Raw genomic sequence first — 72,089 nt, 5'->3', positions numbered from 1 at the left:
AAGTTTAACTTGCTTAGATCCAGAATGGATCTCAGATGCAGGTTTTCTTTGGCACTAAAAGGAAGCAAGAGTAAATTCCAAATCCTCCTTGTGTGGTTGGGACCTCTTGGTTGACTCTTTTTTTTTGCATTAGAATTAGGATTTCTGCTACTGCAAGCTCCCTCTGACGGGTTGGAATGTCAGGGAAGCCTTTTAGGCCTCTCCAGAGGATAAAGGAGAAAAAGAATAGTGTAGCCTCTAAATATAACCTTTAGCATCCATTTGTTTTGTTGTATTGTTCCAGGAGGTACGGTGCAGAGAGAACCAACCCCCAACTGCCTCCAGATATGAGCAGTCAGGCAGAGCTTCAGGAGTGCTAAAAGGGCCTATCAGAGAAGGGCTCCCCGAAGGCCTAATTCTGCAGACTCCCTCTACTTCTGTGGTGGCGTCTCCCATTGAAACTTCCTCCTCTGCTCCTAGAGGAAGAATCCCCGTATTGATCTTGGGAAGACCCCTGGGATTTACAGAACCAGGTTTTCGTTCCACTACACTGATTTCTAAAAAAGGTGCTCTGTGGAGTGGAGAACTTGATCCAGAAGTCAGACAAGGTCTTCCATTCTCTGACTGATGGACCGAAGAGTGAGGATCCACCGAAGGAGGTGTTAACAAAGGACGCATTAAAAGGCTCCATGAGATCACAAAACCTCATCCAGGCATGTTTTTAAATACCAGTACCTGAGCTGGCTGCCTCAGGGGTGCCTTCCATGGAATGGGAAATCAGCCTCATGGAGGAGTTGGACAAGGGCGAAAGAGTAGTCAATCGGGGGGGGGAGACTTTCTTGATGTCCTCCGGCGACATGGTCTCAGCCAGAGAGTCTGATAGTTCTTTCACCAGGTCCCTCTGCAAGAGAGTAAAATTTGCCAGGTGGTTCAACACCCTCAGCAAGAAGATGACCGAGGCATAAACACACTTACCAAACCTATCCATCACTCTGGAGTTCCTGTTTGGTGGCTAGACAGTGGAACTGTGTTCTGCTAGCTCCTTTTTGGTAGCTGCTGCCACAACCATGCCATCCATTGGTTACTGTTACTCCAGTAAGGTCTGTGTTTGGGGGGGGGGGGAGACAAAAAATTTTCAGGGCACTTGGGGATTGGTTCGACTGAATCCTGCTCTTTCCAGGCCCGGCTGGACACCAAATCCATTAACTCGTCTGTTGGGGGAACCACCCAGAATGTAGATGGGCCCGTCCCGAAGACCTCTAAAAATATAGACTCCTTTGAGAGGGAGGTTGGGCTGACCGTGCACCTCTGCCACTGAATCTCTAAAATATGTTTGAAGGAGACGTCCTCCGGTGATCTGGGGGAATCCCTCCCCTTCATCAATGTCTATATTCTCTGTGATTGACTCCGAGGGAAGTCGATGTGCCTCCTTTCACACATCTTCTTAAGAGGAATCTCTTCTGTGGGGTGCTAAGGGGGAGGTCTCTGAAGAGGAGGGAGCTCCCTCTGGGGAAAGTGTTTGGAGACCAGTCTGAATGGGCTGACTTGGGACAGGAATGACAAGCTCAAGTCTCTGATCCAAGGGAAGTTGATGAGAAGGATCATGGCTCAAAGGGACTGGATCCCTATGGATAGAGAAAGCCCTTTCTACCACTTGGAATGCCAAAGGACACAGAGAATCCCTCTCAAACTCCACCAGAGCTGAAGCAACAGAAGAAGATAGGGTCAAGAGCCCTGGGTCCCCGGCAGAATCAGACCCGAGCTGTCTGGCACCAAAGCACCTCAAGGAAGATATGGCTCTGACAAGGTAGGAGCCAAACCCACTACCCCCAGATCTAATGGGGTCATCCAAAATCTGAGACTTGCTACAATCTTAAGACAACAGAACCAAAGTGGTCAAGATAACAGTCAGAGTGGAGGAAAGCAGGCTTTGTACACTCGACTCCCGAATTCCTTGTTTGGTTATGATCCTGTAACTCTGAAGTCAAAGGACAGATTGGAAGAAGAGATTGGACTTGGAGGGAGAGACTCACAGATCCCATAGGGGATGGAGCCGAGAACACCCCCAGCTGGATTTGAGTCTTGAGAATCTTCCTGATTGTCCTGTCCACATCGGCCTCTGAAAGACTCCTGAAAGACATGGAGGAAGCTACAGAGGAGGGTCTAGAGTGCCTGGAAGGGAGTCTGCTGTAGACCAGGTAAAGGAGCTGACTCAAACCCCAGCACTCGTGAAGGGCCCTTCGCTGTCAGATCCATAGGCTTAGGATCTGAGGTGGAAGGGGTAGCAGTTTCCAATAAGCTTGTGATTACCCTGACGGATCCAAGGAAAGCTTCAGATCCATTGGAGCGGAGGTGGGTTTGTGATCTGAAGTGTTTGGATCCGTGGGCCTCTGGACCTTAGCAGGCAGCTCCAAAGATGCCCTCGACGATTTATGAGGACACTTCTTGGAGTTGGAGAATCCCAAGTGGCTCTTAGAGGGGGTTTGAGCCCCTGGAGAGGAAGCAGGCAGAAGACCCTTCAACATTAGTTTGTTTCTGCAGTTAGCAATAGCTCTTGGGTTAAAACTTTTCTGTAAAGAAAATACTGAAAGGCAAAACACTGAAGTGCTCAAGACTAAGGCGTCCATGTCTGATTCTGCTGGTGGCACAAAAAGATCTGAGGAGGTTGGTTGTAGTGCAGGACATTGTGGGTAGTGGGAGGAGCTTATGACTTGGATCCTAGTCAGAAATAAATGTGGCCAAGTCAGATCTGAGGAAGGATCCGTAGCCCATATGTGTGGAGGAATGAAAGAGACATCAGATGTTAACTTTACTTTCATTGGTACCTGCAGCTAGTACTTTCCTAAAGTCCCTTACTGGGAAGACAGCTTTACTGATTTTCATTGTGATGTCCCCCTTCTGGCCCAGGCAACAATGGTTCTCTCTACTTTTGGAAATGGCCAGGGCAATTTCCACAAGTTTCCTTACAGACTGGCATATCGTCAACACTGTCCTGTACTGAATAAAAACTGTTCATAAAAAATAGTCACAGCATGTGATCTACCCTAATTCTTTAGCTACATGGGCAATTGTCTTAGACATGATGTCATGTTCCATAATAAAATGTTCAAGAATTCTGTCCTGGCTACTTTCATTTATGTCAACCTTTGTTGTATAGCAGTTAATGTCTAGGCATGGTGGTGGTAGCTTTCCAGTAAGAATTCATAATATCTTACCATTGGTAAACATACATATCTTTTTCTGCTTAAGTAAGTTTCATATTTACCACAGGCTTGTCTTGCTCTTAAAGCATCCCATAATACAATTACTGCAGTGAATGTGAAGGATGACTGCTGTCTCCACACAAATAATCCATAGTTCCTGTTGTTTTTTTGTAAAGTTTTGCCTGGTGAGTTAAACGTCTGTCATGAGCATTATAGTGTCTAAATAATTAGCTACCTTACATTCAACCTTTAAGCTGAATTTCAAGACCTATTATGAGTCAAGTTGCCCTGGAAATTCTTGGATGCCCCTTTACAGAAAAAATATTTAGTCATCAATATATTGAAAGCTAAGTTAATGCACAGTGATTAAAAATTATGACTGAAAATGTGAAACATGAGTAGATTCACATGGAGCAAGGGAGTGCCTACTGATATCCCATTGATTTATTGATACTATACTTCATCAAAAATTGTTTTGCAAACAAAATATAATAAGCTGGAGCAAGTATTCCTTACTTAGACCTTCAACCAAAAAAGAAAGTAGCCTCCATGCCTTGCATTAATTGACTATTGTAAGATAGCCATATTAATTAGGATCTAGTGCATTTTCTTGTACCACTTTATCTTTTGCAGTAGATGTCTTGAGTCTAGTCTAAAACTGTAGATGCAGAACTGTTTCTGTTGAATGCTTGCTAGTAACTCTAACTGTAGCAAGTTTGACAAAATTGTTCTTACACCATAATTGAATTGGTCTCCCAGCTCTATGGACATTCAGTGGACAGTAAAGGAAGAAACCCTAGGATGTTATCAATAAAAGGTTAATTTGACATTTTATTCATGAAAAAGTTCTATTCCTTTATTTAGAAAAGTAAATGTACGATTCCTTATATTTTCTCATCAACCATAAAAAAATGTTATTGTCTGGAAGATGTTCTAAACACATTCATAAATAATGTTGAATATTTAAAAGTGCTTTCCTTAATCTGATGACTTAATCAAACTTCACTCATTCTTCATTTTTTAAGTTTACCATTGCATTTTATCCAAATTATATTCCACATTGTGTTACAAGTAATATGTTTCCTAAACAGTTGCTCTGTTTGATGATTTACTGCATGTGAAAAATCTTTTATTTTTTATTTTAAAGCGATTAATACCAAACAATTCATCCTCGAAACAAGAAAAATATTCATTTTCAGAGTATAAATTAGAAAAATCTTCTCAGTGCTGATCTTCCCTGAAATGTTGTCTAATCAAGTTATTCAAGTCTCACAGTTGTAGTAAGTTATTTAGTGAGAATTTCAATCTGAGTTGCAGACCACAAGACTACAAGAAATTTTTAAAAGTTCAAGATTATGTCTGGGATATATAATGCCATGAAGTGAAAAGAGCTTTGTTGCCATGTATTGTTTAGAAAAACATGCAAGGGACTGCAATGTTAAGCAATTCCTAATGTAAGAGATCGTATTACTTGGAAAGAAAAGTTATTGAGAGAAAGCATATATTAAATTTTGGCACTTTAAGATCTGGAGGATTAAACAATGAAATAGATCAGAACAGCCTGGTTAATTTATTTCCCTGATTTTGATTATTTAGTGAACTGGAATTAATTTCATATTTAAGTTCTGGGTGCTCTTTTTTTCTGTTTTTATCTCTGGAAGGAACTTTGCAAAACCATTTGTCGAATCTTGTTATGTTTTCATTAAATGTGTCTAGTACTATGTGTTTTATTCATTATAACATGGTGCTGAATTATACAGGAAGACTGCCTCCCATGTTACAAGGCCAAGTACAAGCAACAGAGAAGATATTGGTGATCACAGTTATGATGCATCCCTACCTTGGAATGCAGTTTTCAATTTTTCAGGGCAGGATATAACTTCATGCATACGGCTTCTGCACTTCATCCCCGGAGGCTGTTGTATAGATCTTTCATTCCCCAGACACCACCTCATTAGATACAGATCACATTATAATTAAATAGTCAATGTTGTTTGCTACAACATTTGCAAACTGGCAAAGGTTTGTTTTCCAAAGGGATTGTTCCTCATCTTGCAAATCAGGCATCTATGTTTCCTCCTATTTTATAATATGTTTTGGGGTGATAGAAGCTCAGATGGGAAAAGTTTATTATTCAAATATCTTTGTTTTAGAGAAAAAGGGAACTTGGACGCCAGTTGTAGACCTCTCCTTTCTCAATCTTTTTGTCAAGATTCTAAAAGTCAAAATGTTATACCTTTAAATCCTATTGCTGCTCATACTCCCTTGCAGCTTCATGCTAACATTGACCTAAAATGTATTTATCAACACATTTTAGTTTGCAAGGAATTTGTGCTTTTTTAAGATTAATTGTGTATGACTTATTATCCATCCTTTGTCTTACCCTTTCACTTATAGGTTCATAGGTAGGTGCTAGGCAATCTGCCCGAGGGCATTTATAAGCCTAGCCAGAGCGTGTCGGCTTTCGCTGCCCCATTGATTAATTAACTGATCCTCTGTCAGGCAGAGCCAATGAAGTGATCCCAGGGGTGCATTTTCTGTTACTCATCGATTCGTCAAGGTTTCTCTTGAAGAGTGTTAGTGAGGGGCTCTGCCTAATGTAGTTTGGAATTTTGTTCCAAAGCATGGGGAGTCTCTGTGACAGGAATCTATCCCACCAGCATGTTTTATTTATTGTTGTGGTGAGGTTTAGCTCACTAGAGCTCATGGCTCGCAGTGACTTGGATTTCTTTAGGTGGAGCATGTCCATCAATTCTGAGTTGGACATGGCTTTGTAAGTCAGGCAGAGATCACCTCTGAGTAAGCGATATGCCACTGAGCAAACCCGGAGTTTTTTCATTCGGGCTGCATAGGACATATGTTTGAGGCCAGTAATTTTCTTGGTGAGATACTTTTGTGGTCTCTCCAGCTGTTGGAAGTGTCTTGTGAGGTACATCCCAAATTGGGGCATTGTACTCTGATGGGTCTGATGAGTGGCAAGTAGAGGGGCACTATAACCTCTTTATTTCTAGATGCAAACCCTTTAGTAATTAGATGGGCCACATAGAAGGATTTCCTAACTACTTTGGCAATATGATTGTCAAAGGAGAGATCGCTATCTACCTGGGTCCCCAGATCTCTTATTACCTCTTCTGTATTAAGGGGGCTGCCACCTATCTGGTAATTCATGGGTGTTTTGTTTTTCACAAACAGGATGGCTATGCGTTTTTTGGCATTTAGCTTGAGGCCATGCCTTTGACACCAGGTGTCCATCTCAGTAAGGCCCTTTTGGAGGATGTCTGTGTCAGCCGGAGAGTCAACTATGGCTCCCAGTTTGCAGTCATCAGCAAACTTGGTTAGCCATAGTCCTCCTGTGTTTGCCTGTACTTCTGAGAAGTATATGCCAAACAGTAGGGGTCCCAGGACTGAGCCTTGCAGGACACCACTTGTGCCTGTTTAGAGTCGTACCTGGAGCCCGCTATTCTTACCGTGTGAGTTCTGTCTATAAGCCAGTTGGCAACCCATCTCATGATGTAGGGGTTTATGTTCAGGCTGGTGAGGTTTTCTGTAATACCCGAGTGGGGAATGGTGTCGAAAGCCTTGACGAGGTCAAGGTAGGCTGTGTGAACAACCTTTCCCTCATCTATGGCCTTGGTGACTATCTTGAAGAAGTCAACCAGGTTTAGTTGGCATGATCTGCCCTTAACAAAGCCGAACTGGTCTGGTCAAGTGTTTGGAGGTTCCCAATGTCTTTAATAATGAGTTCCATGATGATGCGCTCCATAGCCTTGCAGACCAGGCTAGTCAGGCTTATGGGGCGATAGTTACCAGGGTCAGTTGTGACCCCTCCTTTGTGGAGTGGAATAACCATTGCTGTGTGCCATTCTATGAGCATGTAGCCTGTGGAGAGGCTGAGGTTGAACAGCATGTTTAAGTGGGGGGTTAGTTTGTTCTGTAGTTCATGCAAGACGCAGCCTGGGACTCCATTTGACCCCATTGACGCTATGTTTTTGGCTTTTGAAAGGGATGTTTTCACCTGTGCGTCTGATTTCCGGGACACTACACTTTTTTGGCATTGTTGTGGGCCCCTTTGGGGGTGAGAGGGGGTGAAGTTTGCACTGAATCTATCTGCCAGGATGCTGGCAATATCAGTAAGTTCAGTATATTTTGTGCTATTTTGCACTAGTTCAGTGCATATCTGCAAGTTGCCACTTAGATTCTTAACATAGCTAAAGAAGGCTTTGTGGTTATCTTTTGAATCCTTGGCTATTTTTCTTTCAAAGTTAGCCTTGGATGATTCTATGAGGGACCTTAAAGTTTCTTACTGATCCTGATCAGGGATGTATTTCCTTCTTGGGATTTGCTTTTTTTCTGAACTAGTTTCCTCCTTCTATTGTATAGCCTGTTTATGGCTGGGTTCCACCAGACTGGTTTCCTTCTCTTAGAGGAGTGAGTCTTGGTTTTGCTAGGGATGGCACGATCCATGCATCCTTGTAGGTGCTCATAGAGTGCATTTGTAAAGGTTTCTGCATCTTGAGCAGCATTATCCCTTAGTGTGGGGGCTGTGAAACTTACCGCCTCTGTTTTAAGTAAGGTGAAGTTTGCTTTAGAATTTTTTTTTACTGTGGTTTCCTTAGTTGGGGGTGGTGGTGGGGTGTGGATATCCAGAGTGATTAGTTTATGGTCTGATCTAACCAGTGATGGGTTGACCTCTGGTGTGGAACACCTGTCACCCATGTTTGTGATGACCAGGTCTAATATGTTTTCATCTTTGGTAGGGGAGTTTACCAGCTGATCCAGGGCATTTGAGTTGATGAATTCCAGGAAGCTCTGGGCCTGGGAATTTGTACTTGAGTAGTTTTCTCAGTTAATATTAGGGTAATTGAAATCACCCAATATCAGGGTGTTTGGTAGGACCTTCATGTTTTCCAGTGTCTCTAGAAAGATGGAGTGGTGGTCCTGGGTCTTGGAGGGTGATCTGTAGCAGGCCACAGTTTGCATTGCAGATTTGGCCGATGTTAGTTGCACATGGATGATCTCAGAGGTATCATGCTGCACCACTAACCTGGAGGTGTAGGTATCCTTGATGAATATGGATACACCCCCTCCTTTTGTGTTTCGGTCCATGTTCTATGGCCGAAACGTTTGGTACGAGTTGTAGCCCGGTAGTGCTGGGGTGCTCTCTGGAGCCTTGAACCAGGTTTCAGTTACTGCACAGATGTTGACGTTCTCCATACTGAGGAGTGCTTCCAGCACGTGCATTTTGAGATTTAAACTCTTGGCGCTGAGTAGCATAACCCTCAGTTTCTTTTAATTGTGCTGTTTATGGAGGTGGGTTTGACTTTTGAGCTTTGCCTAAAAAAAGGCACTATGGGGGCAGCAAGAGCCTTGGCCAGTATTCGAAAGCCTAGGGGTGACAGGTGCAAGCCGTCTCTTGCGAAGCAACACGGCTTGTCGAGCATGTAGGGCCAGGCTGACAGACACTAGATCCCCTTTGAATGACACCAGAAGTTTAGCAAGTTGTTGAAATTGATAATTTTTTTCTTTATACTGAGGTATCATTCTTGGTAAGGGCAGGATGCTACTCAGGGTCAAGGTCATACCAGCCCAGGCGACATGATCAGAGAGCTCTTCCATGTCTCTTTTCATGTAGTCCAGGGAGGTACGTCTCAGGTCATTCACACCAAAATGAACAATGACAGTCATATTTTACTTGTTCTGTAGTGACCTGAGTGCTTGTGTCATGTGGCGGATTCTGGCTGCCAACAGGCAGCTAACAGTAACCTTCTGCTTGTCCAGCCTAGTGAGTGGGATGTCAGTGTGCCTGACTATAGAGTCACTTATTACTAGTGTGTTAGTTATGTTATTTCGCCCTAAAGGCTGTGATTGTGCGGCACACTGATTTTGTGTTTTATGTGTTGTCTGTTTTGTGATGGGAGGTGCAGGTTGTTTGGGTATCTGCTTTGGAAGTCACTGATGCTTTTGCAGGTTTTTATTTAGACCCTCCGAGTATGATTTTGTATATTTATGTGTATTTTTTGCCAGTGCTAGTTTAGTAGGTCTGTGTGTGGCTGGAGGTGTGGTGCAAGTGTTAACCTTCTCCTCTTGACTATCTGTTCCAGTCTTGGGTGGAGACAGCTTAGCCTCCAGTTTAGCTGTATAAATGCATCTCTCGCATATGTTAGTGTTTTGTGGTAGGAGGAGAGGGTTGTCTGTGTACATGAGGCAGTTGTAACATTGCCTCAGGATACCCAGATTCACCAGCTGGACTGGAGAGTACACCTGAAATTGCCCTTTGGTCATGTCTGAATAGTAGGGTGAGCTGCTTAGTTGCTTGGTTGGTGAGGGGTGCATAAAGAGCCTTGCCCTGCTGGACAATCAAGTGTCAGGGTATATTAGTGCTTGCTATTAGGTCTGAACAAGTGCTGGGCTTTCCAGTACAACAGGGGTATTTACAAATTACGTGGTTGTAGTGATTGGAATTGGGGGCTGACAATGATTAAGGTATTTATTTTTCAAATACAAGGTAGAGGATTTAGCTCTCACCTTTGAAGTAAATTGGATAGACTTAAAATAGCCCAGAAGGGCAGATAGCCTACTGTGAACCTATGATCACTCACTGCAGGCTTCAAGACAGTCGCATCTTATATTTGGATGACTGTATTGTATTTGCAGACACTTTTTTCTGAATGTCAGGATTACCTGACATGGGTGATGAGACTCCTGCAAAGAATGGAGGTTTCAACTGATCTTTTAGAAATCATCTCTCATTCCTTCTCATTCACTATTTTTCTGGTATGTCTTCTAGATTTGTCCCAAGGAAGAGCCTTTCTTTCATTTTACAAGATACAACAGTACAAATAAATTGTCATGTACTTTTCCAGTCAATCTCAGGCTTCTGCTAGAAAATTTCTCATAATTCTGGGTTTCATTGCTTTGGTGATTCTCATGATTCCCCATAGCCAGACTTCACAAATTCAGTGGTTCCTCAAATCAGTTTGGACTCTGCATCATCAATACCCCTTATATTTTCTGATTCCAGTTATGGGATTTGTTAACTGTCCCACCTACCAGAGTAACTCCCTTCTATCTCTCAAGCCAGGTCCTCCCTTCGGTCTCCCTTCCAGCCTGTCATAACAGATGTTTCAGACTTTGTTTAGAGGACAGTTTCATAATGTGTAAAAGTGCAAGGTCTGTGAAATTCCAGGGGCAGACAAAAAGCACATAAATATCAAAGGGATGTGAACAGTGTTATATGCTGTAAAAGACCTTAAATCATCTCTGGTCCTCAGACCTCTGCAAGCTATTACAGACACCCCCCACAGTGATGTGGTACATAAACAAGGGAGTACCACATCTTATCCCATTTTGCAGACTTGCTATGAATGCCTCGGAGGTAGCAAGTTAGCTTAATCTGACTTCAGGCTTCCTACTTTCCATCAGAGCACAAAATTATAGTTAATAAGATGAGCAGGACAGAACCTTAGAAATGGAAATTCCACCAGAACTCCTTCCAAGAATCGATCCAGCTCTGGGGAGCACCTCAGTTAGATCTGTTTGCTTCCTTTCAACACATTAAAGAAATCCTGCTTCAGGATTTCTTGCAAACAGGGCTCGAAGACCAATGTCTTCTCATTTCCTTGGACAGGAATGCTCCTGTATGTCTTTACAACTTTTCCATTAATACCTAGAGTTCTTCAAAAGGTCCAGCAGGACTTTCCAAATATTGTTGTGCTAACTGCCTTTGGCCCAAGCTACAGTGACTCTCTCTTCTTTTCAAATTGACAAAAGGCAGTTGCCAGAAGCTTCCAGAAAAACTGAATCTACTCACACACAAGACAGGTTATTTGACACACCCCAACCTGAAAACTGAGTTTTGCCTCCTTTTAGGTACCTTTTTTTTGAGGACATGCCGTAGGTATTAAAGGAGGTGAAAATGCTACTAGAAAGTCATATATGTGTAAATGGAAAAAGATGTTCTGGTTGGTACCACTCTTTTACATCAAGCAATTCTAGGATCATCAATCTTTTGGCATAAGGTGTTTATCTAGTATCTCTGAGTTGGGAAGCATTCCAGGGAGCTCAAAGTGTGGTTGATTATTAGCTAGAGGGCATAGGACTCAGTTTTCAAGTTTTCTTTCTCCGCTATATATCAGGCCAGTTTGCACAGAGCTGCCCACCATACATTGGCAATTATCAGTCCTCTGTTACAGCCCTAAACAGTAAAATTTCCCTGTAAAGTTAGAATTAGGTCCAAAAGATGTTAAACTGCGCAGAATTGCAGGGAATTAAACTTAGAGCAGCCAGCTTGTGCACTGAATATCACTAGCATATTCTAGCACTATGTAACATATTGCCCTTAATTCCAGAAACTAAACAGAGACCTGTGTTAAAACCCAGTCCTTAATCATAAACAGCCCATCCTATTGCAGGAGTTGACTACATGGTTATCTAGTTTCCTAATGTCTCTGTGGAGAGCTTAGTAGATGTTGACATCCTAACGCAAAGTAAAAATTGTCTCATGTTCTAAGATAAGTTAATAGAAAAAAACAGCTTCACAGCACTGAATTAAAAAAACAAAATTTAATATGAATACCAAAGCTTTCGGACAAAGTTCTTCATCAGTGTTAAAATAAGTTCAAAAATACATACAATATATACTATTCAAAAAATCACATGACACAACCCATCCTATCAAAAACATTAATTAACTAAGTACATAAAAAAAATTATATATATAAAAAATATATATATCAATAAAAATATGTAAAAAACATTCCATACATACAGTAGAGCATCCATATAAATACATATATATATAAACAGTCCTATAAAAAACCTGTTTAGGACCTTATACTTTGTTGCTTATGTTTTGAAATAGGTTTAAGTGAAACGTGTTTGTTTATTCCTGGTGGAGAATCTGCTCGAAGGCAGATAATCCAATCATATTCTCTGGTTTTGGAATGGTTGAGGGAACATCAAAGAACATTTTTAAAAACCCAGCTGCAACAATGATGAATAAATCTTTTTTAGACAATCCCCAACATCTGGTTATACATCTTCCCGAGAAAGTGAATTTGCGAAAACAAGGGGACCCCAGAGGACGCTCTCACGGGAGGCAACGCAATGGTCCGCTAACCCAAAGCAAATCATCCAAGCATCAGTAAGTCTCTCTGCTGTTAGTGACACTAACTGATTCTGTTTCTGATAATATTATTGTTTTTGGCAGTATTGTTGATCCTGAAAAGGTGACACATTTAGGGAATGGCTCAATTGTGAATTTATCTGATATGGTACTTTCACAAGCTACTATTTCATTACTTGAGTATGGCATTACATTTATTTCCTCTAATGTTACTAGTATTATGGATGTTCTTACTGATTTGAAAATGTTTGTCCGTAACTTGAGTCTAAAACTGATTTTTAAGGACAACTCTGCAATGGCTTCAACAGAATGTAAGAAATCAAGCACATTCATACCAATTAATGATCCTATACTTGCAGCATTCCATGATGTCTGTGAAAAACAGATATGTGAATTATATGATGATAATGATTTTTTAAAGATGTATAACTTATCTACACAGAAAAATCAAGCGTTACATGACTTGCAGTCCAATAAGGACATTATAATTAAGAAAGCAGATAAAGGTGGCTGTATAGTAATTATGAATTGTGCTGATTATGTTGCTGCAATGCATGAGGTATTCTCAGCTATTCAAACTTTTAAACCAATTCAGGATTCTGACATTAGCAAGATTATTAGTAAGGTGAATATTAGTATCTATGAGTTGCAAATTAATAATGATATAACAATAGATATTTTTAATTTCTTAACAGTGCCCTGTCCCACCCTTCCAGTCTTGTATGGCCTACCCAAAATACATAAATCTTTATATAGGCCACCTATGAGACATTGTTTCTGGCAGAGGATGGATTACAGAATCCATCTCTGCCTATTTACAAAGAATACTAAAGGAATATCTATGTTATGTACATAGTTACATTAGGGACACTCATCATTTTCTCATGAATGGTATGAGAATAATACTGACATGGATTTCTTTTTTTGTAACTTTGGACATTAAGTCCCTATTCACCTCTATTCCAAATGAATATGGTGTGAACAGCATAAAACAGATTTTATGTAGACATGGTAAATATAATGCTAGACAGATTGAAACATTCTGTGAATAGCTGAAAATTACCTTAGAAAATGATATTTTCTTGTTTAATAAACAGGTTTATCATCAGCAATTGGGGGGAGCCATGGGTAATCCAGTGGTTAACATATGCCAATCTCACCCTTGGGAGCTGGGAAAACACATTTGTTTTTGATGAACATGAAAATGTATATAGAGTTAATATTTTATTTTACAAACGTTTTGTTGATGTGTTTATTGTATGGTGTGGTACTGAAAATGAACTTGAGGATTTTGTATGTTACTTAACTCAAACAACCAGTTTTCTGAATTTTGAAATTAATTTCTCAAAATTAGATATAAATTACTTGGATGTTAAAACTAAACTGGAGGGCCAACATCTGAATACCAGTATTTATAAAAGGAAGTACATACTAATAAATACCTACATAGGTAAAGTATGCATGCTGGACACATCTTCAAAGGGTTTGTGAAAAGTCAATACATAAGAGTAAATAGACTGAATACAGATGGCAATATATGTGCCAAATAAATGATGGATATGACCCATGAGTTTACTGAGAGAGGGTATGACCCAGGTCAACTGGAAAATCTTAGGGGTGAGATAATGACACAGAGATGGAATGAAATTAGTCTGCATTTTTCAGCTAATGGACATTTACCAACTAGGAGATTGGATAATAATGGTGCTGAACCTTTAAGATACACTATGACTTATAGGTTCATACTAGGCTATCTGCCCTGAGGCAATTATAAGCCTAGCCCGATTCTGTATGGCTTACGCCACCCCTTGATTTGAGTATACTGTGCCCTTTAAGGTTTAGTTTACTGTGCCTCTGTCTAATAGTGACACGGGAGTAATCCCTGGGACAAACCTACGATCCCCCATCCACCTATCGAGATTCTTCTTGAAGAGATTCAGTGAGGTGCTCTGCCTCACATGAACTGGAATTCTATTCCAGAGTGAAGGGAGCCTCTGGGTTATGAACCTGTCCCTCCAGCAAGTTCTATTTATTTCTGTGCTGCGGTTCAAGTCCCTCGAGCGTGTGGCTCTAAGGGATTTAGATTTACTGAGGTGGAACATGTCCATTAATTCTGGATTTGACATAGCTTTGTATGTCAGGCATAGATCGCCTCGAAGTAGGCGGTATGCAACTGAGTAGAGCTGGAGTTTTTTTAACCGAGCAGCATATGGCATCTGTTTGAGACCCTTGATCCTCTTGGTGAGATACTTTTGGGGTATTTCTAATTGCTGCAGGTGTCGGGTAAGGTACATCCCAAAAGGGGCATTGTATTCTATGATGGGCCTGATGAGGGATGAATAAAGGGGCATGATTACCTCTCTTGATCTAGATGTGAAACCCTTCGTGATGAGGTGGGCTATGTAGAAGGTCTTTCTAACCACTTTGGCAATGTGGTTTTCAAAGGAGAGATTGCTATCAACTTGGGTCCCCAGGTTCCTAATAACTTTCTCTGTAGTTAATGGGTTTCCACCTATGTGGTAATTTGTGGGCACATTGTTTTTGCCAAAGAGTATGACTATACATTTTTTGGCATTTAGCTTTAGACCATGGTGCTGGCATCAATTATCTGTCTCTGTGAGACCTTTATGAAGGATGTTTGTGTCAGCTGGAGAGTTGATTATGGCACCCAGTTTGCAGTCGTCTGCGAACTTGGTGAGCCATAGTCCTCCCACGTTTGCCTGTACCTCAGAAAAGTATATACCAAACAAGAGTGGTCCCAGGACAGAACCCTGTGGGATGCCACTTGTGACCAGTTTCGAGTCTGACATGGCTCCAGCAACTCTCACTCTGTGGGTTCTGTCTTTGAGCCAGTTTGCGACCCATCTTGTGACATAGGGGTTTATATTTAAGCTGGATAGCTTATCTATGATTCCCGAGTGGGGTATTGTGTCAAATGCCTTTGCAAAGTCCAGATAGGCTGTGTGGACTACCTTCTCTTCATCTATGGCTTTGGTGACTGTTTCGAAGAAGTCAACCAGGTTCAAAAGGCAGGATCTGCCCTTGACAAAGCTGAACTGGGTAGGATCTAGTGTCTGTAGGTCCCCAATGTCTTTGTTTATGAGCTCCATGATGATCCTCTCCATAGCCTTGCAGACTAAGCTAGTCAGGCTTTTTTTTTTCAATACATTTTTATTCAGTATATAAAACACAGACATTTAGGAGTTTTGTACATGTAAATAGAATTGAATAGGAATATTGCAACTCTAAACAAAAAAAAAAACAATCATTCAGGAGAGTTTACATATAACAATAATAATAAAACATTACTAAATATATACACTATATACAAGTTAGGCATCCTGAAAAGATAGAGAGAGAGAAAAAAAAATACAGAAAAAAATACCATCTTGAAACAATAATCGATGTGATGGCATTAACTATTGATAATATTTAACACTTTTTCTAATACTAAGTTCTTTAATGCCTTTTTTTTTTTGGACTCCTAACTATGTTCCCTTGTGCATCAATATATGAATAAGCCATTTTTTGAAAAGTTGTCCAATTTAGTTTGGTGCGATCAAGCCAATTTTGTGTTATGTAAAGTTTTAATAAGGAGCAAATAAAGATGATAACATGAGTATCTGATTTTGAAAGATGAATTAATGGAATATGAAGAATGGCAAATTCACAGGACAAAGTAGACTTATGGTATCCCATTCTCTGTAGTCTGACTTTCAGAGAGGTCCATAATCTATGAGAAAAATGACAATACCACAGAATATGAAGATCATCAGCTTGGGGGTGATAGCAACATGAGCATGATGAAGATTTGTTTGGATTGAATTTATTTAATTTATAAGGGGTATAATAGGCATCATTATTAATCATTAATTGCGTGTATAATAATTTTTTGAAAGGGATAAATTCCTTTGTATGTCTGATAGCCAAAAGTTTTTGAGACTCAGATATCTGAGAATTATAATTCAGCCATGTATTAGATAAAAGACAATTGATTTCTATCATTAAGCTCTTTATCAACTTGTAGGAATTTGAAAGCATTTTATCTGATGAAGATAGCATTTTGATAATTGTGTTGAGATTATTCATTTGATGTTCTATGGGGTTATACATAAAAACTTATTTTTGATTATTAGTCTTAATTGACGAATTTGTGAATAGTTCCAATTAACTTTCAACAACTTACAATCGGGTATAGATAGGTCAAGATGTTTCAAAATATCTCCAACTTTTAAATTTTTTATTAGAGGATATTTTGTTAAGTTAAAAGGTTTGTTATCGATCATTATATTTGGGTTTAGATGAATTGGTTGTATAAAATGAGAAATCTTATCTAAATTGCACATTTTTAGTAAAGATTGAAAGGCTTTAATCTTTTGCTTAATAAAGATGGATAAAGTTTTGGTAGAAATGTTGTCCAAAGAGATAAAAGGAAGAGCTTCTGGGTTTATATTTTTTGAAATGATGTAATTATACCATATTTTTATCCATAAAGAGTGATTTATATGTGCAATATTCTTGGAATTAGATATGGTGAAAAGTTTGTTAGGTGAAACTATCAGATAATAGAGATGTATGTTAGGAAGACCCAGACCCCCCTTGTCCTTAGAAACTGATAGTCTGGAATATGAGATTCTAACGGATTTGGGGAACCATAAGAATTTAGCTAAAACTTTGTTTACAGACTCAAAGAAAGATTTCGGAATTATCTGATCAGATGACGTAAATTGGTAAAGGAATTTAGGCAAAATGTTCATTTTAATTATGGCAGCTTTTGACAAAAGCGAAAGATTTAGATGTTGCCATCTGTTTATATCAGATAATATTGAATTCCAAATTTTATATATATTATTTTGAGAAGATGATTTATTATTGTGCTCTAAGTTGATACCTAAATATTTTATATTATAAGTAAACTGAAACTGATGGTCCGAAAACAGACAAGTTTTATGTACTAAATGATTTAAAGGAAATATATAGGTTTTAGAAGAGTTTAAAAGATAATTCGAAACAGAAGAGAAGTAATCAATAGAGTTAGTTATTTTTCTATAATCAGATATAGGAGTTTGAAAATAAATTATTAGGTCATCAGCAAAGGCTGAGAAATAAATTTTGGTGTTAAGTATTCTAGGGACATTGTGAAAAGTATTTTGAATAATATATAACAATAAAGGTTCTAAATAAATATTAAAGAGAAAAGGAGACAATGGACATCCTTGTCTTGTTTCTCTAGTAATCTTTATAGGAGAAGAAAAGTGACCATTAATGTAGAGTCTAGTATACATATCTTTGTATAATATTTTTACGAAGTTTAAGAAGAATGAAGGAATATTAAAGCAAGACATAGTCTGAAAAAGAAAATTCCAACAGACTCTGTCAAAAGCATTTGATGCATCCATGATCAGAGCATATATTGGGTTTGTGTCTTTTTTAATAAGATGAATGATAGACTCTAAGGACAATGTGTTGTCCCAAGCATGTCTGCGAGACATGAAACCAGATTGATCTTGAGAGATAATTGAGGGTAACATTTTTTTCAATCTATTAGCCAAGATAGATGATAAAATCTTAATGTCTACATTTATTAAAGAAATGGGTCTATAGTTAGCTGGGTCAGATTTTTCTTTATTACTTTTCAAAATTAAGATAGTTTTAGAAGTATTCCAATGAATATCTGAGATGTCATTGAGTCTTATATGGTTATACACCTTGAAAAGAAAGGGAAGAATTACCATTTTAAAGGTTTTGAAGAATTCCGGAGTGAACCCGTCAGGGCCAGGAGATTTAGCTGATTTAAGATTGTCAATTGAATCTGAGATTTCTTGTAAGGATATAGGAGCTGAAAGTAAACTTTGTTGGTTATCATTTAGTTTAGGAAAATGCAGAGAATTTAAGAAGGTTTCTATGTTATTCTCTTTACCAAAATTAGAAGATTTTGAATATAAATCAGTAAAAAGAGTAGTAAAGAGTTGAATAATTTCTTCATCTGTGTTATATAATCTATTCTTATAAGACAAAGATGATATTTTTGGTCTGTTAAAATTAATTTTAATAATTCTAGCTAGTAGTTTAGAGGGAACCTGAGCCCATTCTGAGTATGAAGCAAGTAACTTTTGTTCAGCTAAAGATAGATTATGTTGATGAAGCAAAATTAAATCTTTTTGATCTTCAAGAATTTGCTTTTCTATAGTATAATCATGTTTCATTCTAAGTTGATTTTCCAGGGATATAATTCTAGATTTTAAAAACTCCTCTTTCTTAGAGTAAAGTTTTTTAAAATAGGCCGCTTTACTGATAAATAGTCCTCTTAACCTCGCTTTACATGCAGCCCATTGTATGTCATAAGGGATATCTGATGTTTCCAAATTAGCCTCCATTTCCTGTAAAATTTCGGAACATTGTTTACAAATTTCTTCATTTTGCAGTAAATTATTATTTAAAGACCATTTATTCATATTACATTTATTTTTAGTATTAGTATTTATGTTTAGTTTTAGCAAAATTCTTGAATGATCAGAAAAGAATCTAGGTTCAATATTAAAATCTAAAATATATTTTGAGATAGAATCAGAAATTAGAAAAAAATCCAGTCTGGACCATGAACGATAACACTTAGAGTAGTATGTATAAATATCACTTCTATTTGGGATTTTAACAGTATGTATTGGGTCCATTAAACTATAGTCTACCATCAAATCATTAAGAGCCATAGTAGATTGATAGTTATCAGAAACAGTGGAGCGAGAACGATCAATTTCTGGGTTTATTACTGCATTCCAATCTCCACCTATTATAATATAGTGGTCTTTATATGATGTGAGAATTTTATGGATTTTTAAAATAAACAAATGTTGTGAATTACATGGGCCATATATGTTTAAAACTAAAAGAGGTTTGTCAAGACCATGAATGGAAGTGGTAAATAAACACCATCTACCATCATTATCAAATTTCTCATCGATAATGTTCCCCAAAAATTTTTGCTTAATGATTATGGCTACACCTCTGGAGTTCGATGAGTCCCCTGAGGCTACAATCTTCCTAATCCATTTTTTATTCCTCTCTTTATTCCAATCAAGTCGAGGAATATGGGACTCTTGAATAAAACAAATATTGGCCCGTGACTTAAAAATCAAATGGAACAATAATGACTTTTTTGCTTTGTTTTGAATACCTCTAACATTCCAAGAATCCAATATTATGTCAATTGGCATATTCTAAGCAAACCATTATTATTGATGCTGTACAGAAACCACAAAGTAAAATCCAAACCACGCTTAAACCAGTACATTTGGAAAAAAATAAAAAAAACAGATTTTAATTGGACAGTATTTAAATATGTCATCACATTAACAAATATCTCCTGTAGAAGAAAAATAATATCAAAAGTATTATAAGATTTATTTATATCCTTTATCCTAACCCTAGTGCCTACCCACCAAACACCTAATGATAAAGGAAGATCAGATGTAAATAAATTAAAAGGTGAAATTTTAGATAATAAAAGTATGAAATTTACATAAAGAATACTCAATATCAACCTAACAAAAATTAAAATCAGTATTACACTACTAAACCTATTTACAAAACAAACTAAATTCAAGATGTCCAACATACTCAATCCCTACTTAATATATTTAACTACAAGCTCCTATTATTAAGTAAAAATATATAGTGATAAAATGAATTTCCTCAAGTATTTAACATACCAGCATAACAAATAATATGATAAAAATAAAACATATTTAAAATAACATATATTAATATTAAAAGACGAATATAATCACATTACTGTATATACTAATAATCCTTTGAGAAACTAGCAGTAAATATATCATATATAAGCTGGTATCTTAATTATATATAAAAAGATAACTATAAATAAAGTAAAACAAAATAAGATTACACATTTACAAGTAATCACACAATTAACTACAATGAATTTGTCAGTATTCATATAGAAAATAACTAATACAAAAAAATGTCTGAAATTAGAGTATAAGCATTTAAAATTATTTCTAATATAGCAAAGATTAACCCCTGGGAGACTTAAATTTTATAAATCAATCCCATATAAATGAAAGTTAACTGCCAAAACTGCTGCTATTTAGCAACATCCCTCAATATTCTACTGTATAATGAATATACTTTGTCGCCATCTAGTGGTAAAATATGGATACAAATAAAGACTACTGGATAATACCTTGACCCTTGGTATATTCACTATATTAAAAAAAAAAAACACTATTGTAAATTTATACATTTTGAAGGATTCATTTTAAAATGTTTGTGTCATTAGATCTGCTATATATAAGGTTATACTGCCCTTTTAGAATATAAGGACGCAGTATGGCAACAGAATATGAAATATTCCAAACTCGAAATGCATTCTCTTTTGAGTATCCAATGTTAAGCCAAAACAAAATAAGCTAAGGTCTGTAACATTCAAACAAGTTACACATAAACATGTGTAATATATCCAACGAGATTAGATTTAAGTCTGTCTAAACTTTGTAACTATGTGTAGTACTTTGTTAAACATAACTTAGAGGTACAATCCCCTCATAATACATTTATTAAACTACATCGAATTACTGAACAAACAAACAGTGAAGTTAAAATGTATATTTTAACATTACTTTATATTTTAAAATATGTTATACTTGTTAATCCATTCTTGCGTGGTTGTAATGAATAGGACTAACCTGTCTTATTGGTTTATAAATGAGTCCACTTTAGTATTGAATACCTTTACTCGCATTGAAGCTTCTATAAGTGTAAATATAGATGTAAAAGTCTTTTCTGAAGACTAATGCTTGCTGACGATAAGCGCCACTGTATATGTGAAGCCAGCAGCTGTCCGCAGGAAATGATGACGTCACCCACGTCTTCCGAGAGTTCATAGAAGGTGCGTGCTGCAATACAGATGCAGCTGGTGCTGTCAGCAGAAGATTTTCTCTTCAGGTGGTCTCGAGAGGTGAAATTCTCCCTCCACCAACCGCACAACTGGCAAAGGGAACTTTTAAACTCAAAGCTAAAAAGTACTAATGTACTATCTCCGTAAATATCAAAAAAATAACTATATGGCAGTTCGAAAGTCATGACAACAACACTACATATCTGCAAAGCATATACCATCGTAGGTATATTAACCCTTGTTAGAATCAAGTAAAAAAAAAGATATCTACATTCCATTTAACTTATTAGGGAAAAAGAAAAATAAGATTAGGTAATAACAGACATATATTCTAAAGCATGAACCATGACTGCAATATATCACATTTGAGATACATTCAGAGTAACATATTATGATACACTGTCTGGAATCTTTTTAAATGTTTTAAAAAAAATATCTTTAGCCTCTTTGGGATCAGAACACACAAATCTTTTGTCATTGACTGTAAAAGACAAGGTATTTGGATAAGACATACGAAATCTTATCCCTCTTTTTATCAAGTCAGCACAATAAGGAGCAAGTTTTTGTCTATTTAATTTTATTTGAGAAGGAAGATCTTGGGAAAATGACAGTTTATGAGATTTCCATATAAATTGTTTTTTACTTTTAGCTGTCTCCAGGATTTGGAAAGTATCTTGAAAGTTTAGTAACTTGGTATAAATAATCCTTGGTGAGGAAGAATCTTGTCTAGAACGTAATGCTCTATGTGCTCTCTCTACAATTATAGATTTTGAGGATGTTTCACAGTTTAACAAAGTTTCGAAGATGTCTTTAGTCACAGATAATAAGTTTTTGTTGTCATAAGATTCAGGCAAGCCACGGATAATGATATTATTTCTTCGACTTCTGGCTTCCAAATCCAGCAGCTTAGTTTGTATATCAGAAATAATCTTATCTTTAGACTTAAGAACACTTTCCAATGAATCAGTTTTTATCTCTAAAGCTTTATTTCTATTTTCTATCATATCCATTCTGTCATTTATTTGTTTTAAAGTTTTACTAAAATCAGCAAACTGTTCTGAAAAGTTTTGGATAGCACTTTGGATAGGCTTTAATGCTACTTTTAATTCCTCTAAGTGAAAGTTTGAATCAATTAAGTCTTTATTACTTACTTTGGAAGTTTCAGTAGATTGTTTAGATGTCCTTAATCTTTTTGAACTGGAGTCTTTTTCAGGAGAGAGCATTGAAGACAATTTGGCCTTTGTAGGTTGAGTCTCCATGGAGTCAGATTTTGTAGCCATGTCCATAAATGAAGTGCAATTGACAGGATGTCAGGATCCAGGAATAGACTGAAGCAGCAGGTGACCAAACAGATGTAATATCAGAGTTGTTCTGAGGTAAAATAAATCCCAGGATAAGAAATTCCGAGCCAAAAATAATCCAAATACGTAGAAAAAGATTTAAAAAATGTTTTTTTGAAAAAACTGAGGAAAAAGTTTGGTATAAAGTTATAAAAATCACCAAAAGTTAAATAGCTGTGAGGAGCTCAAAGAGTAGGGACTAAGCTAGTCGGCAGCCATCTTGGAATCCTAAGCTAGTCAGGCTTATGGGGCAATAGTTTCCAGGGTCCGTAGAGGCTCCACCTTTGTGGAGTGGGACCACTGTTGCTGTACGCCATTCTGTGGGCACATATCCTGTAGTGAGGCTGAGATTGTATAGCTGTTTTATTTGAGGGATTAGTTCCTCTTGGAGTTCATGTAGGATGCAACCTGGGATGCCATCTGGTCCCATGGAAGCAGTGCTTTTTGCTTTGGAGAGGGCAGCCTTTACCTGAGCATCAGAGATGTTTGGGAGGCAGCCATCTGCTGGGATAGATACTTGCTCTTTTGGGGGGGAGGGGGTGTAGAAGTTTGCACTGAACCTGTCTGCCAGGATATTGGCGATGTCTGTGGGTTCAGTGTATTTTCTGTCGTTTAGAATCAACTCAGAACAAGTCTGGGAGTTGCATCCCAGGTTTCTAACATAACTGAAAAAAGCCTTATGATTGTCTTTGGTGTCCTGTGCAATTTTTCTCTCAAAGCTGGCCTTGGAGGATTTTATGAATGATCGTACTTTTTTGCTAGTACTGATCAGAGATGCCTTCCCTATTAGGGATTTTGCTCTATCATGTAGTAGCTTCCTCCTTCTGTTGTACAGTTCATTTATGGCAGGGGTCCACCAGACTGGACGCGTGCCTTTGGATGATTGGGTCTTGGTTTTGTTTGGGATAGCATGATCCATGCATTCCTGGAGATGTCCGTAGAATGCGTTTATATAGGATTCTGCAGTTTGGGCCATAGTTTCCACTGGCCCTGGGGCCTTGAAGGATTCCACTTCAGTTTTGAGAAGTGAGAAGTTCGCTTTTGAGAAGTTTTTCATTGTGGTTTTCTGGGCTGGGGGTGGGGACGGGATGTGGACATCCAGTGAGATTAATTTATGGTCTGATCTTACCAATGAGGGATATACTTCTGGTGTGGAGCATAGAGTCCCCATGTTGGTAATGATCAGGTCTAGTATGTTGTCCCCTCTTGTGGGAGTGGTGACTAGTTGTTCCATAGCATTTGAGTTTATAATTTCCAGGAACCTTTGGGCTAAGGTGCTGGGGCTTGAGTAGTGCTCCCAGTCAATGTTTGGGTAGTTGAAGTCGCCCAATATAATGGTGTTCGGAGAGATCTTCATGTTCTCCAATGTTTTCAGGAAAGCCGAGTGGGATTCCTGACTTTGAGAGGGTGGTCTGTAGGATGCTATAAACTGAAAAGCAGTGTTGCCCACTGTTAGTTGCACATGGATGGTTTCCGATACTTCGTGCAATGCCACTAACCTGGAGGTGTGGATATCCTTGATAAATATGGAAACCCCCCCTCCTTTTGTGGTTCGGTCCGGGTTTTGGGGCCGAAAAGCATGATATGAGGTATAGCCTGGTAGTGCTGGGGTGCTCTCTGGAGCCTTGAGCCAGATTTCTGTCACTGCACAGATATCGATGTTCTCCATACTGAGGAGAGCTTCGAGTGCATGCATCTTGAGGTTAAGACTTCTGGCATTTAGCAGCATTACCCTTAGTTTCTTGTTCCTTGTGCTGTCTATGGGGGTGGGTTTGACTTTTAAGCCTTGCCTAAAAAAAGCACTATGGAGGTGGAAAGAGCATTTGCCAATATCCGAAAGCCCAGTGGTGACAGGTGCAAGCCGTCCCTAGCGAAGCAACGTGGCTTGTCGAGCATGTCATCCCAGGCTGACAGACACTGGATCCCCTTTGAATGACACAAAAATTTTAGCCAAATGTTAAAATAGATCATTTTGTCTTTGTACTCTGGCATCATTCTAGGTGAGGGTAAGATGCTGCTCAAGGTCAGGGTCATACCAGCCTGGGCTACATGATCAGAGAGCTCCTCTATGTCTCTTTTCATGTAGTCCAGGGAGGTACATCTCAGGTCATTCACACCAGCATGTACAATGACTGAGTCATATTTGTATTTGCTTTGGAGTGACCTGAGTGACTGTGTTATGTGGAGGATCCTAGCACCCGACAGGCAGCTCACCATGACCTTCTCTTTATTCAGCCTGGTTTGTGGGACGTCAGTGTGTCTGACAATAGAGTCACCTATTACAAGAGTATCAGGTGTGTTATTCAGCCTTAAGGGCTGTGGCTGCTTGGCACACTGACTTTGTGGGCTATGTGTTGTGGGTGTTTTGTTTTGAGGTAGCGTTTGCTTGGATGTCTGCTTTGGAGGTCTCTGTTGCTTAGGTAGATTTTTATTTAGAGCCTCCAAGTATGTTTTTGTATATTTATGTGTTTGGTTTGCTGATGTGGTGGGACTATGTGATACTGGAATTGTGTTGTGTGAGGTTACCTTCTCCTCCTGACTGGTTACACCAGTTTTGAGATGAGAGAGCTCAGCCTCCAGTTTGGCTAAATAGTTGCATCTCTCACATATATTTGAATCTGTTTGGAGGAGGAGAGGGTTGTCCGTGTACATGAGACAGTTGTAACATTGCCTCAAAATTCCCAGATTCACCAGCTGGACTGGAGAGGAAACCATTGACTGACCTTTGGACATGCTAGAGTAATATAGGGAAACTGAATTTAAGACGGACCAATAGGGGACAGGGTAATCATAGAGAGTATAAGAGTAAGTAGTGCTTATGGTTTAATAGTGCTAACTTGTAGGATTACTTAATTGGACCAGTGAAGGACCTTAGAATGAGAATATGGTGTTTAAATTGAGAGATAGAGCAGTTCTAAGGGAAAAAGTGAAGAGCAGACTTTGTGGAGCCAGGAATAGTTTAAACCCAATTAGGCGGCGCTGCCCATGGTTGCGCTATGCACAAAAACGCACAAAAGAGGATTTTACGAGAGGAAGATGAAGGAGTTTTGGAATTGACCCAAAATGGCCAATAAAACTACAGTTTCAAGTCAGTAACCACTCCCACAGGGGCAGGCAGGCTGCTCAATGTTTTTCACTGCCACTGATCAACAGAGAGACTTCCCTTTAGCCCAAGCAATACATGGCCTCACAGAAACTTACAAACAGTTCAAGAACAGCAAGCCTGTAACTGAACTTTTTTAAATCTCAGAAAAGTGGGGGGGAAAGCAAGATTTTTTTTTTGTTTTTTTCAGAGATAGCAGAGGTTCACAAGTATTAACAAGTTATAACAGTGCAGTAAATGACCCCACACAAGAGTGCTAGGCCAAAGACAGATAAAATGCAAGTTTTGAGAAAAAAAGATTTTAAAAATAAGTGCAAACAGGAAATTCAGTAAACAGCTTTAGGTTGTGCTCTAAATACAGTTACTAATGCAGAAATCAAGTTTAACAAGCCAGAAAATGCTCAAAATAGGCAGCTATGCAGAAAAAGTTAGCAAATAAACAGAGGAAAAATACTTAAAATCTCAAAAGTGGCTCCTTTCTTCTCTCAGTGTTTTCTCCTCTTGGTGGGTGCTTCACCAACAGCCAACAAGCCTGAAAAGACGCCAAAACCACGAGGCAACCAGGTTTTAAGAGAGGAAGATGAAGGAGTTTTGGAATTGACTCAAAAGGGCCAATACAACTACAGTTTCAAGTCAGTAACCACTCCCACAGGGGCAGTCAGGCTGCTCAATGTTTTTCACTGCCACTGATCAATAGAGAGACTTCCCTTTAGCCCAAGCAAAAAATGGCCTCACAGAAACTTACAAACAGTTCAAGAACAGCAAGCCTGTAACTGAACTTTTTTAAATCTCAGAAAAGTGGGGAAAAAAGCAAGATTTTTTTATTGTTTTTTTGTTTTTTTCAGAGATAGCAGAGGTTCACAAGTATTAACAAGTTATAACAGTGCAGTAAATGACCCCACACAAGAGTGCTAGGCCAAAGACAGATAAAATGCAAGTTTTGAGAAAAAACGATTTTAAAAATAAGTGCAAACAGGAAATTCAGTAAACAGCTTTAGGTTGTGCTCTAAATACAGTTACTAACGCAGAAATCAAGTTTAACAAGCCAGAAAATGCTCAAAATAGGTGGCTATGCAGAAAAACTTAGCAAATAAACAGAGGAAAAATACTTAAAATCTCAAAAGTGGCTCCTTTCTTCTCTCAGTGTTTTCTCCTCTTAGTGGGTGCTTCACCAACAGCCATCAAGCCTGAAAAGATGCCAAAACCACGAGGCAACCAGGTTTTACGAGAGGAAGATGAAGGAGTTTTGGAATTGACCCAAAATGGCCAATAAAACTACAGTTTCAAGTCAGTAACCACTCCCACAGGGGCAGGCAGGCTGCTCAATGTTTTTCACTGCCACTGATCAACAGAGAGACTTCCCTTTAGCCCAAGCAAACAATGGCCTCACAGAAACTTACAAACAGTTCAAGAACAGCAAGCCTGTAACTGAACTTTTTTAAATCTCAGAAAAGTGGGAAAAAAGCAAGATTTTTTTGTTTTTTTCAGAGATAGCAGAGGTTCACAAGTATTAACAAGTTATAACAGTGCAGTAAATGACCCCACACAAGAGTGCTAGGCCAAAGACAGATAAAATGCAAATTTTGAGAAAAAAAACGATTTTAAAAATAAGTGCAGACAGGAAATTCAGTAAACAGCTTTAGGTTGTGCTCTAAATACAGTTACTAATGCAGAAGTCAAGTTTAACATGCCAGAAAATGCTCAAAATAGTCGGCTATGCAGAAAAACTTAGCAAATAAACAGAGGAAAAATACTTAAAATCTCAAAAGTGGCTCCTTTCTTCTCTCAGCATTTTTTCCTCTCGATGGGTGCTTCACCAACAGCCAACAAGCCTGAAAAGATGCCAAAACCACAAGGCAACCAGGTTTTAAGAGAGGAAGATGAAGGAGTTTTGGAATTGACCCAAAATGGCCAATAAAACTACAGTTTCAAGTCAGTAACCACTCCCACAGGGGCAGGCAGGCTGCTCAATGTTTTTCACTGCCACTGATCAACAGAGAGACTTCCCTTTAGCCCAAGCAAAAAATGGCCTCACAGAAACTTACAAACAGTTCAAGAACAGCAAGCCTGTAACTGAACTTTTTTAAATCTCAGAAAAGTGGGAAAAAAATCAAGATTTTTTTTTGTTTTTTTTGTTTATAGTAGAAGTAGTCAGTCAATTGAAGAGAGTGTTAGGAAAAATTGGGGTATTTTAAGGGCTTTGTCTAGTTTAAACCATTTGGTTCCTGTAAAACCTCTCTTTACATATAAGAATTGTAGTAATCTTAAACATTTATGTTACAAGGATTTTGCTTTGAATAAGAAGGTGACATCTGGTTTGAGTAAGAAAGGCACCTTCCCATGTTTTAATTGTTCATGTTCTAATATTTGTTCATCTAATATTTTTATTCATCCTACTACTATGAGGAAGTTTTATTTTAGGTGTACAGCTACTTGCAATACATTCCTGGTAGTTTATTTAGCTACTTGTAAATCTTGTCCATTATTTTATTTGGGAAAATCAACTAGGAAGCTTAAGAACAGAATCATAGAACATAAATCAGACATTCAGAGAGGTGCACTGACAAATGTTTTGGCAAAGCATATAAATGATAATGGCCCTACACATAGTTTTCTTTTTAGGGCTATAGAGGTTTTAGAACCTAACTTGAGGAAGGGTGATGTGAATAATAAACTAGAAACCAGAGAATATGATTGGATTATCTGCCTTCGAGCAGATTCCCCAACAGGAATAAACCAACAGGTTTCACTTAAACTTATTTTGAAACATAAGCAACAATTTATAAAGTCCCAAACAGGTTTTTTATAGGACTGTTTTTTATATATATGTATTTACATGGATGCTGTATTGCATGTATGGAATGTTTTTTATATATTTTTATTGATATATAATTTTTATATATAACTTTATGTTATTAGTTAATTAATGAATGTTTTTGATAGGATGGGTTGTGTCACGTGATTTTTTGAATAGTGTAAATTGTATGTATATTTGAATTTATTTTAACACTGATGAAGGACTTTGTCTGAAAGCTTTGGTATTCATATTAAATTTTGTTTTTTTAATTCAGTGCTGTGAAGCCGTTTTTTTCTATTGACTTATCGTTTGTTGACGAGCTTCACTTTATCACAGTTGTGCTTTATTTTTCTCATGTTCTAAGATAACCAAATCTGATGTTGTCTCTTTCTTTTCTCCTCATGGTTTGGTTAAGGATCCAACCCTCGGATCTCACGGACGCATTTTTACAGACTATGATCCAAGTCTCAAGCTCCTCCCACTTCCCATAATGCTCTGTCCTCTAACTCCCTCAAATCTCGTTTGCCACCAGCAGTGACAGACGTGGTTTCTAGTGATTCCAGCATTTTCTTGGAATAGCTTAGGAATCCTTCTGTAATTCTTTTTCTAACAGATAAGTGCCTTTTTTATTAGTTTCCTCCCTTTCCATAGTAGTGGAGGGTTAGAATTTGTTTTTCCTTTTCCTTCTTGTTCTGCTTTAGGCTGTGGGCTATGCCTGTGCTTTTTCTGTCTCTCCCTTGCTAGCTGTTGTGGGCTTGTTGTTGTCATTAAAAAAAAAAAAAAAAAAGAATTTCACTTTTAATAATTAGTCACTCAGCTTTAAAGACCTTTTAGTGTTTGCTGTTTGTCTTTCCTGCCTTTTTTTTGGTGTGTGTGGTTAAGAGCTTGTAGTGTGTTTTTCTATTGCTTATCTGCTTTACCAGCAGGGTTTAAAAGGTGCTCACAATGCAGATGTAAATTCCTGCATTTTGTTGCAGACAACCTATGTGTCTATTGTTTTTGGGCCTGAGCATCTGCAGTCAGCTTGCTCCATTTGCGAGGGTTTCAACCCCAAAGCTATTGCTGACCACAAAAATAAACTAATTCTCAAGGGCCTTTTACTTGCTTCTTCACGTTCCTCTCCAGGGGCTCAAACCCCCTCTAGGCAGGGTTTTCTGACTAGAAGAAACACCCTCACAATCCTTGGAGGGTATCTTCGGAGACACCCTCCAAAGTTTAAAGATGTTTGGATCCAGTAGGCTCAGATCTGAGACCTAATTTGGTGCCGGTGGAGCCGAAGCACTCTTTGGATCTGACCGGTATCTGTCAGTTGTCCTAAAGCTACGACATCTACCTTGGATCGTAAGGCTTCAGATCTGACAGAGAGGGGTCCCACACCAGTGCTGGGCATGGAGGCTACTTCTCCCTCCGGACTGCAGCAGACAGGCATTCTAGGCCTCTGTCAGTAGCTTCTTCCAGGTCTTCTAGGAGCCTTTTGTAAATTGACATGGACAGGATGATCAGGAAGATTCTTAAGACTCATATCCATTTGGAGGTTTTCTCTGCTTTGTCCCCTCTGGGCTCTGCGAGCATTTGTCTCCAAGTGCAGTCTCCTTCTCTGATCTGTCCCTCAGTATTGGAGTCCCAGGATCATCACCAAACGAGAGAGCCAGGGTCTGGTATGAGGCGCTACTGTTCTTCTACCCTGACTTTCACCCTGATTTCATCTGCTCCAATGTCATCAGATCTCAGCAGGTTTCAGATCTGGGATATCCTCCTCAGATTGAGGGGAGGCTCCAACTCTGTCAGAGCCATCTCTTCATCTTGGTGCTTTGGAGCTGGACAGTTCAGGTCCAATTCTACCTGAAATCTATGGCTTGGGAATCCCTGCCCTTTTTTCTGCAGTAGTTTCTGCTCCTGTGGAACTGGGAAGGAATTCACTGGGTCCTTCAGTGTTCCATGTTGTGGAAAGGGCCTTCTCTTGTGATAGGGATCTGGTATGTCTGAGCTATGACCTTTCCTGTTGACTGCCCCCTTGGATCAGAGATTTGAGCCTATCATGCCTGGACAGAGTCAACCTGTCCAGACGAGTCTCCAAACTCTCCCCCTAGAGGAAGCCCCATCTTTTTCTGAGGCCTCCTCTGAGTACCCCACAAAGTGGATCCCTTGTAAAAGGATGTGTAAAAGGGGGCACATTGACTCCCCCTTGGAGTCCATCATCGAGGACATGGACATTGATGAAGGGGAAGGATCCCCCAGATCACCACTGGAGGACATCTCCTTTGGAGACATTTTAGACATCCTGAGGAGGAGAGGCAGTTGATTGGCGCAACCTCCTTCCTTTTGGATTTTGGGATGGGCCCATCAATGTCTTGGGTGGTCTCTCTGGTGGAAATGCTCATTGATTTGGTGTCCTGCTGGACCTGGCAGGAGCCAGACTCTACTGATCCAATTCTGAAAAGACCAGAAAAGTTCTTGTCCCCTGCAAAGAACAGACCATATTGGACCAAAGGTATTCTGGTTGATGCTATGGTTGTGGCAGTGGCTACCAAAAAGGAGCTAGCTGAACAGAGCTCCACTGTCCATCCACTGAACAGGGAGGTCAGAGCGATAGGTTTGGTAAGCCCGTTTACTCCTTGGCCACTTTTTGTTGCTGAGAGTGTTAAACTACCTGGAACATTTTACTCAATTGCAGAGGGATCTGGTTAAGGAACTCTCAGACTCTCTAGCAGAGATCATGTTGGTGGAGGACTTCAAGAAAGTCTCCCCCTCAGATCATGTTGGTGGATGACTTCACGATAGTCTCCCCCTGACTGACAACTCTCTTCTCCTTGTCCAGTTCTTCATTGAGGCTTATCTCCCCTTCAACGGAAGATGCCACATAGGTTCATAGGTTGATACTAGGCTATCTGCCCTAGGGCATTTATAAGCCACCCTTTTAGATTAGTTGACTGTGCCTCTGTATAGTAGGTCACAGAAGATAGCCCTTTTCAGCCAGCTCTGGTATTGCTATTAGAAGACATGCCTGGATGAGGCCTTGTGATTTCGTGGAATCCTTTAAGGTGTCCTTTGTGAATGTCCATTTGATGGCTCCTCCCTTTTTGAGCCATCCTTCAAAGAGACCCTAACCTGCAGTGAGCAGGAGGGGAAGACCTTGTCTAGTGTTGGGATCAGGTTTTTAATCCCTCAGCACACCTTTTCTCAAAGCCAGCGCAATGGAAAGAAAACCTGGTTCAGAAAATCTCAAGGGTCTTCCCAGGATCAGTGTGGGGATTCTTCCTCCAGAGGCAGAGGAGGAGGTTTCAAGGGGAGACACAGCCTCAGGAGCAAAGGTGGACTGCAGAATCAGGACTTCAGAGAACCTTTCTTTGATAAGCCCTAGCAGTGCTCCTGAAGTGCTGCCCAACTGCTCATCTCTGGAGGTAGTCGGGGTCATTTTTCTGTGCACCCATCTGCCTGGCCTGATCTAAAGAAATGGGTGCTAATAATTATATCCAGAGGTTGTTATATCCCCTTTTTCTTTCCTACACCAAATAGGGTAAAACTAACTCCCTGATGTTCCACCTAGTCAGAGGGTGTACCCAGTAACAGAGATTCGAAAAATACTGAAAAAAGTGTCATCCAAGAGGTCCTGACTGAACAAAATAGATTCAGATCTTACTCTTCTTTTTAGTGCCAAAGAAAACTGGGGACCTGATGCTCATTTTGGATCTAAGCAAATTTAACTTGTTTGTAAAGAGAGGAAGGTTCTAAATGGTTATGGTCCTGTCCATTTTACCTCTGTTGCAAAAGGATGAGTGGATGTGCTCAGTAGACTTAAATGATGCATACTATCACATCAAAATAGACAGATGCTCCAGAAGTCATTTACACTTCTGGCTAGGAGCCACTCACTACCAATTCAGGGCTCTGCCCTTTGGACTCACTACAGCCCCCAGAGTGTTTACCAAATGCATTGCAGTAGTCACAGCTCACCTGGGACTGCAAGGATTCTGGGTGTTTCCATAGCTGAACGACTGGCTCTTCACTACACCAACAAGGCATCAACTGCTCCAGACCAGGGATTACTTCTTCAGCCTTGCCAATCTTCAGGGCATTACCATAAACCTGACAAAGTCAAATCCTTCTCTGGTTTAGAGTATGGAATTCATCTGGGCTTTTTTGGGAACCATGAATCAGATCACAACTCTACCTCCTCTTCTTGTATAGACATTGAGAGATCACATGCAAGCCATCTTTAGCTGGCCTTCCTCACTGACAAGACTGATGCTTCAAGCTCTTGGATCTCTGGCAGCTGCCATTCCTTTAGTTCTGTTAGTGAGGTATTTTATGCAAGTGCTTCAATGGACCCTGCTTGTTCAGTGGTCTATTCTCTACCAGCCTCTATCGGCTCCTATCAAGTTGACTTTGGTTTTCAGAAAACATTTCCAAAGGTGGCTGCTGTCAGACAACCTGACGATCGGTAGACCGTTCCTTCTTCCTTCCCCCTCAGCCACAGTGACCACAGATGCTTCTCAGTTGGGGTGGGGCATTTCAAAGGAAAGATGGTCCAAGGCACATGGTCAGAAATAGAGACCAGATTACATGCCAGTGTTCTGGATATGAGAGCAGTCCTTCTCAAATTGCAAGCCTTTCAGGATGTTCTTCCTTTTGGACAACATGTCAGTGGTGTGGTACATCAACAGTCAAGGAGGAACACACTCATCCATTCTGCAGAGAGGCCAAGCAGGTCTGGGAATAGGTGGTGTCTTCAGACTGCTTTCTACTTCCAACTCACATAATGGGGAAATCCACTGTCCTGGAAGACAACTCAGCAGGTCCATCCTGACCCCTTACGAGTGTTCCCAAAACCAATCAGTAGTGGACCTGATTTTCAGTCACTGGGGCCAACCCTTCTGTGACCTTTTTCCATCCCACCAGAACAACAAGTGCAGCAGCTACTTCACATTGATCCCTGCTCTGGAGGAGTCCCCAATGGATGCTCTGGTTCACGACTGGCTCCTCAGTCTCATCTACGCTTATCCTCATCTACCCATGATCCCAACATTTCCAAGAAAGCAAAATGTTTGAAGACCTCAATAATCCCCATTGCCCCCTACTGGCTTCATCAGATTTGGTTCCCTTTCCTCTGGTCTTACCTGAAATATCCTTATTTAAATTGATGAATTGTTAAAACATTTTTTTCTGAATTTCATACATTCTAAAACATTTTTGGGATTTTTTACAACATGTAAAAAATGAGCTCTGCCTAGACTGGTTATTGGTTACCAGTGATGATATAGATTTATTTTCTTGTATACCCCACCACATAGGTATACAGTGGTTTTGTGAGGCATGCCTACAGTGTAACACTTTAAAGAATGTAAAAGTTAACATGCTAGTAGATTTTATGGAGACAGTGTTGGAAAACAATTTCCTTTACTTTGAGGGAGAATACTTCAGGCAGTAGAGAGGCATAGCTATGGGTGCAGTCCGTGTCCATCTAAATGTCAGTATTGTACTCTGGTATTGGGAACAACACCATGTGTTTAATTCCTGTTATACGAGTAAAGTGGTTACCTATGTGCGTTTTATGAATGCTATTTTTATGGTTTGGAAAGGGGATGAAACTGAACTTCATAAATTTGTATTGTTTTTAAGTTTCTCTTTTTTACACTTTACTCATACATATTCATTAAGTAGTATCAACTATTTAGATATGGCACTATATAAAGATTTTGAGAGTCACAAGTTCAAATCAGGGTTATTCAGGAAAACCAATTTTTTTTCAGATATTATCTGTATTATTCAAGTAACCATCCTGACTTCCGCGGTGGTGCAGCGGTAGTGTTGTTGCCTCACAGCAAGAGGTTCTCCCATTCGATTCTCGACTTGGGTTGGGAGTGCCTTCTGTGTGGAGTCTGCATGTCCTCCCCGCAGTCGAGTGGGCGTTCAAAAGAAATGCGTTGAATGGGTGTGCCTTCGTTGAAGGTTGGGCGTCGGGCTGGCAACTCGACACCATAAAAACCAACTGCCAATCATTAGCGGACCGGAGTTCCGCTGTGGCGACCCCTAACTGGGAAAAGCCGAAAGACAAACAACAACATTCAAGTAACTATCCTCCCTTTCAAAAGCAAAGTTTAGTTAAAAGCCAGATGGTGAGAATATCAAGAATAATATTTGATGGCCTATATTTTCCTGGCTGAGATCGATAAATTAGTGGATATGTTTCTTGACAGAGGGTATCCTGGTTTATTGTTGTCAGAACCCAAAAAAGAAATTTTAATGAAAAGATCGACCAGCTTTTACCCCATACTTGGTAAAGGCCTAAATAATGAGGATGACAATTATCAAAATATTGATAAACAATATGAGAACACTATTGCTGTAAAATTTGATAACGCTTGCAGTGCCATAAAAAAATATAGCCACAGATAATTGGAAGATAATAACTAATGACAACAGTATTAGTATTATGCTGGGACCCTCCTCCCATTTCACCTTGAAAAGACATGAATTTAAAAGAGAAATTGAAAAGAGGCAATATTTACAGTGAGACAAAAATAGTGATGCGACCAATAAAGGCATGCTAAAGTTTAGGTCTTGTCGACAATGTAAATATATATTTGTGGGTCAAGTACTAAAATTAAGAATGATGTTGAAATAATTAAGATCCAATAAAACCTGTAATTGTAATCCCACTGGTGTGGTATATATTGATTTTTGTGGCCACTGACATTCATACTATATTGGCAAAATTGAAAGAGCTCAAAAAATGAATATATGAACATTATTATGAAATCAATAATGGTGTAATGCTTTTGTGTAAACCTAAACAGTTGTGTATCAATAATAGCAAGTTTTTGCTTTTTATTCTTGAACAAGTCTTACCTAACCCAAGATGGGGAGCTTTGGAAGATAATCTCGAGAATATCAAGAGCTCCACTGGTAATCGAGATTAAATGCCAGTGTTTTATGTGGGCTAAACAATATGCTAACTGTAAACATTGTTAGGGCGGCCAAGTTGTAATAGTTATTTGATGTTTTACTTGTATTCTGTATCATTATATATATATATATATATATATATATATATATATATATATATATATATATATATATATATATATATGGTACCTTTCAGATCTTCGAACGCTCAAAATATCGAACATTACATGGTCGAGACCAAACTTTTGAAATTTTGAGTGCTTGAAGATAGACTTTCAACGGCACCATGCAGTGCAGATAGGGAGAATTTCCCTTTTCTGCACTGAAGTGCGGTCTCAGAGTTGGTATATTTAAGTAGGGGGGCTTGCCCCCCTGCCTACACTGTTAAAGTGTTTTTTTCTGTATTTTCTTATTTTTTTTTATGTTCAAATATCCAAATGTCGAATATTTGGTCTTGACCATGTAATGTGCAAAATTATGGATGTTCGAACATTGAACATAGACCCTATATATATATATATATATATATATATATATATATATATATATATATATATATATATATATATGGGTCTAGGGCATTTCACTGAATGCACATTTCACTAAAAGTCAAATTAGTGTGCACTTTTCACTGAAAGCTCAATTCACTGAAACACATTTCACTGAAAGTTATATATGACCTTTTCCCCACTGTAGTGCGACCCTGGAGTTAGTATATATAGTAAGGGGGGTGTGGGGGGCACCCCCACATATTTTAAATATTTTGAACTATATACATGGATACTTGAAATTCCAATATGTTACTCTTTTCCGAATATAAATATATACTTAAAATATGTGGGGGGGGGCTATGCCCCCCACACACCCCAAAGTGGGGGACGGTGCCCCCCACCCCCCTTACTATATATACTAACTCCAGGGTCGCACTGCAGTGGGGAAAAGGCCATATATAACTTTCAGTGAAATGTGTTTCAGTGAATTGTGCTTTCAGTGATTTGTGTTTAGTCATTTCAGTTTCAGTGAAATGTGCATACACGGGTCCACTTCCGAATCTCAAAATACTGAAATATCGAATTTCAGTATTGTGACACCAGAATGCCAAAAGTGCAGTTGTTCAAAACTATATTTTGTCGAATTTGAGTTTCCAGAATATGTAGTAGGTGTTGTGTGGCCTGTTATATGTAGTGTGCTGTCCCTTTAATGGTTCGCGGTTTCTGGGTTGTGAACACAGCGGCCAATGTGTGTTTATTTACGGAGATTCAGGTAGGTTTGTATTTTCTTAAGGTTTTGGCTAGAACTGTGGTTTGATTTAGTTTTTAGGTAAGTTTTAGGAGTAAGGGTAGGTAGGTGAGGTTGTTTGTGTAGGTGTTGAAAGTGGTGAAGTTTGTATATTTGTAGTATGTATGTTTCTTGTGGGTATAAGTGTGACAGTGTTCAATGGGAGTGTAGGGTGCCTAAGAGTAGGTTTGTTTTGTTCATGTTAGTGCAACCTTGAAGTTGGTATATATAAGTAGCGGGAGTGTGGGGAGCACAGTGGGGCTTGCCCCCTGCTTAAACATAAGGTAGGTTATGCCGGGGAGGGTTGGATCTTTCATTGGTTTTTTTTTGGTAGTTTGAGGGTCGGTATAGAGTATTTTCATTTTTGCGGAGTTTAGGCATTCTGCTCTCGAGATACTGAAATTCAATATTTAGTATTTTGAGATTCAGAAGAGGACCCAGTTTATATATATATATTTATATATATATATATATATATATATATATATATATATATATATATATATATATATATATATATATACTCGGCCACTTTCTAAAGCTTAGGCTGTGAAGCTCCAGCTCTTCCCCTACCCATAATGCCGCATCCCCCCAGATTACCTCAGATCTCATTTGCTGCTCATAGGAAAAGCATCGTGATCTGCTTGCTTAAGCTCCTGTGGAGATTGACAGTTAAGTCTGTAATTTCTTTGTTATTTTGTACTCTACTACATTCTTCTTATCTCATATCCTTTTTTCTCTGTAAGTGTTTGTTTTTTCTTTTTGAAGTAGCAATTGCTGGCTGTTCTCTTTTGCAGGAGTTATTTTCTTTTCCTTCCTCCTTTCCTACTTAACCTTAAAAAAATGATAAGCCTTTAGACTTTAAAAACTGCACTTCTGTTGGCACAAGATCCACCAAGGGGTTTCACTAGAGACCAATGTCTGACAGAAAAAAATACATTTATTTTGAATGGCCTCCTACCTTTTTGGCCCCATCTGAAGGGTCTTCCACATCAGGGGCTCAACCCCCCTCAAAAAAGCATAGAGGAGCCCAGGAACGCAGCAAATGTTCCCCAGGAAAGTTTACTTATTCATCTGATGAGCCTCCAGCCAAGCCACATAGGAAGTCGGATCCAAAATCTTTGGATCCAAGTAAGTCCACACAGTAATCTCTTTGGCTGCAAGCTCCCCTGCCTTTGCAGCCTCCTGGTCTAACCACAGGGTCTCCCCGTAAAGAGAAATCCCCTAAGACTACATCCATGCCATCTTCTGCAGCATCATCTGTCAGGTCCTCTCATAGCCTTTCTGAATGAGAGGTGGGCAGATTGATGAGGCAGTTCCTTCAGACACAGATCCAGATGGGGGTCTTACCAGCTCTGTCCCCTACTGGGTCCATGGACAGACAATCACCTTTCAGACCAGTAACTCCTTCTCCTATCCAATCTCCTGCTTCAGAGCACTTGGGTCCGAAGGCCTGAGAGTCAATAGTTCATAGGTAGGTACTAGGCTATCGGCCCAAGGGCCTACGTAAGCCTAGCCAACAAGATTCCCTGGCTTACGCCACCCAAGAAAATTATTTTCCTGTGCCACTGTTGAGCAGAGACACAGAAGTGATCCCCGGGGTGTACTCCCTATTTCCCATCCACCCATCAAGATTTTTCTTGAAGAGTGCTAATGAAGAACTTTGCTTGACATAGATGGGTAGCCTGTTCCAGAGTATGTGAAGTCTCTGGGATAGGAATCTATCCCTCCAGCATGTCCTGTTTATTGTGGTGACAAGGTTTAGGTCCCTAGAGCGTGTAGCTTGGAGGGATTGGGATTTCTTTAGGTGTAGCATGTCCAACAGCTGTGGGTTTGACACAGCTTTATATGTTAGGCAGAGATCACCTTCGAGTAGGCGATATGCTACAGAGTAAAGCTGGAGTTTTTTGAGACGGTCAGTGTAGGGCATTTGTTTGAGTCCAGTAATCCTCTTTGTGAGGTATTTCTGTGGCCTTTCCAGCTGCTGCAGATGTCTTGTGAGGTACATTCCAAAAGGGGGGTTGTACTCTATAATGGGTCTAATGAGTGTCGAGTAGAGGGGAACGATGACCTCTTTTTTCCTGGATGAGAACCCTTTTATGATGAGGTGTGCCATGCAGAATGACTTCCTGATTACTGTGGCGATGTGACTATCAAAGGAGAGACTACTGTCCACCTGGTCCCAAGGTCTCTTATCACACATTCTGTGTTAAGTAGATTGCTGCCTATGTGGTAGTTCATGGGTACAGAGTTTTTACCAAAGGGGATGACACTGCACTTTTTGGCATTGAGCTTGAGGCCATGGCTCTGACACCAGGCATCTGTCTCAGAGAGGCCCTTCTATAGGATGTTCACATCATTTGGGGACTTGACTATGGCTCCTAGTTTGCAGTCATCTGTGAACTTCATTAGCCAGAGGCCTTCTGTGTTAGCCTGTACTTCAGAGAAGTAGATGCCAAACAGGAGCGGTCCCAGGACGGAACCCTGTGGTACTCCACTTGTCACTGGTTTAAGGTCAGATTTGGAGTCTGCAACTTTTACAGTGTGGGTTCTGTCAGTGAGCCAGTTGGCAACACATCTTGTGACGTAGGGATTTATGCCTAGTTTATTGAGTTTAGTTATAATTCCAGAATGGGGTAATGGTGTCGAAAGCCTTGGTGAGGTCAAGATAGGCTGTGTGAACCACCTTACCCTCATACCACCTTACCCTCATCTACGGCTTTGGTGACTGCCTCAGAGAAGTCAATCAGGTTCAGGAGGCATGATCTGCCTTTCACAAACCTGAACTGGGTGGGATCCAGAGTTTGGAGGTTACCAATGTCTTTGTTTATGAGTTCCATGATGATACGTTCCATGGCCTTGCAGACCAGGCTCATCAGGCTAATAGGTCTATAGTTCCCGGGATCAGTGGTGGCTCCCCCTTTGTGGAGTGGGATAACTGTTGCTGTGTGCCATTCAGTGGGCACAAAGCCTGATGCGAGGCTATTATTGACCATGGTGCTTAAGTGAGGAGCCAGTTCATTCTGAAGTTCTTGTAAAACGCAGCCTGGGACGTTGTCCGGTCCCATGGATGCTGTGTTTTTGGCTTTAGAGAGTGCAGCTTTCACCTGCGTAGTTGTGATTACAGGGACTCTGCATTGTTCCTGTATAGATATGGGCCCTTTAGGGGGTGGGGGGTAAAGTTAGCACTGAACCTATCTGCCAGGATGTTGGCAATATCAGTCGGTTCTGTAATTTTCGTGCCTCTGTGTTGTAACTCAGAGCAGATCTGGGTGTTGCCATTGAGATTCTTGACATAGCTATATAATGCTTTGTGGTTGTTCTGGAATTAGGGGCAATTTTATTTTCGTAGCTAGCTTTGGAGGATCTTATATGGGATCTCAGCTTCTTACTGAGGCTGACCAGGGAGCTCCTCCACTCATGGGATTTTACTCTCTTTTGCAACAGTTTCTTCCTTCTGTTGTACAGTTTGTTTATGGCAGGGGACCACCAGATTGGCTTCCTTTTTTGGAGGATAGCGTCTTGGTTCTGTTTGGGATAGCACAATCCATGCACTCATGTAAGTGCTTATAGAGTGCATTTGTGTAGGATTCAGCAGTTGTAACTGTATTGTCCATCTGCATGGGTATCATGAAGTTCACTAATTCTGTCTTAAGAAGCATGAAGTTGGCTTTGGAGAAAATTTTTTACTGTGGTTTCCTTAATGGGGGGGGGGGGGTGAGGGTGGGATGTGGATATCAAGGGTGATTAGCTTATGGTCGGATCGGACCAATGAGGAGTTGACTTCAGGTGTCACTCATGTTGGTAATGACTAGGTCTAGGATATTGTTGCCCCTGGTGGGGGTGTGGATAATTTGATCTAGGGCATTGGAGTTTATGAATTCCAGAAAGCGTTGCACTAAGGAGTTGGTACATGAGTAGTTTTTCCAGTTAATGGTGGGGTAGTTGAAGTCGCCCATTATTAGAGTGTTTGGTTGAACCCTGATATTTGCCAGTACATCAAGAAAAGAGGAGTGGGAATCCTGGGGCATGGTGGGGGATCTGTAGCAAGCTACAATTTGGATTGTAGTTTTGCCAAGAGTTAGTTGCACTTGGATAACCTCTGATGCATTATGCTGAGCAACTAGCCTGGAGGTGTGGATATCCTTAATGAATATGGACACACCCCCACCTTTGGTGTTTCAGTCCAGGTTACATGGCTGAAAAGTGTGGTTTGAGTTATAGCCTGGTAGTGCAGGGGTGCAGTGATTCTCACTTCAACCCCAACAGCTTTCCTGACCTCATTGGAGAAGAGCGGCTGTTGGAGCTGAAGCCTCAACTTCGGCTCCGAGGGGTTGGCCTTAACTCCGAAGTTTTTGGAGCCATCTCTTTCCCTCAGAGCTTTGGCATTTGACAGCTTGGCCCCAACTTCCCTCTCAAAGTTGAGGCTCATGGATCCTCTGCCCTGGTAGCTTCGGCTCAAGGGGGGGGGTGGTCTTTCGAGGTAGTAGAGAGGGTTTTCTCCATGCCCAGGACATCCTTGGCTCCCACTCTTTTGGATCCAGTCCTCACTCTCATGGATACTGTCTTTGAGATCTCACCTCTGCCACCCTTGGGACAGCTGGCCCAGCAAAGCCTTCAGGTACTTCCACCTTTGCAACCCCAGATCTCTCCCAATGTCTCCCCAGAGCACCCCACCAAGGAGATTCCCCGAAAGAGAAGGTGCAAAAGGAGGCACCTGGATTCCCCAGAATAATCCATTACTGGAGATGCCAATTTCAAGGAAGGAGAAGGGTCCCCAGATCTCCACCTGAGGATGTCTCTTTCAGAGACATCTTAGAAATTCTGCACCATAAAGGTGGATAGTCTTCCCAAAACCCTACCCCCTGAGGAAACAGTGTTCTTGGAGGCTTTCGGGTCCGGCCCTTGTACATCTTGCGTGCCCTCCCCCCACTGAATCACTTATCAACCTGGTATCAAGGAGGGAGTGGAAGGACCTGGACACTGTAGAACCTATCCCCAAATGTGCAGACAAGATCCTTAATGCTCCCTATGACTGACCCCATTGGATCAAAGGAATTCCTGGTAGATGCCATGGTTGTTGCAGCAGCCACCAAGAAAGAGCTGGCTCAGGAAAGCTCTGCTGTTCATCCCCCTAACAGGGAGTCTGGTGCCATGGGCAGATTTGTCAAGAGAGTTTATGCTTCATCTTCTTTCACCATACAAGCCTTAAACTATTTTTCCTATTTTACTAGGCTACAGAGAGATTTAATCAAAGAAATGTCTAGCTCAGTCCCCAGAGTCCATCTCTGAAGAGGAAAGGAAGTCTTTCTCCTCCAGACTGCTACTCTGCAGTCAATTTCTAATGCATCCATGAGGTTACTCTCCCATCCAACAGAGGGTACCTCAAGGCCCACCAGTTCCTGCATTGCCATTAGGCACCATGCTTAGATGTGGCTGTGTGACTTTGCAGAACCTTTCAAGGCATCTTTTATTAATGCTGATTTAATGGATCATCTTTGTTTGGGCCCACTGTTAGAGACACACTTACCCATTGTGAGAAAGATGAAAAGACTGTCTAGCATCAGAATCCATTTTTCTACCTCACAAACATCCCTCTACAGGAATCAGCATGAGGGAAAAACTGTGATTCAAGAAATCCCAGGGTCCTTTTCAGAAACCTCAGGGAGAATTTTCCCCAGCAGCAGAGGGGGAAACAGTTACAAAGGTAGACTCTGCACATGCAGCAGAGAGGGTCTGCAAAATTAAGGGTCTCTAGATTCTTTCTTGGACAGACCCTTTCAGTGTACCTGAAAGGTTGCCTGACTGTCCTTCTTTGGAGGCAGTTTGGGAGCACTTATTCTTACACCCAGAAGCATGGCTAGCCATCACAAATGACTGGTGGGTGCAAAATATCATATCCAGAGGATACTCCATTCCCTTTTCAAAACTCCCCAAACTGGAGACCTCTCTCCTGGATGTTCCACTCAGAGAGAGGCAGCAGTGTTGTAGATCTCAAAGATGCTCCAAAAAAGAGTCATCCAGAAGGTCCCTCCAGACCAGCTCAGATCAGGCATTTACTCAAGATTCTTTTTAGTACCAAAAAAGACGGGGGACCTCAGGCCCACCTTGGATCTGACATCCTTGAACAAGTTAGTAAAGAACTCTAAGTTCAGGATGGTCATGGTCCAGTCCATTCTACCTCTTTTGAAAATGGATGACTGGATGTGCTCAATAGATCTGAAGGATGCATACTACCACATCAAGATGGACAAATACTCCAGAAGATATCTATGCTTCAGGCTGGGAGCCAGCTCTTCATTTTGGTCTCACCACAGCCCCCAGGGTGTTCACCAAATGCATGGCAGTAGTTACAGCTCATCTAAGACTGCAAGGATTCCATGTGTTTCCTTACCTAGACAACTGGCTCCTAACTGCTCTAACCAGGCATCTATTCATCCAAGCCATGGACTATCTGTTACAACTAGCTCCTACTTTGGACATACCCATCAACATGCAAAACATCTCAGTTACAGCTGGTTCAGAACTTAGACTTCGTAGGAGCATATCTGGATACAACCAAAACCTTGGCCTTCCTACATCCAGACTGGATTTTGACCCTAAGCCTACATATCAGACATATTTTAACAATTAAAGCTCCTCCAGCAAAACTAGTACTCAGAACCTTGGGCTCCATGGCTGTTACCATAACCTGTTACCAACAGCACATCTACATATGAGAATTCTGCAGTGGACCTTAGCAGTTCAATGGTCATTCCACCAAGACCCTCTAAGCTACCTGATCAAACTTTCATGAGTGTGCAAAGATTCTCTCCTCTGGTGACTTCACTCCTCAGAGATTCAACAAGTATGCCCCATTGTCGTCCCCCCTTCAAATGCCACGCTGACCACGGACACCTCCCAAGTGGGGTTGGGGGCATATCCTGGGTCGGACAGTCCAAGAAACATGGACATCACAGGAAACCAACCTGCATATCAATATCCTGGAGATGAGGGCAGTCCTTCTTTGTAGTCTTCATTGCAGGCACTTCACAGCATTCTTCCTGTAGGGACTGTTGCGATACATATGGACAATGTGTCAGTAGTATGGTACATCAACAAACAAGGGGGAACCAGATCCTATCCCCTGTGTTGAGAAGCAATGAGTGTGTGGCAGTCTTTACCAACCACTTTCTGATCACAACACACATTTTGGGGGAGTGCAACATCCTAGTGGACAGGTTCAGCAGAGTCTTACTGATGCTTCACAAGTGGTCTGTGAATCAGTCAGTAACGAATATGATCTTCCACAAATGGGGTCAGCCTTGCTGCAATCTCTTTGCATCTCCCCACAACAACAAATGCAATAGTTTTTTTGCCTTGATTTCCCACCTCAGGGGCAGTCACCAGAGATGCTCTAGTCCATACTTGGCCTTCCAGTCTACTTTATGCTTTCTAACCGCTTCCTTGATTGCCAAATGTCTTCAGAAAGCATTCAGTTTGAAGAGCAAAGTGATCCTCATTGCTTCCTTTTTGCCTCAACAAATCTGGTTCACCTTCCTTTGGTCTCATCTTGCTTGCCCTCTATGGATGCTGGAACCACGTCCAGATCCGCTGTCCCATCCATTGGGGGAAACTCACCCAGATCTCCCAGGCCTAAAACTAACTGCATGGTTTCTCCATTTCCAGTGTTGGCTAGATTTTCCAGGCTTTCATCCCCAATCCGAAACATTCTGATCTCTTCCCACAAATCATCTACTAAGAGAATCTACAAGAGCAAATGGAAAAGATTCTCTATATGGGCTCAACAGAAGCAGTTAGATCATTTTACTGCTCTTATTCCAGCAGTTCTAGATTTTATTGTTGATAATTTCCATGATGGGGTGAGTCACTCTCCTATGAAAGTACAATTGGCAGCCATTTCAGATTATCATATCGGAGAAAATTCCTCATCTTTAGCTTCATCTAAATTGTGTAAGGCCTTTCTCAGAGGTACTTTCCTACTTTGTCCTCCAGTTAAAGATCCATAACCTCCTTGGGACCTACTTATGATTTTACAGGCACTAGTTCATTCCCCTTTTGAACCTTCAGCCAAAGCAGATTTGAAATTCCTATCATGGAAGACTGTTTTTCTAATTGCTATCACTTCTGCAAGAAGAGTATCTGAATTGCAAGCCCTGTCCTCCAAATATCCTTATTTAAATTTTCATAAAGACAGAGTAACCTTATGTACCAACCTGTCCTTTCTACCCAAAGTTGCTACAACATTAACCAATCTATAAACTTATCAGTCTTTTTTCCCAATTAACAAAATAAAGGGGAATATATTCATCTGTTAGATGTTCATAGACAGCTGCATTTTTATTTAGACAGAACTAAATCTTTCAGAAAATATGACCAACTTTTCATATCTGTTTTAGATGTCAGAAAAGGTAAACCAGTTGCCAAGACCACTTTAGCTAACTGGATTTCATTTATTTATTAATCTAAATGTGTTTCTTTAGCCAAGCAAGTCAAAGCTCAATCTGCTAGATCAATGGCAACTTCTCAAGCCTTTTGGGCAAACGTTTTGATTGATGATATTTGTTCAGCTGCTTCTTGGTCAAATTCTCACACACTTATTTCCCACTATAAACTGGCCATTATCTCTAGAAATAGAGCTGCCTTTGGTTCTGCAGTGCTCCAGAATATCCTTCCATGAAGGACACCCTGGATTATTGCAGCTGGGGACACTGTCCCACAGGTCAAGGAAGAATGAAAATGACAACATCAGATAAAGAAGTTATGTACTTACCATAACTTTCCATCTGTATTGTCCATTTTCATTCTTCCTCAGCCTTCCCACCTTCATTCCCCCTGTCCATCTTATGAATGACCTGATGGATTTGCTAATAGGAATCTGTTCCTCGTTGAGCTCCTGATCTTTACTCTACCCCTTTTAGTGCTTTTCTAAAATTATGTACATTATTGTATATGTTGATATACTTTGAAAATATGTTAGCAGCAATCTTGATCTGAGGTAATCTCGGGGAATGAGGCATTATGAGTAGGGGAGAAGCTTGAACTTCAGAGCTTAACCTTTAGAAAGCGACCGAGTCGGATCTGAAACCCACAGGTTGAGAAAGAATGAAAATGGACAACACAGATGGAATGTTATGGTAAGTACATAACTTCTTTTTTATAATGTGTACTTTCTGCACCCATGTATTGTTGTGGAGTTGCTTCCAACTTAAAGTTTTATGTAGTGATATTTATTATTGTTGCAATGTATTTTTAAAAAATTCTTTTATCCTTTGAATAGTTAGTCAGCTGGTATGCAAATTGAAGTGTATAAAAAGATTAAAGGAAATTCTTGGTGTTCTGATTAAGTCCTGTTTGTTATTAGGGATGAAAGTGCTAAACCCTATATATTAAAAAAAGTCTTTCATGGTTACACGTTTGTGGCTTTATTTCAGCTATCCCAGTTCCTGGTTGAGTGTTTAGCAGTAGCTGTGATCATTGAGGGTGAATACCTTTGCGTTTGCATTGGTTATTGATTTCTTTCCTAGGTTGTCTCCTATTTTTGATTATAAAACAAGAGACAACATTTCCAAGTTTAACCAAGAAAGTTCCATTACTAACCTATCATCTATTAAGTGAAACTTCCTAAAAATCCTCCTTTTAGATGATGCTGTAAATTAATTCAATACAGCTTTCCTTAATATTTTAAATAGCCTTGCACATCCTAGAAGAAAGAGTATAAACAAATAATGCAATTTGGCTATCCAAAAAGAGTTGAATGCTAATGCAGGACAGAGAAAAAGCACCGAAAGAATGGAAAAATGTAAAACACCACAGTATCTTGAAAACTTAGAATGCTTTGCAATCATACTAAGCAGAAAATTAATGAAGACAAAAAAGCTATACTATAATCTATAATAACTCTCAGAATAATAGTAAACAACCCTAAAATGTTCTGGACAACCATTAAAGAAATCTTGCATCCCAGCCATAAATTCAACCATAACTCCTCTCCCAGTAATGTATTTATTTAACATTTATTTACTGGGAAAGTCCAACTGGGACAGAGCCCATTTTCAGCAAAGGCCTGGGGAGAAACTCTCCAGATGCATGTCTTTGGAATGTGGGAGGAAACTGGAGCACCCAGAGGACATGTAGACTGCATAGAAGGCACCCCAGCCAAGAATCGAATTGGGGAACCTCTTGTTGTGAGGTGACAATGCTAACCACTACACCACTGCAACTGCAATAAAATTCAGCTCGTATTTCATAGATAATGTAGCATCTCTAATCAAGGACTCACCAAAATCTAATCCTAATCCAGCCCAGTGGCTGTGTATCACCACATCCACTTTTATCTTCAGACCTGTGCCGATATCCTTTATACAGTAAACTCAGTTAACCGGCATCTATGGGGATTGATAGATACTGGATAACTGTAGTTTCTGGTTGTTTGAGAGTTGCTGTTAAAAATAGGCCTGACTAATACTGTACCCTATACTATTTGTTTGGTTTGACTTGTTTTCAGGTTGGAGAGATAGGGTATTTATTTAAATCTTCCTTTCTAAAACTCTAATAACATAAGGTATGTTTCTACAGGGGGGGACAGAAACTGCAACGGGTCTATTATACATGATCGAAATTTCAGAAAGCTGAAACCCATATGGCTGAGACCATATGTTTGACTTTTGAAATTTCGAACATGTAAAAAAAAAAAAATGACAACTTACCTACATGTTGCTAGCAGCCCCTGCAATTTAAATATACCAACTCCGAGATCGCACTACAATGCAGAAGATAGGAATCTTTTCATTCTACACTATATGGAGATGCCCATTCTGCACGATCGAAATTTCAAAAGTTGAACATATGGTCCCGACCATATGGGTTTTGTCTTTCTGAAATTTCGATCATGTATAGGGGACCCAGTGCAACACATGAAAATTGTACTTTATTTCTTCTGTTCTTTTGTTTTCTGGTTGCTTGAGTTCCGGTTAACTGAGAGTTTACTGTAAAACTATTCAAACAAATTCAGACAGACCATGCTGTACTTCAGCTGATGACCTTCCAAGCAAATAATTTAAAATAGCATCTGAAAGCATTGTCTACCCTGTCTCAATCCTTCTAAATAAGTCAATTTAGGAATCTCACGTCCCCTTTGTCTGGAAAAATTCACACATTATCCTTCTGCATAAAAGAAGAAATTCAACAGACATTACTAACTTTGCACTTACAGCAAACTTATGCTCCCTGTCCAAAATAGTTGAAAAATGTATTCAAAAACAATTGGTAAACTATCTTCTGCAGGAAGAACTCTTATCCCCCCAGACAATATGGCTTCCACCCTTCCTGTAGTACTAGCACTGCATTTCTAACCCATATAGATACTGTCAATAAAGCTAGAGATAATGGCAAACTAGTCTCCTCCTTATTTCTAGACTTATCTAAAGCCTTTGACACAGTTTGTCACAGCAAACTTCTATTTCAAATGTCCTCATTAGGTGTCTCAGCCCACCCTTCTATGGTTGAAAAGCTACCTATGCAATAGATATTGGTCAGCAAAAAAATGGCACTCCACCCTTTCTCCATACCTTCCAGTCATCACCGGTGTTCCACATGGCTCTATTCTTAGTCCCCTCCTCTTTAACTTTCTCACCAACACCCTCTATACATCCACACAACAGACCTTCCTAATACAGTACACTGATGAGTCCACACTCATTTGTACATCTAACAACATGCACACCTCTAAAAAATTGCTCAGGAAGTTTTAACAGCAACTGAATCATGACTTTTTAACTCATAACACGCTCATCCCTAAAAAACACAAGCTACTACCAAAATCCCTCTCCCGTGAAAAAAACAAAATGTAAAGTTCCCTTTTTGACAATATAACCATAGAAGTCACTTCTCATAGCAAGTTGTTAGGGATGATAGTGGATGATAATCTTAAATTCAACCTGAATGTACAATATTGCACAAGAAAAACTCATCAAAAACTAGGGGTTCTTTATACAGATGAAAATTTTCTCACTGACGCAACTAAAGCTACACTTGCCACTACTTATCTCCTCCCCACACTTCTTTATGGCACTGCCATCCTTACTAACCTTCAGTCTTCACAAAAATCAAAACTCGAACAGTTCTATAACAAAGTTGCTAAATTTGCAGCACATACCCCTTTCAGAACTTACCACTGTATAGCACTAAAAAGCCTAAATTGATTAGCACTATCCCTTCAGCTAACACATACACAACTTCTTAACACTTTTAAAATTACCAAGAATCCATCTGCTTGTCCAGCACTAAATAACATTCTACACAAATATGTTCCTTGTTAGTCATTATGATCCAATCACCAAAAACTCCTGTCTCTCTACAAACCTATCATATTTGCTGGGTATTGTCTATACTCATATCATGCTGCTAAGAGCTGGAGCACCTTATCTCTATCCATCAGGGCAGTACCATCCATCCCATCCTTTAAAACCATTCTGAAAAGCTTCCTAGCCAAAAGCTGTCTCTGTTCTTGCTCAACACCAGGAGATCTGAAGTCAGTCTGAATGAAATCCAAGGCATCCTGTGAATTCTACTGAAAAATAAGAATCTTTCTAACCTTCTTTACACTTTTAAACTGTTTGTAACTGTTTTGCTGCCTAGTTTAAACTGCTTTTATTGTTTGTGACTGTGTGTTTCTGTACTGCCTATTTACAGTACATGAACAATTTATAATGTAGGCTAGATTCAGACTTGCTGAATCTAGACTGTTTGGCATTTTCTGAGCACTAAAACCAGCCATCTTACATTGAGGGCCTGCCTGCACCCTTGTGGCAGAAGAGCATAGATCTGAGTTGGGGATTGTTGGAACAAGGCTCAGTCTTGGGCTTTCCTGTTGGTTGGTTTGTTTGAAAACTGTTTTACTTATCTGATATTTAAACACAGTATTTGTGCATAGCTGCACACCTATGGGGTTAGCACTGCTGTGTATTGATGCAAATGGTTAAAAAGTCAAATTTTGACACAGGTTTCTACCCCTAAACCTCTCATGGATTAGCCAATTTTACTAGTTCTACAACAGAACCTAGTCCATGTAGCCCACCCTCCACTACTTATTACAAAATACAGCTGGCACAATGGAAGGTCAGATTCCTACCATTTCTCCAGCAAGCCTGATTGACATGGGCATCCTGAGGCAATGTAGCAATTGCCTCGTGTATACAGACAACCTACTACTCCTAAAACATGCAAATACAATATACGAGAGATGTATCTATACTATAAATCTGTAATCCGTGCTCTCTCTATCATGTGACAACCCAAACACCAAGCAGTTTGTCAGCACCCACACTCCACCTCCCACACATACCAAGCACACAACACATAAACCCGTATATGCAGAAGTATTCATTAGAAATATGCCAAAAAAGCAAAGACCTACCAAGCACAATCCTTCTTCACACAATACGGTCCCAGCAACATCCACAACACATAATAACAGATGCATCAGTGTCTCACTCAATAATTCCCTAAGGCAAAACATATCTAAACCAAATGTCTTGGTCATAGGTGGCTCCATAGTGAGGCACACAGATGTCTCCCTAACTAGGCTGGACAAGGAGAAGGTTACAGTCAGCTGCCTGTCTGGTGCCAGGATCTGCCAAATCATGTACACACTCAAGTCCCTCAGTAACAAGTACTGTTATGATTTTGTCATAGTCCATGTTGGAGTGAATGACTTCAGCTGTACTTTACTGGATTATATGGAGAGACATAATGGAGCTTTCAGACTATGTGTCCTAGGCAGGTATGTTCCTAGCCCTAAGCAGCATTCTTTCCTCACCCATGATGATGCTACAATACAAACAAAAAATGATTGACTTTAACAATTAGCTTAGCTTCTGGTGTCAATCCAGGGGGATCCAGTATCTGACAGCCTAGAATGATGTGGTCAACAGACCACATTGCTTTGCCAGAGATGGTGTTCACCTGTCACCTTTATGCTTTAGGTTGCTGGCAAAGGTACTTTTCTCCCCCGTAGTGTCTTTTTAGGCAATGTCATAAAAACAAAATTCCCAATGTAAAAATATCCTTCAGAAACAAACTCAGGGTTGTGCTCCTTAATGCTAGGAGTCTAAATCAGAAACTGCACTCACTTGAAGCGGAAGATGCCAGGGTTGGATCAGAGACCAATCTTGGCGTTGGTGGATCTGAAACACCCGTCAGAGCCAACTGGTATTATACACATAATCAGTTCTCCTGGAGCTTCCACTTCCACTTCAGATCCTAAGGGTTTGGATCTGAGAGCGAGGAGTTGAACTCTGAAGTTGAGCATTGGGGTTGCATCTCTTTCCGGACTGCTGAAGACACCCCTTAGACATTCTCGACCACCATCAGTCTTCCAGGTCTTAAAGGAGCCTTTCAGAGGTCAACATGGACAGGATGATAAGGAAGATCCTCAAAACTCAGATGCCTACTCCATCCTTTCTGGGTTCTGCAAGCATTTCCATTCCAGTGCAATATGCTTCTCTGATACGTCCTTCGGTATTGGAGTTTCAGGTTCGTATTCACTCGAGAGAGCCTGGGTTGATCTGAGGAGCTGTCCTTCCTACTCTGACTGCCAACCCAACTTCTTGTTTTCCGATGTTGTTAGATCACAGTGGGTCTCGGATCCCAGATGTCCCCATTAGATCCGGGGGAGGGGGCTGGCTCCGACCTTGTCGAAGTCGTCTCTTCCTCTCAGTGCTTTGGCGCTGGACAGCTCAGGTCCATTTTCCTGAAACCCCCAGATCTGTGTCCCTGCCCTTTCTTATTCAGTATCCTTGGCTCCGGTGGAGCTGGAGAGGGATTCCCTAAGTCTGTCGGTGTTCTAAGTTGTAGAAAGGGCCTTTTCCAGTCATAGGCAACCCGTCTGTCTGAGTTATGAACCTTCCTGTTGGCCCCATTGGATTAGAGAATTCAGCCTCTGATGCCTGGCCAGAGTTGGCCCATCCAGACAAGTTTCCATGCTCTTCCCCTAGAGGGAATCCTCTGTTCTTCCGAGGCCTCCCCTGAACATCCCACAGAGGAGATTTCTTGTAAGAAGATGTGCTAGAGGAGGTATATTGGTGCCCCCTTAGAGTGTCTTACTGAGGACACAGATTTTGATAAAGGGGATGGATCCCCAAGATTTCCACTGGAGGATGTCTCCTTTGGAGACATCTTAGAGATCCTGATGCAGAGAGGTGGTTGGTTGGCCCAACTTCCTTCGTCAGAAGAGTCCATGTTTTTGGAGGCTTTCAGGATGGGCCTATCTGCATTCTAGGTGACACCCCCCAGGCAGACAAGCTTGTGGATTTGGTATTCCACCAGGCTTGGAAGGAGCTGGATACAATTGAACCTATTCTGAGATGACCAGGTAAATTCTTATCCATGCCTAAGGACAGACAGTACTGGATCAATGTATTCCGGTAGATGCCATGGTTGTGGCAGCAGCTACCAAAAAGGAGCTAGCTGAATAGAGCTCCACTGTCCATCTGCTGAACAGGGAGTCCAGAGCAATGGACAGGTTTTGTAAACATGTTTATGCCTCAGCAACATTTTCACTGAGATCTTTAAAGTATCTGGCATACTATACCCAATATCAGAGAGATCTGGTTAAGTAATTTTCTGACTCTCTCACAGAGACCATGTTGCTGGAGGATTTCAATAAAGTTTCTCCCCAACTGGCAACTCTTTCTTCCTTGTCTAATTCCTCCATCATGAAGCTTATCTCCCATTCCATGGAGGGTGCTTCACAGGCAACCGACTCAGGTATTGCTATTAGAAGGCATGCCTGGATGAGGCTTTGTGATTTTGTGGAACACTTTAAGGCATCCTTTGTGAATGCTCCATTTGATGGCTCTTCATTATTTGGGCCATCCATCTAAGATACCCTAACCTGCAGCGAGCAGGAAGGGAAGACCTTGTCTGTCGTCGAGGTCAGGTTTTCAACCCCTCAGCACACCTTCTCTAAAAATCAGCATAATGGCAAGAAAACCTGGTTCTCAAAATCTCAGGGGTTTTCCCAGGATCAACACAGGGATTCTTTCTCTAGAGGCAGAAGAGGATTTTTCAATGGGCAATGCTGCCTCAGGTGCAGAGGGGGACCGCAAAATCAAAACTTCAGAGAACCCTTCTCAGACAAGTGCTGCCTGACTGGTTATCTCTGGAGGCAGTCGGGAGTCATTTTTCACAGCACCAGAAGTTACTACATCCTCGTTTTTCTTTCCTCCACCAGAGAGGTTAAAGAAACTCCCTGATGTTCCATCCAGCCAGAGTGAGTACACAGTAGCAGAAATTCAAACACTACTGCAAAAAAGAGTCATCCAAGAGGTCCTGACTGACCAAAAAGGATTCAGAACTTACTTACTTAGTGCCAAAGAAAACCAGGGACCTGAGACCCATTCTGGATGTAAGCAAACTGAATTTGTTTGTAAAGAAGGCAAAGTTCTGAATGGTTATTGTTCAGTCCATCTTACCACTATTGTGAAAGGATGATTGGATGTGCTCAGACTTAAAGGATGCATACTATCACATTAAAATAGACAGATTCTCCAGAAGTCAACTGCGCTTCTGGCTGAGAGCCAGTCACTACCAATTCAGAGCTCTGCCCTTTGGACTCACCACAGCCCCCAGGCTGTTTACCAAATGCACGGCAGTAGTTGCAGCTCATCTGAGACTGCAAGGATTCCGGGAGTTTACATACTTGGATGAATGGCTCTTCACTGCCCCAACCAGGCGTCAACTAATTCAAGCCAGGGATTACTTTTTCAATCTTGCCATTCATCTGGGCATCACCATAAATCTGACAAAATCAAATCTATCTCCAGTGCAGAGCTTAGAATTCATCAGGGCTCTTTTGGATAAGTCAAATCAGATCACATCACTACCCCCTCACCACATACAGACATTGAGAGACCATGTTTGAGCCATCTTGAACCAGCCATCTCCTCCAACAAAACTAATACTTCAAGCGCTTGGATCTATGGCAGCTGCCATTCCCTTAGTCCCATTGGAGAGATTTTTTATGTGGGTGCTTCAATAAACCTTTGCTGCTCAGTGGTCTATTCTCTACCAGCCCTTATCTGGTCCTATCAAGTTGACATCAGTCTGCAGAAAACATCATCAATGGTGGCTTTGGTCGGACAACCTGACAATCAGCAGGCCATTTCTACTATCTTCTTCATCAGCCATGGTAACCACAGACGCTTCCCAGTTGGGGTGGTGGGGGGCATTGCAAGGGAAAGATGATCTAAGGCATGTGGACAAACGTAGAGACCAGTCCACATATCAGTGTTCTAGAGATAAGACAAGTTCTTCTCACCTTGCAAACCTTTCAGGATGTTCTACCTCTGGGAACTATTGCAATCCACACAGACAGCATGTCAGTTGTGTGGTACATCAACAAACTAGGAGGAACCCGCTCTTATCCCTTGTGCAGAGAGGCCATGAGGGTCTAGGAATGGGTAATGTCTTCAGACCACTTTCCACTTGCAACTCACATACCAGGGTAGTCCAGTGTTCTCGCAGACAAGCACAGCAGGTCCATCCTGCCCCCTTAGGAATGGTCCCTCAATCAATCAGTAGCAGACCTGATCTTCAGACATTGAGGCCAACCCTGCTGTGATCTGTTTGCATCCCCTCAGAACAGCAAGTGCAGCAACTACTTTGCTCTGATCCTCCTCCAGAGGAATCCCAGAGGGACGCTGTACTTCACAATTGTCCCTTGGTCTCCTCTACACTTATCCCCCTCTACCATTGATTCCAAAATTTTTACAAGAAAACAAAATGATTGAAGACCTCAGTAATCCTCATTGCCCCCTACTGGTCTCATCAGATTTGGTTCCTCTTTCTCTGGTCTCATCTCAAATATCCTCCATGGATTATGGAACCCAAACAGGATCTCCTTCTTCACCCGTTAGAGGGTTATCATCCCAATTTACTATCCCTCAAACTGGCCACTTGGTTTCCCCACTTCCAGTAATTGTAAAAAGGTCCAGGCTTACCTCCCCTGTCAGATATATTATACTAGCTTCCCAGAAACCATCTACCAAGAAAGTTTATAGAAGTAAATGGAAGAGATTTGTCTTATGGGCCTCCAAAGAGAACATTAATCCATTTACAAGCCCATTCTCAGCCAGTCTTCTCTTCCTTATGTCCCCTTTCAGAGAGAGAGGGAGAGTTTTTCTACAGTCAAACTTCATTTGGCAGCCATTTTGAACTTCTTTTCGGGAAATATTTTTGTTTTTTTCTGGTACTTTCAAATTATGCAAGGGTTTCTTGAAGGGACTATTCCTCCTCAGACCTCCAGTTAAAGTCCCCTTCCCCGTCATGGGATCTTACTGTTGTTTTACAAGGCCTAACTCAAAAACGTCTGACTTGAAGTTCCTTTCTTGGAAGACAGTCTTTCTTATCACCATTAATTCAGCAAAGAGGGTCTCGGAAATCCAGGCATTGTCATCTAAGCCTTCTTAAATCATTTTCCACAAAGATAGTGTGTCCCTCCATACTTGCCTCTCTTTCATGCCCAAGGTAGCTACAGAATCTAACCTCAACCAGTCCATACAATTTCCTGTTCTCTTTCCAAATTTTTCTAACAAAGGGGAACATATGTTGCAGTTGCTTGATGTTCATAGACAGTTACTCTTTTATCTTCATAGGACAAAACATTGCCAAATATCAGACCAACTGTTTGTGTCTTTTTCACCAAGCCGCCTAGGTCAGGCAGTTTCTAAGATTATTCTTGCTAAATGGATAACAAGACTGTATTTCTCTGATTTATGCCAAAAAAGGATTACACTTGCCTCATCCTCCTAAGGCCTGTTCAACTAGATTTATGTCCACATCATCTGCCTTTTCTTCCAGGGCATTGATAGATGATATTTGTGCTGCAGTCACTTGGTCAAAAAATCATACCTTTGTCGTGCATTACAAATTGGATATTGTGTCCAGGAGTGGGGCTTCCTTTGTTTCTGCAGTGTTCTGGCATATCCTTCCTTGAGGCCACCCAGGAGTTGTATAGCTGGGGAGTCTGACCCAACCGTGAGGAGGAAAGAAAGGGACAACATCAGATTTATAAATTATGTACTTAACATAACTTGGCATTTGGGTTGTCCTCTTTCATTCCTCCTCACCTTCCCTCCCAACCATCCCCCCACCCAGTGCTACTAAATACCTAGAGAGAACTGTTCAGGAACCTAGTGCTCCTGGTTTAAGCCTCTGGTTTCTTAATTCTTTCTATCTCTTTATGTTCTACCAGTTATTTAGGCAGCAAATTCAATCTGAGGAGGTTAGGCAAGAGGACAGAGCAGTATGGGAAGAGGGAGGAGCTTGAGACTTGAATCCTAGTCTGTAAGAATGCGTCTGAGTCAGATCCATGACCCAACCATGAGGAGGAATGAAAAAGGACAACACAGGTGCCAAGTTATGGTAAGTACATAACTTATAAATAAATGCATAGACTCAGATGTACTGGAACAGATCAAATCAAGATCCTCAGGAAAAAATAAGCCACCCTGATGGACATCCAGCATAAATAGGTTATACAATATGAGAAAGAAACTGCTGCTAAAAACAAGAAGGAACAGTGCCAACAAAGGAAGACCTCCCTCCAAAGCATAAACAAGTGGACAACATCCCATGATGCTTATTAATGGTCTAAAACAGGAGTTAGTGGAACCACTGAGCATGCTCTTTAATCTCAGTCTAAGCACTGGCTTGGTCCCAGCTGAGTGAAAACAGCAACCGTAATCCCCCTTGAACAAAGGGGGTCCCTCAACCAACCCCAGGAACTGTAGACCCATAAGCCTAACAAGCCTTATCTGCAAGGCCATGGAGAGAATCATCATGAATCTTAACAATGATATAGGTGACCTTCAAACTCTTGACCTGATGCAGTTTGGCTTTGTTAAGGTCATATCTTGCCTGCTAAACCGGGGGGACTTCAAGAATGTCACCAAGCCCCTGGATGAAGGCAAAACAGTTTACACTGCCTATCTTGACCTAGCCAAGGCCTTTGACACAAACCTTCACTCAGGCATCATTGAGAAACTCATCCAGCTGAGGATTAACCCTTACGTCACTAGATGAGTTGCCAACTGGCTCACAAACAGAACATATACAGTCAAAATTCGGGATGCCAACTGTACTAGCAGGTCTATTACCAGTGGTGTCCCACAGGGATCTGTGCTAAGCCCCCTACAGTTTGGTATCTATTTTTCAAAAGTCCAGGTGAAAATAGATGGCCTATGGCTTACCAGGTTTGCTGATGACTGCAGACTGGGTGCAATCATCTAATCCCCCAAAGATGTCAACATACTACAAAATGGGCTCAGACAGACAAATGATTTGTGTCAAAGCCATGGACTTAAACTGAATGCAAAAAAAAAAAAATGCATTGTCGTCCCCTTTGGCGAGAAACCCCTGCTAATTACAACATTAATAATATCCTCCTGAGTCCAAACCCAGTGGTGAGAGATTTAAGAACACAAGTTGATAGCAGCCTTAATTTTGATCATCAGGTGTCCACAGTAGTAAGGAAGGCCTTCTACGCTGCACACCTCATAAGCAAGGATATAGCATTCAAAGCTAAAAAGCTAAGGAGGTTATAAATCCCCTGTACTCAGCTTTCACCAGACCAATAATAGAGTACAATGCTTCTTTCTGTATGTACCTTACCAGACATCTCCAGCAGCTGGGGAGAACTTCTCACCAAGAAAATTTAGGGTTTATATCACATGACCTACATGGAGAGACTGAAGACCCTATCACATCGCGCAGTATAGTAGAGACTGCTTAGGGACGGCTTGTGCCTGGCCTACAGAGCAGTCTCAGACCCTGCCTTGATAAAGCTGCTGCACAACCACAAATCCAATGGGACAAGACTGACTCACTGTAGGGATCTTAGCCTAGCTTGTGATATTAGCAGGACATGCTAGAGAGACAGATATGTCTCTCAGTGGTTGCCACTCCTCTGGAAAAAACTCCCAATTCATGTAAAACAGAGCTCCTCAATGACCTTATTTAAGTATATCCTAGACAACTGGATGAGAAACTGTAAATTTACACCGGAGGTTTCATCTATGTCCCTCTTAGACAGGGGCAGCCAGTGCTGACCTTAGATTTGCCTGCAAACATAGACTATATATCTTGGTCCATAAGAGAACAAGGACATTATATGACTAGGCTTGTAGAGGCCTTAGAGCCAATAGCCTAGTAATCTCCTATGATCCTATAAACTATATCTATAAATGTAAACAAATACTTAATCATACCTTATATCTCCTTACTCTCCCCTCTTTACTCATTTCCTTACTTCTGTCAATGTCTCTCTCCTGGCTTTGTCACTCAGTATAGTATAAGTCTGCTTTTTCGCTCACTTCGTATTGCAGTTCCTGTTTTTATTATACTAACTTACCTTTAATTTCTCTGTATAGTGGCTAAAATTTCTCTGCTACTAAATCATTGTCATATAATTGTATCTATTCTTAACCAATATGTTCATATTATGTCTAATTTTGTATAATTATTTAAACTGTATTTGTTTTTTGTATTATTTTTAAAGACTGTAACATTATTGTGCTTAAAATGTTTTATAATACTTAGGAGCTTTTCTCCACAGGCCTCCACTGAAAATTAGTTTCTTCCCAGTCAGACTTTCCCGGTAATTAAATGTCGATAAATAAATACATCAATTTAGACTTATCTGAGGACACCACCACGGGGTAGAAGGATAAAGCTCTGGCTGTGGCTCAGGTGACCTGAATTCAATTAGAATCTTGGCTGACAATGGAGAATGGGTGCTGTCTTAGATGCACCATTGCTTTAACGCTGGTGGAGACCAGAAAAATATGGAGCATGTTTACTGTAGGGGGAGAGGGCTTTAGCTGAGGTCATGTGAATAATGAGTTAGGAAAAAATGAATTTGAAGGTATTTATAAGCTGTGTAAAATAACTGTAAACCTTGTCTGTTTCCTAAGATACAGCTTGAAGTGTCAGCTAAATCCCCTGGGAGTGCTAGGTATATCTAGCTCCCCAGCTATTGCTTGATTATGAGTGAGTAAATGTAACTTAGCAAATCCTCCATATCCCTATTCTTAGATTTGTGGGCCTATAAGTTCATCTTATTGGTATTAAAATCTTGTATTTTGAAGTTCTGTTATCAAATACATGTGAATCTAATATCTTTTTTTGTTTTGCATGCTAGAGCTTTAGTATTCAAGGCTTGTCTGGCTTCTGCTGCAGCATAGCTCCTCCATTAGCTCTGACATTCCCAATGCCAGATAAGTGCCTTAAGTATATACAGAATTTTCTCTCCCTTCAGCTAGGTTGGCCAGTACCCCTCAAAAATGACAGATATAGGACCAGAGAGGAGGTGAGCTGCTAGCCTGCTACTTCTGCCCACAAAAGAAGGAATTCTTTTGTGGTTACATTATGACCGTTATGCCTCTCTTAGTGTGATGGTCATGCAAGGCTAGGTAGCAATGAGGCATGGCCAGGAGGTTCCTACTCTGGGCTCTGAGCAGACCCTTCTGTGTCTGCCTACCTCCAGCCTGGCAGACTTAGCAGATCAAACCATCTAAGCCAAACCTCCCCTTCCAGGATATTCACACCCATCATTCTTTGCTTGCGCTGTCAAACACCTAAGCTGTTAACCAAAATCGGGTCACTCACTTGGGTCACTTTTAGGGCTTTATCTCTCTGTACCACTGATGAGGCTAAATACATATGTGGATTTCATCTGAAAGTTCTTTTTAAGTTAGACCATGACTCCTTCCTTTCTCTTGATATTTTTTTTACTCTGAAATCCATTCAGAAAGACAGAACAACTCCAAAATCATTCTCATAAGACTTTTTTTGTATTCAACAAATGTGGTTTCTCTTCTATTATCTGAGGCCTTTCAAAATTCTTCTAACTCATCCATCTAGTAAGCCTCTTGCAGATCTTCACTTTCTTCTAACCACATGGTTACTGCACTTCCAGTAATGGCCAGAGACTTGTCATACCTTCTCAGACTAGCCAAGATGCATTACTACACAGGGCCCTAATACTTGGAAACTGTACAAGTGTAAATGGTCACATTTTTCTATATTCCCTTCTGAAGGTTTGGATTCATTCACAAGTCCATTACTTGCATTGTTAGATTATTTTTCTCCAATCTTTGATTAAGATTAAGATTAAGCTATTAACTCTTTGAAGACACTCTGATTTTCATCTAGGTGCTAATTCATTATCACCTTTGAAGGTACATAAGGCTGTTGTATAACTTTTATGCAATCTCCTTTCAAGGATCCAATCCACTGTGGGATTCATACTTTTTTTAGAGGTATTGACTCCTCATGCATTTCAACCAGTTGCTATTGCTGGCTTAAAACATTTATCTTAGAAAATGCTATTTCTAGTGGTCATAGTTTTTCAGTTATAAGCATTATGTGTAAATCCTTAAAATTAAATTTTCCAAAAGGATATTGTCACCGTAAACTAAATCATCACTTAGATCTAAAGTAAGCAGTGAGACAAACATGTCTATTTTTCTAAATATTCAATCAGAAATGAATACTTATTGCATTTACTCAGCATGATGTCCCAGTTTGGCTCAGATTTTATGATAGCAGGACCAAGTCTTTTTCTTACATGAGTCCATTTCTGATAGGAAATTAGGTTATGAACTTTCTAAGATTACCTTATCCAGATGGTTGACTGTGACTACATCTTGGGCCTTTTTCAGGAATACATCCTTAGATAATAATTGTGCAGCTGTTTCATGGGCTTTACTGAGCTCTTTTGCAAGACACTACCAGCTGTATTTCTTGGCTATGGTGCCTTCTATCTGGAGTCTGTTTGTCCTTCCCATCTTTCATGTTTTTTTTTGAGTGCTCCAGTTTCTTTTCACATTCCATATACTCGCAGTGAGAGGAGTGGTGAATTCTAAATTGTCTGTAGGTTTATGTGCATGTGTGTGTGATATGGAAGAAAGGCCTGATCATCTACTTCTATTTCCCCCTTTACCTTGTAAACTCTGTGGATGGCAGCTAGAGTTCAAGGGGTCACGTTAGGAGTCATCTGAGACTCATAAGTGAAGGTGGTTGAAAAGTTGAATATGATTTCTACATCTAGGACTTTCTTTGGGCTCACATTTATAAGTGTGTTCCCACGAAGGAGACAACTCGGGAAGAAAAACGTGAGACTGTTCAATTCTGTTGATAAATATGGACCTCCTCATACTTTCTGTAATATTAGATCTGGATGAACAGGTCAATGCTTGTGTAAATATCCACCATCTTTCCCCTGCTTTCCTACTGACATGATCTAGAGTTTTTTTAGTTATTTTGGCTTTGATCCACTTCAGTACTGTGTTATATTTGAAGAAAAAGCTATTTTGTATATTATTACAGGTAAAATGGGAAAGGCAGGTAGCCTAAGAAAACTTCAGATGCTGCTCTGCATAATCACATCTGTCTTGTTGATGAGGATGGATCTGCTCAACTAGATCTAATGTTATTCTAATAACTGTCATTTCTACCATTTCTGAGTAAAGCCATTTAACAAATGCAATTGTAGTAGACAGCTCCAAATGATTTCTATTCCTGTTTCTTTTGTGTTTAGATCTTGAACTTTAAGTATGAGGACTGTAATATGTTTGGTAAATTTAATTAAGCAAAGGTGCTAGGAAAGCAGAGCACGTTGCCCCCTTTTTTGTCAGAAAGAGGCTTGTAAGCCATGGAAATGAAAATTAAGTATGTAGTGAACTTATGGAATCATAAAAAATGATTCAGAAAGGAGTTGAATCTATTAAAAAGAAGATATCATCTGCTTAGAATTATGGGACTTCTACAACCAGTGTTGAGTTGGGCACTTTTTTTTTTCTTTTGTGTCATTGACAGAAACTCACATTTGGTTAACTGCCCGGGGAATTTCTTTTGACATCAGTGCCTCTCAGATATAAAATCAAACATGTAGTTGTGTCATTACTGGTGTTAGAAACAACACTGATACTTCCATAGAAAGCTTTGAAGGTCAAGCAGATGCAGGTTTCCGGTATGAAAATTCCAGAAATTCCTGCTGCACCTAATAGGGTTGCTACCTTTTCATATACCAAAAGTGGAACAGTTTCTGTAAATAGATGAGATTTTGCAGGACAAAATTTACTCATGGCTAGTGCAAAGGACAGAACTTCACTTTTTTGCCAAAATAAAAACTTATTCTTGTAGTATTTGAGTTGCTTATGCTATTTCATATAACGTTTACGTATTTCAGATACAAAATAACTGTTTTATGCAACTAATTTAGAAAAGTTATGAAATATTTTTGTCCTAAAATTTTAGGCCAATTGCCACTTTTTAGTTTTTCTTGCAGGACACAACTGCTGAAAGAGGGAATGTCTCTCACAAAGAGGGGACAAGTGGAAACCCTAACACCTAAAACCCTGTCATCTTTCCCTTCTCTGTCTACACTCAATTATAAGACACTGGCAAAAGAGAAGACTGTTGAGAAGGCGTTGGGACTGATGCCAATCCTTTTTCAGAGACTGATGCAGAAGTCAGCATTCAGAGTCAAATGCTCTGCACCTGTTTCAACATCTTTGAGAGTTTTCAATATAAATAAAAGAGCGTGGAGTCATGTTTACTCTAAAGTAGGTGAACATTCTTTCTTAGCTTAACCATTTCTCTTCTCAGTATATTTTTGACCATGAAGACTCCAGTTTTCTGAGAATTTGTCTGAAGACATTCATTTTTATTATACAATGACTTATTGGTATTCATAGTCGAGTACACTGATTGGACAGTCAAACCAGCATGCCTGTTGTAAATCGAGTATATACCAATACAAAAATATCTGGCCACTGAAGTACCATTGAGCAGCCAGACTTTCTATTGCTATATACTGAGAGACAGAGCAAAATAAGAGAAACATCATATACATTCTGCAAAATTAAGCTATCAGAAACACACCTGATTTTCCTTCTATTGCTGCCCTGTCCCTCGAAAAACATCTGCAGTTAAAAAAAAAAAAAAACAGCACGATTCTCTCTTTTCTGTTGATTCTCCTGCACTGTACTGAAGTACTGTGCAAGTGTGGGACAATAAGTCTCATACGCATGCACAGTATATCAGTAAAAATGAAAAATGAGGAGAAGCACTGTAGTGCTGTTATACAAAGGCTTTATTTATGAAAGGTAAGCAATTGCTTTCTTAAATAATGTCATTCTACAATAGCAATAACCCATGACTGGGTGAGGGTATATCAGGATTTACCTGCACCCAATTGTGGATTATTGCTTAATTATACTGTAAATGTCCTGAGAAAAATTATAATTGGCTTTTTTTTAGAAATTTTGTTTTGGAAGAGGAGGCTTTCACGAATGCTAAAAATGCCAGAATATGTGGGGAGTATTCCTTCTTTAGTGAAAATATTCTAGGACTTATGGAATAAGAATTCACAGCATCATGAATCTCGGCTATAAGCTTTTGAATCTGCTCACAAGTTTATGGGTTCTTAGGTAAATCCTAGGATGACAGCCTTGAAGGGTCGTTTTAAGCCTAGCTGATTACTTGAGGTCAGAATCAAACTCTGTACCTTGTGTTTATAAGGTAAAGGTCTTAAAATTATTGCCAACCCCAGTCCCCTAGGCTGATTTGTTATACAAATTTATTAAGACTCTTGGTTTTGTTTATTTTTTAAACTTGGAACTTGCTAGCTTAGCTATATCTATGGATTCAGATGCTGTTAACATATCCTTGATATCTCAACAATTTCTTTTATTATCATGGAAGGAGAGTGAAACAGGTACATGGAAGGACTTTATACATCTAGTAGATTGGCATTAATTGTTTAATACACATCATAGTAACACTGTTTTACTTTAAATGCAGTATAATACAGTACAAAAGCTTAATGGATTTTAAAAATAAGGCAGAATTTTAGTTTATTCTGTCCCTACATTGTAAACTGATGGACTGGTAGATGAGGGAACCTCTTCCCGGCAACAACGTTTCACTGTTTCAAATTGCTTTCCTTACCCATAATACTTCTGTCTCATTTTGCCTTTCCAGATCTCATATCTGTCATCAGCACTTAGGTTCATAGGTAAGAAGTAGGTAATCAGTCTGCAGACCATTTCAAGCCTAGCCAAACCCCCTATTCAAAATTTCTCTCTAGCCTCAAGTAGGGCAAGAAGATAGAATGTAAGACAATTTGAGCCTCTCCATCCAATTATCTAGGTTTACCTTGAAGGTGGCAAGGGCATTACTCTGCATGACGTGTAATGGTAGATCTGATATTGTCATTTTCATTCATTTCTCAACTGTTGGGTTCAGATCCGACCCCCTCATCTAACTCAGCCACTTTTTCCAGCTCATGGAACACTGAAACTCTCAAGCTCCTTCCTTACCCATCCTGCTGTAGTCACCTAGCATACCCCAGATCTCTTTTGCCACCTTAGCTTATGGTTATGGTCACTGTATATGACTTTTTTCTTGTGAGTTAGAATTTTCATTATAACCGTATAGCCTATGTACCTTAAAATATTGTATCTTTTGTAGCACTTCCTTCCTTTTACCATTTAGTTATTTTCTTACTTGTGTATTTCATAATTACCATCACTGGTATTACCCCCTTAGCATACTGTTAAGTACTTCTTTAATTACCATTGTTGGTATTTTTCCCCTTTTTACTTCTCTTTTTTCCCGTTCTATTACCCCCAAAAAATCTTTGCTTAATTCCTTCTTTATCATTTTCTTCTTGTGAGGAAAATGGCTGAGAAACTTTAGGCTTTTAAATGATGTATTGCCTGTGGACATAAAATCCCATTATCTGATGCACATTCCAAATGCACCCTAGAGCCTTGATTGATAGAAAAAAAATAAATTAATCCTAAGGGGTTTGCATCCTTCCAAATCTACATCAACATCATCTGGGGCTCAACACCTCCACCAAGAAATCTGACAAAAAGGATTCAAGAAATTATCCCCTAGATCCAACCACTTCTTTGAATCTGGGCCCTAAACTTCCTTGCAAAACTTTTAAAGATTCAGATCTCATCCCTTCAGATCTGAAGTCTAGATCAGAAAAATCACCTAGGATCCGATTGCAGCAATTGGTCCAGGATTCAGTCTCCTCCTGGCTACTGTCCCTTTTTTGGAGCGGTCTCTGTGGCATCACCTTTCCAGACCATCTTCATTAGCGTCTTCTGTACATTCTTCCAAGAGTCTGACCAAAGCTGATGTGGACAAGATGATGAAGAAATTCCTCTCAATGCAGATTCAGATGGGTGTTCTTGTAGCTCTTACCACATTAGGTTTGGAGACCCTTATTAGTACTACTCCCCTGTTATTGGCTCCTTCTCTGATACCACCATTGGTTTCAGAGCTATCGGATCAGAAGATTTTGGAGATGTCCGCATCGGATCTGAAGATACTGGTACCTTCGACTCTGGTGGCATCTCTGAGTGGATCAATGCCAAGAACTTTGGAGCTGGGCAGCTATCAGAACCGTAGTGTCAGCACCAGATCAGGGGTGTTGGAGTCAACTCTGAAGCTTTCGGAGCCATCTCTGCTCCTTGGAGCTTCGACACCAGATAGCTTGGCTCTAAATACCATTACTTATCACACTCCTAACAACTCTATCTACTACTTATCTCTTGTCTTCCTATGAAGAACCTTTTAGCTACACCCTCCATATCCCATCCAAACACACTTTAACACCTACTATATCAAACCTACCTAACTTTCAAACTAGTACTTCTCAACCTACCTACCTAAGTGCTAAATTTCATAGACTGGTTCACATTAAATATAACAAGCTAAAAACTAAACAAACAATTAACTTTTACTGTAAACCTCTCCAACCAAAATACTTTATATTTCTACATACCTTAAAAGATGGGGACATTCATCCTAATCCCGGCCCAACATCTATCCCTGCCACTATAAATAACTCCCAAACCAAATATAACACTTTTCCTCTTATCAACCCATCCAATTCACTCTCCATCGCTCATCTTAACATACGTAGCATATGCAATAAAATCCCTCATGTTCATGCCCTCCTTGATGTCCACCAATTTGATATCCTCTGCTTATCAGAAACATGGCTAAAACCCACGATAAAAGATGGAGAAATCACACCTCCAGGCTATAGTATTTTTCGAGTTGACCGCACATTGAAAAAAGGTGGAGGAATAGCAATTCTCTATAAAGCACACATACAACTTAGTACCATAAATCTTAACCTACCTCTAGACTTCAGCAGTGAAATAATTATCTCAAAACTCCAGCTCAACAAACATAAAACTATCAATATTATCTGCATCTATCTCCCCCCAGGTAACAACATTAGTATACTTGAACAAATACTCAATTGGCTTTCATCTCAACTCCCACAAGAAACCATAGTCCTAGGAGACATTAACATTGATTGGAATTCATGTAACAATATAAACCCCTCCAACCACATTACCCTTTATGGTTTCTCACAAGCTATTAATTCACCCACCAGAATCAACAAACTTAATAAAAAAGAAAGCACCTTAGATTGGATTCTAACTAATAGCCCTCACCAAACTTATACTGCAGGAATCCTCCCAGATGACCTTAGTGACCACCTGCTAACATACATAATCAGATATAAAACCAACCCAACCTTCCCTAACACTATTAGAACAGTTCGCAACAAAAAGCATTTTAACCCTGAACAATTCCAAACAGACCTTAAACAATGTAACTGGTCTTCTCTAAGATCCCTCCCAATTAACAAAGCAGTTGAATACTTTAACTCTACATTCCTAATGATCCTGGACCACCATGCCCCTATGTGCTGTATTAGAATGAAAGCTAAACCTGCTCCTTGGCTCTCAAACAAAACTAGGCAAGTAATCATCCAAAGAAACAAATCCTGGGCTAAATGGCGAACTACTAAGAACTCCACTGACCATCTAACCTTTAGACAGGAAAAAAATATTACAAAAAAAGCCATCATACTAAACAAAAAGAATTACTACCTTCACCTACAACAATCCTCCCTCAAGGAACCTCAAAAGTTTTGGTCTACTATTAATAAACTTACTCATCCAGGAGAGACTATTACCCCCATCCCCTTAGGCATTAACCCTGATAATTTAACTGAAATAGCCAATGCCTTTAACTCTTTCTTTACAAATACTATCCAAACTCTAGCCAGCCACCTATCCCCTGATATCACTAAACTACAAACTCCCACCTCCAAGGTCCCCCCAGTATTCAAATTAGAACCAGTACCCACATCATACATTCGCTCCCTTCTCCAAAAGCTAAAACCAACTACCCCCTCAGCTGACAAACTCCCATCAGAATTCCTGCAAATAGCATCTAAAGCCATAGCTTACCCCATCTCCATACTGATAAATAGAACCATAAATGAAGGTATAATCCCATCCATCTGGAAAATTTCTCACATTATCCCATTACACAAAGGTGGAAGCTCCAATGAAATGTCCAACTTTCGTCCCATAGCGCTGCTCTCCCCAATTGCAAAAATAATGGAAAAATGTGTCCACAAACAGCTAATGAACCACCTTCTCCATCATAACCTACTGGCAAACTGTCAACACGGATTTAGACCTTTTCACAGCACCTCTACTGCCTTGCTGTCCTTCACAAACTGTGTCAACGAAAATCGCAATAATAATATGCTCTCCTCTGCAGTCTTCGTTGACTTATCAAAAGCTTTTGACATAGTTAACCACCAAATCCTTCTACACATCCTAAAGTCCCACTCACTAAATCCACTATCCATGAACTGGTTCACATCCTACCTAGAAAACAGACAGCAGGCTGTACTCTGGAAAAACACTCTATCTAATCATCTACCTATCTCATTAGGTGTCCCGCAAGGCTCCATACTAGACCCTCTCTTGTTTTCCATTTACATCAATGACCTTCACTCAGCCATTCCACTCTCCACATGTATTCAATATGCAGATGATTCTACTATTGTCTGCTCAGCCTTCTCTCTGGATGAACTTCACTCCCTAACACAAAAAGCTTTCAATATAGTAGAAAACTGGTTCTCCAACCGCTGCCTCTTACTAAACGCCAAAAAAAATAAACTTTTACTCTTCACACCTACCAAAAAGACTACCCCTTTACACTTCACCCTCACATCTAATAATGGCACCCTTATTTCCCCTGATTTGACCATTAAACTCTTAGGAGTCATAATTGATAATAGCCTCAACTTTGAGCCACACATAAATACCACAGTAAAACTAGTCAACAGAAAATTAGGATCCCTCTATAGAATAAAACCATATCTAGCACCATTAGCTAAATCCACTATAGCTAGAACTCATTTACTCTCAACCCTTCTTTATGCATCTCCTATGTACACTAACCTCTCCAAAAAGAACCTCAACAAACTAGCTATATCCTATAACAACATTGCCAGATTTGCTACTAGCTCCCCTTATAGAACTCATCACTGTCTTAATCTAAAACAACTAGGCTGGCTTGAACTTCCAAACCTGATACAATTTCATCAACTGTCATTAACTCACAAGGCCCTTAATCAGCCCAACAATACTCCCATACTCTCTAGCTTTATTACACCATATAGTAATCTCAAAAATTTACGATCCTCAAACAAAATGCTTATGAATATCACTAAATCTAAAAACTTAGCAGGTGATTCCTTGTTCTCCAACTCTGTTGGAAAAGTATGGAATCAATTACCACCTGACCTTACATCTCAGACCTCTCTCTCACTTTTTAAAAGACATCTAAAACGCTATTTCAATAACCACTGGTTATGCTTCTGTTGTAACCCTGACTAACATTTTCTTGTCTCTGATCTTCTACCTTCTCCAAATACTAAACTTCTTAAATTACTTTAATAGCCTTATCTCTCATATAAATTATACAAGTGTACTAGTAAACTATGACCTACTAAGATTTGTTCCTAATAAGAGTATCTTATTAAAAAAAATATATATATTTTATTCTTCTATATGTTATAATTTTCTTTACCAGTTTCTTTAGCTTACACTCTCTGTTATAACTACAGCTGTTTAAAACTGTTTTTGATGTTATAATTATTGCTGCATAGGACTGTCTCTATGCTATTTTTTTTTTTTGTTACATTGTATGTTATTTCCTGGAGCTTTTCTCCCCGGGCCTCTACTGAAAATGGACATATATCCAGTTAGACTAGCCCGGTCAACAAATGTAAAATAAAATAAAATAAATAAATAATATAAATCCCTCCTGGAGTATTCTGCCTTCAGTGTGGAGGTAGTCTACAGTCTGTAAGCATGTCTTCTCAGAGTAGTCAGTCTTCCTCTCTCAGAAGCATTCTGATTCAAGGTAGTGGAGAGAGCTTTCACTGTTCCTAGAGTTCGGACTTCTCTTCCATCTTTGACTCTGACTACCCAACTCAATTTGTCTCACCGTATAGAGCCTCAATCAACTCTGCCACTGAGACAGCCAGCCCAAATTAGTCACCAGGATACGCAGCAGGGTATGCAAATTTTTTCTGATAGTTCTCCAGAGTGTCCCACTGAAGAATTTCCCAGGAAAAAAGTGCAAAAGACAACACTTGGACTCTTCACAGGAGTCTGTCAGAGAAGCAGATTTTGATGAGGAGAAAGGTCCCAAACATCACTACCTGAAGACATCTCATTTGGGGACATCCTTAAACTCCTAAAGCAAAGGGGTGGTTGGTCTCCTGACAGCCCTTCTTAAGAGGAGTCAGTATTCCTGGATGCATTGGGAACTGGCCTCTCTACCTTCTGGGTGACTCTGCCTGCTGATGAGCCCATTGATTTGGTCTCTCAATGGGCATGAAAGGAGCCTGTTACCATTGAGCCAGTCCCCAAGAGACCAGATAGGATTCTGGAACCACTGAAGGACAGAGAGTTTTGAAGCAAGGGAGAACCAGTTGATGCCATGGTCATAGCGGCAGCCACAGAGAAGGAACTAGCAGAACAAAGCTCCTGTGCCCACCCCCTTAACAGGGAGCCCAGGCTTTGGACAGATTTGGGAAGTATGTCTATGCTTCAGCAATCTTTGCCCTTCAGTTGCTGAATTACTTGGCACATTTCACAAGACTCCAGAGGGATTTGATTAAGGAACTTACCAAATTCCTCAATGGGACCATATCCTCTGAAGCAGAGGGCACTATTGCCTCACACTCAGCTAACTTTCAGTCTATTTCAAACTCGTCCTTGAGGCTTATCTCCCATGCAGCTGAAGTACCTCATGGGCAGCGGCTTCAGGCATTTCCATGAGGAGACATGCCTGGATTCATTTGTGTGATTTTGTGGAGCCCTACAAAGCTTCCTCCATCAATGCTTCTTTTGACAGAAGTTCCTTATTTGACCCCAAAGTTAAAGACACACTCTCTAGGTGTGAGCAGGAAGGAAAAAGCCTGTCTGCTGTGGATGTATGGTTTTTGACACCTCAACAGACCTTTTCTAGGAACCAATGAGGTGGATGGAAAATGTGGTTAGGAATGTCCCAGAGTCCCTTCCAAGATCCATGTGGAGACAGTTCCCCAAGATGCAGAGGGGGAACTCTCATGGAAGATGCCATCCCTGTGGCAGAGGTGGTCTGCATAACCAAGGATTTAGAGATACTTTCTCTGACAGATCCTTTCAGCACTTCTGAAAGGAGGTCCAACTGTCTTACTCTGGAGACAGTCAGGGGTTGTTTATCCCTGCATAACAGAGCCTAGCTAGAAATGACAAAAGATTCATGGGTGAGGAGGATAATATCCACAGGTTATATAATACCATTTTCCCATTCACCCCGATTATTAGTAAACACAATCCTCAATGTCCCACCCAATCAGAGGGATGCAACAGCACTAGAAATAAACACGATGCTAAAAAAATAAATAAACTAAGAAGTCCCTGTAGACCAGAAAGAGTCCAAAATGTAATAAAGATTATTTTTAGTACCAAAGAAAACAGGGAACTGGAGACCAGTTTTGGATCTCAGCAATCTGATTCAGTCAGTTCAATACACAAAGGTCCATGTGGTCACAGTTCACTCCCTTGTGCCTTTTCTGTACAAGGACGACTGGATGTGCTTGATAGTTCTCCAGGATGCATGCTATCACATCAAAATGAGCTTGTGATCCAAGACTAGTCATTAGCAATTCAGAAATCTGCCCTTTGGTCTCACCACAGCCCCCAATGTGTTTACCAAATGTATGGCAGTAGTAGCAGCTCATCTGAGACTGCAGGGATTCTGGGTGTTTCCATATCTAGACAACTGGTTCATAACCACTCCAACCAGGCATTACCTGATTCTAGCTCGAGACTGCGTACTCCATTTATGTTCCTGCCTTGAAATTTAAATCAATCACAACAAATCTCATCTCGAATGACACAGATATTGGAGTTCATTGGTGCCTTGCTCAATACGGTCACTCAAACAGCCTGTCTCTGTCAAGAGTTCAGACTATTCACTTCCAGGTCAGAAATATCATTCAAAGTTCTTCTCTTTCAGCTCAAATAATCCTTTAAGCTTTGGGATCTATGTCAGCGGCAATCATACTAGTACTGTTGGCAAGGTATCATATGAGGAATCTTCAGTGGACATTGACAGCTCAAATGGTCTATCCTTTACCAACCTTTATCCAGTCAGATCAAAATAATACAGGCTTGCAAAAATTATCTTCTATAGTGGATACACTCCAGTCAAGTACAACACGATCACCCCTTTTTTCTCCACCAACCCAAGGCCGTAGTAACCACGGACACCTCCCAGATCGGGTGTGGGGAGCATTTCTTGAGAAAGACAGTCCAAGGCATGTGGTCCCCCGAAGAGGCCAATATGCATATCAATGTCCTGGAAATGACAGCTGTCCTCCTAGCATTGCAGACCTTCTGAGACACTCTCCCCACCAGGACTATTGCGATTCAGACATCAACAAACAAGGGGGAACCAAATCTTACTGCCTGTGTCGAGAAGCCATGAGAGTGTGGCAATGGTCGATCTCATCCAATCATTTTCTGATAGCAGCACACACTCCGGGTCAATCCAGCATGTTTGCAGACAAGTAAAGCAGGTCCATTCTAATGCCTCACGAGTGGTCCCTCAATATGAAGATTGCCGAAAGGATTTTCCATCAATGGGGCAGCCTTGCTGTGAACTCTTTGCCTCTCCACTCAGCAAGTGCAGCAGGTTTGTTGCCATGATACGCTACTGGGGAAGTCACAGAGAGATGCTGTACCTCATGATTAGCCACCCAGTCTTCTTTACACCTACCCCCTGTTGCTTCTAATCCCCACATTTTTCCAGAAAGCATCTCAATTGAAGAGCACAGTTATCCTCATTGCCCTTACTGGCCTCATCATATTTGTTTTGTCTTCCTTTGGCCTCATCTACTTCATCCTCCATGGATTATGGCTCCATCTCCAGAACTACTGTCTCACTCAACAGACATGACACATCCGAACATTCCAGGCT

This window comes from Protopterus annectens, chromosome 9.part0, assembly GCF_019279795.1.
Source record: "Protopterus annectens isolate FY-2018-M chromosome 9.part0, PAN1.0, whole genome shotgun sequence".
In the NCBI taxonomy this organism is placed as follows: domain Eukaryota; kingdom Metazoa; phylum Chordata; order Ceratodontiformes; family Protopteridae; genus Protopterus; species Protopterus annectens.
The sequence above is the reverse complement of the archived record's forward strand: the minus strand, read 5'-3'. Positions refer to the sequence as shown.